Here is a 60,948-nt window from a genome sequence, read left to right as displayed (position 1 = left end):
TTAAATTAACATATTACACCTCTTTTAAGTGTAGCCTATGTGTGTGTATCATTTTAACTATTCACTAGCGATAGCTTATTTGAGTTTTATTTCTCTTGCTTTGGCAATGGTGTTCACCATGGCAATAGTGTACCATTGAACTGAATTGAGTAACAAGGAGTAATACTACAATGCAAATGATAACTGGTACCCAGAGTACTTGATGTGAAGTGTATTAGCTATATATTGCCGTACAAAAGACACCCTCACTCTAAAACAGAATAGGCAAAGAGGGTGCTGTGGATGTTGTGTCTGTATCGAAGTGAAAAACATGCCCTGGAGGAACTGGAATTTGCACACACCAATAATAAGTGGCTGTTTTCCGGTAGAGGGCGCAATTATTTGGAATTTAATACTACTTGTGGACGAGGGCAAATATTTTTCCTCTCCCACGTCAAACGACAAGGAGGGTGTGGACACTGGGACGTAGAGTCTTCAATCCAGCTGCTAACTGTTTCTCTGTGTAATAATATATCCAGTTCGAATCCATTGGGTAAGGTGAATTCATTTATTGATATATATACACTTAACAATCTTGCAGTCTTAGCAATATCCGGGGTAGTTTTGAATGCTTGCTTGCTTGCTAGCTAGCTTTAGCATCAGACGTCCGGTTCTCAGAAGGGGTGAAAAAAAAGAACCACGGACTTGGTCAGAGCGGCCGTCAGTTAGCGAAATGTGTCAGAAATATTTCCAATTGTCTTTCAGTCATTACGGGCTAGAATTATTTCTGAACTTGTTGAATGATGTTATTAGGTAGTACAGCGAGTATCCACAGTATAGCAGTCGATTTGTTTTGCATTCTATCTTACGCTGTAATTCAAACTTCAAAACTACTCTTACTAGCTAACATTAGCAAGCTAGCTCAAAAGCCAGAGTAGGGCGACGTTAGCGGGCCAACTTGTTATAGCACACTAACGTAAACTAGCTACAGTAGATTAGAAGGCAACTGGTCAGTGATTGGCGTAGCGTAGGTGTTAACTAAAGGCATACAGTTATTTGTACCTTCACTTTGCTTGCAACGTAGTTGGTTAACTTATCTTTCATATTTGGGTTGATCCCCAAATAGATAATATAAGTTAGTTTACTAGCTTGTTAAGTATTATTTACGTTAGAATGTAATTGAAACTGTTTCGGTAGCTGTACAGTACATAGAAGTTAACCGATTTGCTTTACTCTTGTCAGCTGAATTATTAATGACATATTTCAGTCAATCGTATGTCATGGTTTTTTGAAAGAATTATGAACAATTCTGAAAAGTAGATTTTAAAGAAGCAGTGTAGACCAAGATAGAAGTGCTTTGAGAAAGCTTTGCTTTCATTAGTGTATTGTGATCTTTGCAGAAATTGGATGTTACTCCTTAATTAAAAAAAAGAAAAATAACATTTTGTGATATTTGTAACATCCATACCAGTTGTTGATGTGATGAATTATGATGTCTTTGCTTCAGAAACATCCATATTAATCACTTTTCTTGTGCTTGTTCTGGGATGTACTATTTTGTTAGGGTGGGGTGCCTGGCCTTGCATACTATTCAAGCAACCTGTAATTATGCAGTCTTTCTGGTGACCCTTTAGAAACATTCAAAATGACAAAAAATGTGTTAAGATATATTGTGATCAATACATCTGCAATATTTGAAAGACTATTGAGACAAACATACATAACAGATTTTATATGAACAATTCAAGTTGGAAGTTACATTGACAATTAAAGAAAATATTGTTTGTTCAGCCGAGGCTTTTCTTTGACAAAGTAATGATTGTTTTGACCTTAGATTTACAAACTCAAATAACTTTTGTTTATAGGTTGAGTCTCCTCAAAATTAAAGTTGAATGTTGCCAATACTTAAGTATTGTTCTGCTTTTGTATACATTCCACCCAAGAAGTATTATACAGGCATCAGAGTTCATCTAACTGAATCCCAGAGCCAACAAAAAGAAAGGTCTGAGGAGGTTGGTCCTAATTGCTCCAGAGTGTCTGTAAATGAACATTTGTTTTCACTCAACTTATCTGGTAACATTGACACTATAAACATTTATACTGTTTGTCCATTGTATAAAACACTACAGTTATGATTTTGTGTTTGAATGTTATGTACATAACATTGTAATCAGCCCAAGCTAGCTAGGACAGCCACTGTAGGCAAAGTTAGGGTAAGTATCCAGAAGTCATCTGTAATATTTAACTATTGCTTTATAATTAATCAGCATGATGTTCAGATCAATCTTCACATAATCTAAAATATAAAAGAGTCTGTATGTGACCTAAAGTCCCAGAGTGACCTTTTCTTGGACTACATTTTCTTCTAGTTCTTCAAAGACTACAGTAAACATGGTTTCAAAATGTATTAATCAGCTCAGAATAGGGAGTTGTCATCCGACCATGAACAGAATGTTTGAGTCACCACCAGGCGTGGTTAAGTGAATCACAAAGATTTTTTTGTTGCTTTCGCAACCAAACGTAAAGGTTAAGCGAGGAAAAAAGATATACAGACCTAAGGATTGGTAAGCATATACATCCAAAATGATTGGCCCCCTTGGTGTAAAAAAGGCTATGAACAAAAGCCTGACCCTGACCCTACCCTCAAAATATGAGAGAACATTCTGCAGAAGTAAAATTGTATCAATATTTTTGGTCAACCATATATGGCACTATTTTGGGCACCCATAGAATACAGAAGTATCTTCCCATTAAGATCTGTTTTCCAAGAGTCATTAGGAACTCAAGTGGTCATTCATGATCTCCTCTTTCACTGGGATATAGATGTGAGGTGACACCAATGCCAAACACCTTTATTTATCGACATGGGAAATATCTGGGAACACAAATTAGGATGGAAGGTTGGCGTTCTATGATCTATGATCATGGTTTTTGGCAAGTTGTGTTTGGCATAAGAAATGAATGGTCATGCAGGAAATACTTTACCAAGGGTGGCAATAATTGTCAAGGGCACTTTGTAAATGTTTTTTTGCAATACAATATTATAACTCCTGCTCTACTATATGGAGATGATGCAGAAGAGGTTCAGACAGGGTGCCTGAGAGGTCTCCTATTGCACTATAACTAGACAGTGCTTGCACCACCATGCCGTGAAACTAATGCAGTGACTCTAATAGCCTGATGTGACCTCAACATCTTTCCCTGTCATGTTTAGAACGTTTTTTAAAGTATGTTGAACAAGAGGAATCTTTTATTCATTATAGTTCTACTGGTCTATTGTCATCCTTCTCATGTCTTCACAGGATTGTTCCACTGCTACTCTATAGTGTATAGTGTAGCTCATCACTCCAGGTGTCCCCCTGACTGTAGCTGTTCTCTCCTTGCTGAGGGACGAATGCTCTCCAGGCCACCCCTGCATTTCTTTGGCTGTCTCCCTTGTGTAACCCAGTCCTCCCACTCCAGTCCCATACCCAACACTCGGCGTGTGACTGGAAGTTAACAGAAGAAGAAAAGCAAGCCATCATGGATGATATTTTCACGCAGTGCCGGGAAGGCAACGCAGTTGCTGTTCGCCTATGGTTGGACAACACAGAGAACGACCTCAATCAGGGGTGAGTTATACTCTGTTTTTAAATGATTTATCAGTATGCTCAGAGCCTTTAAAAAACAACAACAAAATGGGTTTTAGATGGTGGGTTGTGCGTACCAATATATTATGTCACATTCCATCAGCATCAAGTCTTAAAATCACGAATGTATGCGTAGGCTTATCTTTTGCATCACAGAAGCTTGTGATCCACTATCTGGAAATTACATCTCTGTTACACACCCATGGATGTGAATCTAGGTTGGCACACCCTAATGTTGGACTGGTCAGTCTTATTCTGTGGCATAATACACTAATGACAGTTGCTTGTTGAAGTCAATTGTGGGATTCAAATATCGGCGGTTCATTATTTTTCCTCTGTTCTTTTGTGGACCTCCTGAGATGTTATGAGCCCACAGTTGTGTTCAGATGAGTAGTTCTACCCAGATGAAACTGTAAAGCTCCCCGAGGTTGTACTGAGATCCACCAAAGAATCCTGTAGTACTAGATGACATGAATCTGTTTTGGTTTACCCATACGTGGAAAGCAGATGACCAACATGAATGTGTAATTACACTGACATTATACTGCCATTGTCTTCTGATGTTTTGTCTGCCAAGGCCCATGAGGGTCATTTGTTGCTGGGCTCCCAGCCCAAGTTCACAACTCGTGTGATTGTGACCTGTGATTTGAACCCACTTCCTTTCGGACATGTGACTTGGCCTGTAATCTAAACCTAAAATAGAGCAAATGTAGGTCACTGTTCATGTGAAATATTATCTGTTTATTGTGCATAAAGTGTTTTTCTTAGTTTTTGAACTTTTAGCACCAGAGTTGCTCATGGCTTCATAGTCATGGCCACACCTTCTCAGTCATTTAAACTTGTCACCCAACTTCAGTCGGTTCATGTGTTTTTCATACATGAGTGTGCCTCATACAAAAGTATTCCCCCACTTGGACTTTTCCAGATTTTATTGTGTATCTACATGAAATCAACACAAGAATGGTCATACTGTAAAAGTGCAAAATAAAATCTTCAAATTGTTCTGAATTAATTAGGCTATTTTCTGTTTCATATTTCTAATTAAATTGTATACTCTCATTGCTTTGACCCACCTGATTGTCTTTAGAAGACCTCTAATTAGTTGAATCAATCAACCAGGGGTAGGGTAGAAGAACATGTCATTGAATAACCCCAGAGCACAGTAGTCCCCACAGTCCTTTATTAAGAAATGAAGGGCATATGGCACGACAATGAATCTGTCTAGAACAGGCCGTCCTCAAAGACTGACTATCAGGGCAGGGAGGGCACAAGTCAGGGAGGCTGACGAGGTCAATGGCAACTCTGAAGAAGTTACAGTGTTCCATGGCAGAGACTGGACATACTTTGCATACTGCAACAATAGCTCAGTATGGCACTAGTTGGATAGTAGGATCCGTGCATGCTTTTTGGGTCAGGATAGACCAAAACGTAGCTGGCTACAACATTCCGTAGTAATGTTATTGTAAGCCTAAACTAAAACTGTTTACGTTTATACAGTATTGCAACTGTTTCTGGTGGCTTTTCGAAGTATTCATCCATGCATGCTTTTGGGGGTACTATAGGCTTTATCAAAACCCTTGGGCAGTAAAAGAGTAGGGGTTTCCACGATTCTTTTGTCTTTTTACTTGACAAGAAAGTCAGTTATCGTCACCTATATTGATAGTTATTGTATCAATGTCATTCACGAATGAAAGAAAAATGAGCTGTGAAATGAAATTGCTTTAGCAGGGAAAAGTACATTTTCAGTCTTGCTAGAAATTGCTCATCTCGTATGACTATTCCAATTAGTAAGTTAATAGATAATAGTAAGCTTGTTACTGGCTAATAAGATGTTAAAACGGCCAGTGGTAAAAGCCACACAGTTCATAGATGCTATTTGTGGTGGAGGTAAACTTACTAAGAACCGTTAGTCAGTTAAACACAATGTATGTATGGTGTCTAGTAACTGGGGGAATGTATAATACCGTGGCGTAGTGGTTAAAAATGCAGCCTCTCACATGGGAGCCCCGGGTTTGAATCCAGTGAGGGCAACAACACGGGTTCCTTTTCTAGTTTTGTTTTGCTTCTAACATGTATTAGACCTCACTAATAGACCTGAATACCTACATGATCATGATTTTACTAAAAATGTTTAGTCTCCCCTTGTATTTCTACAAATGATGGAAAGAGTGAAGAGTGTGAAGCCTTTCTGAATGTACAGTGGGGAGAACAAGTATTTGATACACTGCCGATTTTGCAGGTTTTCCCACTTACAAAGCATGTAGAGGTCTGTCATTTTTATCATAGGTACACTTCAACTGTGAGTGACGGAATCTAAATCCAGAAAATCACATTGTATGATTTCTAAGTAATTAATTAGCATTTTATTGCATGACATAAGTATTTGATACATCAGAAAAGCAGAACTTAATATTTGGTACAGAAACCTTTTTTTGCAATTACAGAGATCATACGTTTCCTGTAGTTCTTGACCAGGTTTGCCCACACTGCAGCAGGGATTTTGGCCCACTAGTCTGTTACTAATGGTTTTCTTTGAGACTGTGGTCCGAGCTCTCTTCAGGTCATTGACCAGGTCCTGCCGTGTAGTTCTGGGCTGATCCCTCACCTTCCTCATTGATGATCATTGATGCCCCACGAGGTGAGATCTTGCATGGAGCCCCAGACCGAGGGAGATTGACCGTCATCTTGAACTTCCATTTTCTAATAATTGCGCCAACAGTTGTTGCCTTCTCACTAAGCTGCTTGCCTATTGTCCTGTAGCCCATCCCAGCCTTGCGCAGGTCTACAGTTTTGTCCCTGACGTCTTGATTGAGTGTGTGGACAGGTGTCTTTTGTGGGGAGAAAACCTGCAAAATTCTCCCCACTGTATATGAATAATAAACTTAGCTGAACGCAGTGACCTGTAGTTTGGGATACACATGCATAGATTGATTGAATTTGTGTAAGAGTGTATAGTCAACCGAACACACGCAACCCTTCTTAGCCGATTGCCTGAGTACCCTTCACTGTCCATTTTGGCAGTAAGAGAGACACATCCACACTGGGCGTTGTTTAACGTGCAATAACTGTAATTATTGCATGAGTTACAAACCTAGCTGTACAAACACCCTCATCCTCCCAGTTGAGTCTTACCGTGCCCTGTTCATCTGTATTCCACACACCTCAGGGACAGTGCTAGTCAAGAGAGCACGTGAGCTCGTTCTGTGTGGGTCTACAAATGTAAATGCAAGACATGGTGCATAGTGGAATGCTGAATCTCCTTACAAGGAATAACACGCAAGCCTTTAGGGAACGCTCTACAACCCACCAAAAATGAACAGGAGAACAGGGGGTGGGTGTCAGCCAGGGAGCTGTTGTGGGCTGGACCCGGATCACCAGTATGTGTGTGTTTGTGTGTGTGTGTGTGTGTGTGTGTGAGAAAGAGTGATGATTCTTGTTTGTGTTTGCAGAAGGAATGCTCAGAGGCATTTGCAGGGCTATATCTGCCCTTCAAATATTCTTCCGTTTCCTTTACTGCTCTCCCAGTGGTATTAGATAGTGCCACTCATTTCCCCTCCACATCAGCATATGATGATTGGCCAGCTAATGACAAACATATGCCCCCAATGGAGTTTTTAAAGCAGCATTATGAGGTTTTTCATGAGATCTTTCATTAATTTCACTGTATTGCTTTCCTCGTGTATCAGATTGACACTGTGGAAAAACAACTGTGTTCTAGCTATGAACATTCTTCAGACGATAAAATTAAGGTTGATGGCCTATGGGTTATTTTTGGTTTTATCAGTGTGTTATAGCCTGCACCAGAACAACACAGCTGATGTGACTCCCTGGCTTTCCCCAACCCCCATGTTTGTGTTTTGCTGTGTGTCTGTCCATGAGTGTCTGTGGGGTCTGCAAGTAGGCCCTTCCTCCTGTTTATTGGGTGGCAAAGGAGTGTGAAAACCACAGCTTGGTAGGCTTTGTATGTGTAGCACATCTGAGTTTAGGCGTGGCATTCTGGTAAATTCTCTGGTTGCATTTATTAACATATAATGTATAAATGTTCCGTTCATTATCACGCTTATTTTTGTGGGTATTTTGTTATTAAAATATATAGAAAGACAGCATTTTTTTTAGGGGGTAAGCAAGTTGTACACAAAAGTAAATGACTAACTCTTTATTGAAATGAACACACAAACAAACCCACTTGGTTGGGAAAAGTGTGCAAAACACACATGTGGGCGTGCACACAGGCTAATTTTTTCTAATGTAGCTGATATCTATGAATTTAAATCTTAAATGTATTTCAGCTTGACCATATCACTTCTGTTGGTAAAGTGTATTGGTGGCTCTTGATTATAGCAATATTATTACTGTGGCTCTTCTTCCATGACATTATGCTTGACATTTGGTAACTGATACTTGGCGTCTATTGTAATAAGCAGGCTTTTAAACTGGGCTTTCTACTGTATAGATGGGAACTATATATTTGCCAATATAGCCCTCTGACTGTTATCTATAGTGATTTGCTGGTTAGCAGTGGTTTGCACACTGTGCCTGCTCCAAGCTCCAGTTCATTTATTCATCCCATGGTCCCACTCATCCCATTATACTGTACTGTACCTCCGGGGCTGGGCAAAGTTTGTTGTGTTTCTACCTTTTGCAGCAGATGTCTTATGACGGTTATGAACAGAGCAGTGGCTGAGTCCACGTTTGACCTCCTAATGAGACCACCTCCATATGATAGAACCAACATAGGTGCTTTTTCTGGCCATTTAAACTTTATCTATCACCATTATCCGTTTTGACATTGGCTGCCGCTTTAGGCTTCTTCATGGGTAAGTGTGAACAGCTGGGATTTTTGGATGCATTTTTACACATGCTCACGCTTTGACCAAGGGGAACTGTGTTAGCCAATGAGCAGACCAACAGTGAGATTCAGGGCTGTTTTGCCTAGAAAGCAACATGCGGCAACCCCCCCCCCATGATATATGGTGGTACTGAGGCTCAAATGTGTCCATAGTGGGAAGGGTGGATGCTGTTTAGATTCAACCCTCCAGAGGAAGAGCGGGTGCTAGTGTAGGGCCCACCCCGAACTAGGCAGAGCAGAGTCTGGGAGGCTCATTACGCCGGTGTGACCGGGTCTTGACCGGGACCGGGTGAACCGTAGTGCCAGCTGGAGCCTCTGGGCCTTCCCAGCTCCCACCGGGAACCGCAACTGATCCGACTGTAGGCTCCGGTCGGCCCTTAAACGAGTCGAAGATCCCTCGGTAACTTGAGCGCCTCCCCCTGTCTGTATGGTCGGTGTGTTGAGTAATTTACAGGGTGCCAATGGATTGATACCCCGGTCGGACTACAACGAGAGGGAATCCGGCGTCACATCGAGGTGGGTCATATGATCCCGCAGTGAGCTCAGCTTAGAGACAGGCAGGCTGCCGACAGTGCAGGGGACACTTCCCTGGGCTCTTCTGACAGCCCGTCTGAGCCCATTTGACAGGTGGAACTGCCTGAAATAACCACACCCAGGAAGGGAGAGGGCAAGAGAAAGACCTTTCCTGAGAACAAGAGAGAGCCCGCCACAACTCATGGGATGAGGTTAATGACCCACTGAGGGGTGGTCCAGCCAGGCCTGTACATGCACTGATTCTGAACAGACTTACTTTGCCCGGATCAGTGATGACATTGTGTCTGCACAAGAGCACATTGTCCACAGAGCAGATTTAGGCCGTCTTCATAAGGTCACCCACCCAGACCCCCAGATGGATGTTGGTGTCACAGGCGTTTCTAGGAGGGAGGTGGTGGTGTGGGGGGGGGGGGGGGGCAAGCACCAGTGTGAGGTTGGCAGAATGCTTGCATTGGCATGACACAAGTGTAAGGTTAACACGAAGAGGAAAACATAGACATTTTGTGGTACTATAGATGTAATGTAAACATTCCTGATTCATTTAACTTATTTTGGTGTGGAGACCTATCATTAACATGCAGCATACTATTTTGCTAACGCTGAGCCATACTTAGGTTGGGTGGGGGTGGGGGGCGGGGCCTGCAGGCTCTGGAACTGTTCAGATTGTTGAGAAGTTCTTATCTAAAAACAATAACAATGCATTTTGGGAAACGCTGCCAAAGAGAAGCTATGCGGTGTGTCGGGTAACATTGCTTGCGTTCTGTTTCGGTTACAAGTTGTAGTATGGAACAACACTGATCAAATGAGCCGTGCTTGTTTTTTGGGGGTAGAAATCGTCCCTTGTGCATATTCAAATACGTTATAAGTTTGCGTACAAACTTTCTTTTTGGGGCAAATGTTTGAGTGAAATTCTTGGAATTGTAGAGTCCCGAGATGAAATGTTCATTTAACATTATAATTGCTTCATTAAAAGACGAGACGTCCCAGAATGAGTGCACAAACAGTAATGCAATTTATTAGCGGTATCCAAATAGTGTCTGAGGATCCCGGGGGTCTGTGTTACTCTGTGTTTTCTGTTGTTGTGTGAGGGGGGTCTCCTGGGTCCGGGGGTTGCTTTCATCACAATCCCCTCTGTTTTCAATCCGCCAGATCAAAAACATTCAGCACTTCTCTCAGTCTGGTGTTTTGATAGACTACAGTGTGATTTAATTTACCCGCAGAGGGAACACTGGCACAAATCTCAAACAAATCACAGCCTGGTGGATTTCTGACATTTAGGAATGACTGGAACCTTTTCCCGTCACATTTCGGTCCGGCTGTTACTCCACGACTGACGGGGACAGAACGGGAGGGCGTTAGGAAGAGGGAGGATCTGTGGAGAGGGCTGGGGGGGGCTGAGAAAGAAGGCAGCAGTGGCCAGAGAATGCAGGATGACATAATGACATGCAGCAGCCGGGGAAGGGTTCTCTCTCCCTCGCTGTGTGTGTGTGTGTGTGTGTGTGTGCGCCCTGGTGAAGGAAATCTCCTGAACCCTTATAAGGCCTGTGGAGAATGCTGGGCCTGCTGTTGTGTCATCCCCCCCTCTCCTGACTGCATTACTATTATACCTCAGCCAGCTTTCTTTCCATTACTTTCTCATTTCACTCTTCCTCTCTATTTGACATTCTAAGTCATTTAACAGACGTTGTTATCCAGTGGGACTTGCAGTCGTGAGTGCATGCTTTGTTTGTTAGAGTGAGGGCAGCAAAACATATTGCGCTCTCCCAATGAATGCATTTGATAGAACTTTGTGAAAACTAACAACAAATATATTTGCGTGTGTGTGTGTGTGTGTGTATAACGGTAATTGTATTCATCATAGGTAGGATATTGTATAGCTATTAGCTTGCCATCTACAGTAAGCGGTTTCTAATTTAACACATTTTTCATCCACAAATGGTGTTCCATACACTAGGTTTCTGATTAGAACAGCAACATAGTATTGGACACTTCTCACAACAATAAATAGCTGCTCTTCAAAACCACATTTCCTTTTTAACCACAACCCCTTTTGCTTGCAGCCCAGCTGCACTAGGCATGGCTACTTTTTCTTCCTTGTTCCAATACGTTTTAGTATTTGGCTACATCTCTGTTATGCCACCATCATCTTCTGTCTGGCTACCTGTCAGTATTGCGGTGGTCAAGGTCACCACGCTGTCCTGTCTCAGAGGCCAGTCAGACGGGTCACTGTCCTAACGTGTGTTCTGGTGACTGAGGCAGGCGGGCCTGGGCTCCACTGCCTCCATCTCCTCTGGCTGTGACTGGCAGCTGGGCTGACTGGGCTCCACTGCCTCCATCTCCTCTGGCTGTGACTGGCAGCTGGGCTGACTGGGCGTCCACTGCCTCCATCTCCTCTGGCTGTGACTGGCAGCTGGGCTGACTGGGCTCCACTGCCTCCATCTCCTCTGGCTGTGACTGGCAGCTGGGCTGACTGGGCTCCACTGCCTCCATCTCCTCTGGCTGTGACTGGCAGCTGGGCTGACTGGGCTCCACTGCCTCCATCTCCTCTGGCTGTGACTGGCAGCTGGGCTGACTGGGCTCCACTGCCTCCATCTCCTCTGGCTGTGACTGGCAGCTGGGCTGACTGGGCTCCACTGCCTCCATCTCCTCTGGCTGTGACTGGCAGCTGGGCTGACTGGGCGTCCACTGCCTCCATCTCCTCTGGCTGTGACTGGCAGCTGGGCTGACTGGGCTCCACTGCCTCCATCTCCTCTGGCTGTGACTGGCAGCTGGGCTGACTGGGCGTCCACTGCCTCCATCTCCTCTGGCTGTGACTGGCAGCTGGGCTGACTGGGCTCCACTGCCTCCATCTCCTCTGGCTGTGACTGGCAGCTGGGCTGACTGGGCTCCACTGCCTCCATCTCCTCTGGCTGTGACTGGCAGCTGGGCTGACTGGGCGTCCACTGCCTCCATCTCCTCTGGCTGTGACTGGCAGCTGGGCTGACTGGGCTCCACTGCCTCCATCTCCTCTGGCTGTGACTGGCAGCTGGGCTGACTGGGCTCCACTGCCTCCATCTCCTCTGGCTGTGACTGGCAGCTGGGCTGACTGGGCTCCACTGCCTCCATCTCCTCTGGCTGTGACTGGCAGCTGGGCTGACTGGGCTCCACTGCCTCCATCTCCTCTGGCTGTGACTGGCAGCTGGGCTGACTGGGCTCCACTGCCTCCATCTCCTCTGGCTGTGACTGGCAGCTGGGCTGACTGGGCGTCCACTGCCTCCATCTCCTCTGGCTGTGACTGGCAGCTGGGCTGACTGGGCTCCACTGCCTCCATCTCCTCTGGCTGTGACTGGCAGCTGGGCTGACTGGGCTCCACTGAGGTCCTGTATTCACCCTGGATGATGTTGACAGAACCGCTGGATCAGCTGCTTTGTCCACTTATCTATTCTACACAGGCAGCTGTGCGTCTAATGTTTTCACTTTCAAGGCTTGTGTGTGCGCGATTAGGCATTAAGCCTGACAGACGAAGGGAGTTTTTGCTTACCCCCAATTTACCAACAGCCAAGGCCAGTTATAAGTAGTAGTTCCTCCCACCCCTTCCTACTGACGGTCCAGATATGCATGTGATAGTACTTTGCAATATAGAACTCCTGCCGGTAATTTGCAGCTGTATGCTTCTGCTATGCTACGGCGGTGATGGTGAACAGCTCCAGTGCTTGGTGTGGTTAAAGCGGTGGTGTGTTCTCTCCCCAGGGATGACCACGGCTTCAGTCCCCTCCACTGGGCTTGCAGGGAAGGCAGATCCAGCGTGGTGGACATGCTGATCATGAGAGGGGCCCGCATCAACGTCATGAACCGTGGAGACGACACGCCTCTGCACCTTGCTGCCAGCCACGGCCACCGTGACATCGTGGGCAAGGTGGGGCCAAGCGGAGGCACTTATGCCCGTGCGGTCTAACTAGCCAGCCGTCTCCCCCGATGACACAGTAACCAATAACAATAGTGGGAAGGACGCAATTTGAAACACACCAGGGATAAAATAAACTTGAGAGATACGGCAATATAAACAGTCATTCTTAGCGCCCATGTGCAGTGATACTGTGAGTGTCAGAAGTAGACGTGCTTTAACCGTACCTACATGTACATAGACTTTCTCTCACATGCACACACACACTACCCAAATAGCTGCGCTCTCAATAATTGACTTTGGCTCAATGCCACTTAAGGTCTATTAATCTGGATGTAGCGTTCCCACAGACGTGTCTGCTCTTGCAGTGCGGATGTCAGCCGCGGTGCCGTCAGCAGTCCTTTGACAGACCAAGGAACCCCTGGCACCGTTCCTCAACTTGCTGCTGCCTGGGGTGGATTATTTTGAAATGCCCTGCAGATCTTTAAACTCTACCCAGTTGCGACATAAAGCCGTGTCTTTACAAGTCCGTTAGATTTATCACAATAATACATCATCTTTATTTGTTAAGTTACGTCTACTTACTGCCTAAGTCTATGTATGTAATGCTATCCAACGCGTGGGCGGTAGTCCTATACGGCTGCTGGTCCGTTTCGCCAGACCGCCGTGTGATTTGGTTTAAAAGGAGACAAGTCACAATAGCTGTGGAATGTGCGAGCAGACATTAGGAATCTGTTTCCCAGGCTGCCAATAGGTGGCCTGCCTGCACGACTGTATATGGTCCAAACAGTCTCCGGCCAGGCTTGTTATGTTTTTGTGGTAATCTGGCGGTTTTCTGTCTCCCAGCTGATCCAATGCAAAGCCGACACCAACAACGCCAACGAGCACGGCAACACGCCGCTGCACTATGCCTGCTTCTGGGGCCAGGACCTGGTGGCCGAGGTCAGTATGCCCCCTGGTGGCCTTACGATGGTATGCACATTATGTCCCGCCGGAGCTTCACTCATGTCTGTTTCCTTCAGGACCTGGTGATTAACGGAGCTCAGGTGAGCATCTGTAACAAGTATGGCGAAACCCCTCTGGATAAAGCCAAACCTCACCTGCGCGAAGCCCTCAAAGGTAACGGAGTAGCATTATTATTCGCCGTTCGCCATTATCAGGAATGTCCTGGCTGTTCTGTGTCCGTCCTGATTTTATGCACCTGATTAACGCCTGTGGTGTGTTCATCCCTGCCTCAGAAAAAGCTGAGAAGTTGGGTCAGAGTTTGACCAAGGTTCCGTTCAAGGACTCATTCTGGAAAGGCACCACCAGAACCCGACCCCGTAAGTTCTACTCTCTGGGTTTCATTTCTACGCTTTAAGAAAGCTAGTGAATATATTTAACACAAAATGTACCTCTCCAATGTACCTGAAGGCCTTTCAGTGTTGTAAATTGAGCTGAAAAGAATAGGTCTTTCTCCAGGCCTAGGCCTTTAGCTGTTAAGTTCTGTCCTCTCCATTTGCAGGTAACGGCACTTTGAACAAATCAGCGGGCATTGACTACAAACAACTCTCCTTCCTGTCGAAGATCAATGAGAACCAGTCTGGAGAGGTGTGTGTAGTTGTTGTCTGCATCTTCTCTAGGGGGAAGATGTTGTGGACACTTAAACCTCCAGAATCATGGCCGACGGACAATTATGTGATTTGCGAGCCACATTTATTTAAGAGCAATAAAGATTTTTTTACTAGATTTTCCAAAGTCATATGTCTATAGTGTAATCAAAGCCATGGAAAAACTATAATGACAGGTGAGGTTAGCAGGAGGGTTTGGCTGAGAGTTTCTTTTTGTGATGGAGGAGACTTTGCCAGGCTCAACTAAGCACGCAGGTGAGGTTTCAACATGAAATTGATTTGCTCATCAGCTTTATTTGATTTAATAGAAGCTTTATAATGCTTACGTTGTCAAAAAATACTGTGATAAGTTTGGACGTGTCAACTTTTAGAAAAACAATATTGGGGTTGTACCTGTTGAAAGTCAAGGTGGTTTGTGCGTATTCATAATGATTGAATAGCTTCTACCTCTGTACTAAATAGCGCCAATTGATGTCATTGCTCGTCATCAAATATTCAAGTCAGTATTTAAATAACTACCTGTATCCAAAAATCAATAGAGAAGAATAATTGGCCACTTAGCTGTATGCCTGTTGAATCTTTAGAATGTAGTGGAAACCCCAATAGAATCTAGTTGAAACTCCATTCTCCTGTAGAATCCCATTGTTAGGGCAGAGACATTAGTATCTCTTTGTAATACTGTATGTTATACATATGGATCTTTGACAGCGGAAATCCCAATCCTAACAATAAATGAGATGGCTGCTTTTCCCAGGTCATTTGTTTTGTGTAATGTTTTTTTTTGCATGGCATATATTGGCATATTGTCATAGCATATATTGGCATATTGTCACAGCATATATTGGCATATTGTGGAGGTTATGCAGGACTCAACATTAATACTCTTGTACAAGGATTTCTTTATTAGGACACGCAGAATGTATATTTAGGTTTTCTGAATGGATAAACAAAAAATAGAACAAATAATAATACACTATAATATGTATTCCAGTTACTTTTTTCAGTTTGTCCAACGGAAGAAAAGGTTGATGTCAAGCTCTGTTATGCTAGAACTTAGTTGTCTGGATTGTTTTCTAGTTGTGGCACGGACGCTGGCAGGGGAATGACGTTGTGGTCAAAGTTCTGAAGGTTCGCGACTGGTCCACCAGAAAAAGCCGAGACTTCAATGAGGAGTATCCCAAACTCAGGTAATCACGTTCACCGTATTGCTGTGTGTGTATATATTTGTCCAGGTGCTGTCAGCATATTTTTCTCTGTCCTTGTCTTGCACCTGTATCATCTCTCGTCTGTAAGTTGATTCGTTTCGGATTGGCCGTCAAGCATCCAAACCTGTATGTGTGTCTGTCTCCTTCCCCCGTGTTTCTCCGTCTGGCCCCGTCCCAGGATATTCTCCCACCCGAATGTGCTGCCCATGTTGGGAGCCTGCCAGTCTCCTCCTGCTCCTCACCCCGTTATCATCACACACTGGATGCCCTATGGCTCCCTCTACAACGTGCTGCACGAGGGCACCAGTGAGTACCATGCCAACCTCCGCTCCGCCAAACTCATCCATCAGGTTACCGTGCCTGGACGTGCATAGCGTTTTTGTGTCCCTGTTCTTCTCCCTGGAGAAGAAACGCTGTGTTGTTTCAGCTGTGTGAACACGACCGGACGTGGATCTGTTGTTCTTTGTCAGACTTTGTGGTGGACCAGACGCAGGCGGTGAAGTTCGCCCTGGACATCGCCTGTGGGATGGCCTTCCTGCACACGCTGGAGCCCATGATCTCTCGCCACTCTTTAAACAGCAAGAGTGTCATGGTGAGAGATTAAGACAAACAACCAGGACAAATCCTCTCCTGTGGTTCAGACTATTCTGTTCAAAGAGCAGATATTCTCATTTCAGGCGTGCCTTTCAGGACTTTGTTTGTGTGTGACCGTCAACGCTATAATGACCGTGTGATTGTTGACAGATCGATGAGGACATGACGGCGAGGATCAGCATGTCGGACGTCAAGTTCTCCTTTCAGTGTCCAGGCAGGATGTATTCTCCAGCATGGGTGGCCCCTGAAGGTACAGAACACCCAAAGCATGTTCTCACCAAGTCTCACAGATTTTGTTGTCTTAAACCGCTAATGTCATGCCCTAAATGTCTTCCAGTCCATCACTTATTCAAAACTGGTTAGATTAAATAATTCTGCATTGTAAAATTAACCCACGCAAATGGGTAGGGTATCTAGGACAAGTGTCCTGTCACTGACGGGTTTGCATTAATGAATGGACAATGTTCTGTTGGCCGTGCATCAGAAGAGCAATGTTTCAGTTGACCTAATGTGAACACATCAGATACACCTTTGTTCTCACAGTTCAGAATTTCCAGTTCATTTGCAAACCCTGTAGACTGTTTAATCACCACTCAGCATCATTGATTGATGCTCCTATCCTAAAATGAATGTTCCTTGTGGTTTCAGAGTTTAGGTCTTCCTATCAGAGCTTTTTCTTAAATCTACCATTTTACACATTACCAATCAACAACAAGCAATCAGCTACATAACAGATTACAGCTATCGATGTATGAATAAACAGTAGGGCAACTGACAACACCAGACAAGGCTGTTTGTAAATCACTTGCTCCGGGTATCCACCTTCATATTTTATAAATATAACAACCCAAATTGGTAGCTCGTCTTTCCTGTCCAAACCCACTGCACCTTTCCCACCGATTTGTTACACAAGTGATCCCCACTCTGCCCTCCGCCCCGTCCCAACACAGCGCTGCAGAAGAAGCCGGAGGACATCAACCGGCGGTCAGCAGACATGTGGAGCTTCGCCGTGCTGCTTTGGGAGCTGGTGACCAGGGAAGTGCCCTTCGCTGACCTCTCCAACATGGAGATCGGAATGAAGGTGAGACAGCAGGAGATCATGGCAATTATGCTCCGGAATTAGTCACGAGACCAACAAACCAAAGAAAATCCTCCCAGTTTAGTCTCATCCTTCCCACAGTGTCCCTGACATCTCCATTATTCCCTCAGGTTGCCCTGGAAGGCCTGAGACCCACCATCCCCCCAGGCATTTCGCCCCACATCTGCAAGCTCATGAAGATCTGCATGAATGAAGATCCAGCCAAGAGGCCTAAGTTTGACATGATCGTGCCCATCCTGGAGAAGATGCAGGACAAGTGAAAACCGGTTCCTCCGCCCGCCTTGAATGACCCTCCTAAAGTCCCCGATATCTTTTCCCAGATATCATCCAGAGATGTGGTGCTTACCAGTAATGCCTTAAACTCTTACTCTCACTACTTACCGCTGCTCTCAACGCCACTGTAACTCAAGCCTCTGATAACGAAAACGGCAATAGTCACTGATTTTAGTCTCAATTATGGTTTTATATTTCACTGTCTTCTCTTGACTTGTCAAGACGAGCCATTGTTAGTATTTTCATTCATGACACTGTCTCATCGCGTCCATGCAGGAAGCTCAGAAGTGACTGTTCCGACTTGTTTTGTGGACTGAGTGCAAGCCTCTGTGACTGAATAATCTGTGGAGGTCAGGATGACAGTATGTCTGTGTCGCACTGCTTCCTTTCTTGACCTCTGAAGGGGGCTAATTATCTAGAGGTCAGCCACTGTAAAGCATCCTGCCACATATTATAACCGATAATGGAAACTCTTAAGACAACAATACGCGTTGTATTATTCTAAAGCTTTTCTTGTAAGAATTAGCATGTATGGCTATTTCCCTGTGTTGTTTCAAGAGCAAATTGTTTGTGTGCAAACCGGGTTGTATGGCCGCTTCTGCTGTAAGGCTCTTTATCCGACCAAGAATTTCATAGTCCGGTGTTCTTCAGGAAGAGCCGTGGAACCACTTGTTACATGCATACTTTGTGTTACAGTGTTTGATTCCAACAGATGTTGAGATCTGAAATATCATGCCTGACTTGGTAACCCAACAGCACATTGCATCAGACATGCTCAAATAGGTTTTTTGCATTGCATTAGCATAATGATCTATTGGGAATGTTTTGTTATCTCCATGTTTTCTGAATTCTCTGGCTATATTCATATGTGCCCCAACTCCCAACGTTTGACAGGAGATTGAAGATCTAATGGAGATTAAGGAGGTCACATTCTGCAATATCTTACTTCATTTGCTTTTTCACATAACTGTATTGTTTTACCCCTCCTAAGTCATTTCCGTCTTTATTGTCATGTGTAATTTGTTTTTTAACATGCATTCTTTTTGTGGCTCCACCAGCTTGCTTGTTTGTGCTCAGTCACAGGGGTAAAAGCCAAAACCAAGCATGTCTTCTACAAATGTATGTAATTTATATATAAATATATTAAAAAGAAACAAACAAATCAGCATTTAGTTTGAAATGTATTATTTTGTGTGTTTGTCAATCTGAAACATGACAGTGGATCCCCGGTTTAGGTAAAATTGTGTAAGCATGCATATTAAGCTCATCAACATGTAACTTTAGTCTAATATCTAGTGCATGTTTCTTTTCAAAACAAAATGGAGATGCATTTGAAGATTAATCTTATTTTAACTTTTATGAATTTCCTTGCACCATTTTTTATGTCAGATAAATGTTACCAGGTGGACCCTTTAAGCCCATGGACGTTCCAAGTAAGCCAATCTCCGGATTTAGTGTTTTTACTACTTGCGAAAGTCTGGATAGCCACGCTCACATTGCCTAGAATTGCTCACATGTAGGCATGCCAGAAGGATTCTAGACAATTTCTTGAAATCTTAAACATTGTCATATGAAGAAAGGTCTGATCGTTAAATGGATAATCGTTACTATCAAAATATGTTCATCCAATCTGAGCAATACATTCACAAGTACATAACAACTGCAATCAACTTGTTTATCTTCTCACGTGATAATTTGAAAATAAGATGCAATTCTGGAAGTCAATTAAATGTCATATTTTTGAATATTGGACTAAATAATTGACCAGAAAGAAATTGGAACACGTTCGTTGATGAATGTAGGAAAGTATATCCTTCATTGAAAGTGAATAGGAATCTGATGTTTCTGCTCACATCGGAAGCAGCCTAAATATAAAGTAACAGTCATAAATTGTTGAGATTGAAACGCTAAAAAGCGTAATTAGTCAACAAGCTGGCAACAAGTTGGCATAAATAAAAAGGACAACAGGTAAGCTCAAGTGTTATGAAAAAATGAAGGAATACATTAGAAAGAGGTACTGTAGAGGAAGATAATCAATGATCTCTAATTACATTTGTTACACTACTTTGCATTTGATAAACTGTAATTAACTATGTTCTTGTACATGGTATGACAATGAGAGAATATGGGCTGATAAGTACAGCCAAACCTGAGCAGTTTCGCTGTTTCATCATTTTTCTGGACTTTCAGAGATAGAAATAGGTTACTTGCTGTAGTTTGACTATTTTGCTGACTACCTTATTTTCCATACGCACACACAGGACAGTCAAGGAAAATTACATGAACTCAAGACTATTATATTTTATGAAATATACCTTTTCTTTTTGTAAAATGTTGAGACTCCTTTAGATGATAGTAGACCATGCATAATTTCGGAGGCCAAAAAACTAGACATTGTGAACATGGTTGTTCAACAACAAGCATTTACAATAAGAGAAATACCAGTAGGTGAAAATACCAGGCCAAGTAGAATACAGAATGCTGAGAAGATTACTTCTCAGCATCCTGTATTCTACTTGCTGAGAACAATTACTGTATTTTCAGTGCATTTCAGCATTCTCACTAAGCAGAATTTCCAGTCCATACTATCATGCAAATTTCATAAAATTGATTTATAAATACCTTTTTATAATAGTGTTTTGAATCCCTCCAACCTGTGTGATCAATAGGTATTCAGTAGTGTCATTGTATTTGATGATTTTGTGTGGCTTTTTAGGGCAGTTTAATTTGTGTGGCAGGTGATATGGTTTTGAGTTTGTTACATTTTGTGTGAGAAATATTTTTTTCCAATATGGTGTGTTTCGAGAAGTTTTCATAGTTTTGAGATATTTAGAAAAGCTGTAATACGTAATGCAACCATGCACTCACTTAAAAAATGTAATCTGTAATTTACAACAAGGTCTAAATTTTTTCACTAAAAAGCAGAGAGTTTGCAGCTGTCTTTTTTTGCTTTTGATTAAGTTTTCACATACTTTAAACACTTCAGTCATACTCTGCTTTCCACCACAAAACAAATGTAGTTGTTCATGACTTCAATGTCAGCTAAATAGTTTTCAGGAAATCAGCAACAACAAAAAAATAATAATAGAATTGTATTTTTTAAACTATAATTTCTTATGGACCCTTCTGATTTGCTGCCATGGGTGCCGCGCTACCTTAACCATTTAAAGCTCCGCGTCTAGAAAGATATACAAGGAAGAATGGTAGAAGATGCCCAAATTCAGGTGTGCCCCCAAGAATACACGAATAGCTTGGTGCTAAAAGGGGCTTTTACTATAAATACTGAATGCTTATGACACACTTTCTTAAAATGTTTTCGCTTTGTTATTATGCGATATTGTGTGTCGACTGATGGCGAAACAATAAAATGTAATCAATTATAAATTAATTATATAACTAGAACGAAGGATTTACTTTCCAAAGGCACTAAGTCAACATTTACTACAGAGTTCTGTACAACCTGACCTCAATTGGCTGATTTTCTATTAGGTTTACTATTTCACCGATGTGCTTGTATTTTGATACTCATTTATTAATGCATTTTGGGGTTGAGTGTGAGGAGGTGTAGAACCTTACTAGGAAACGCAGCGTGACAATCGTGACGTACGCCTCCCATCTTTCATCACTACTCCACACAACACAGCATCAGTAGCATCAGGTCTGAGTATCCACAAACGACCCTCAATACGTCTCCATTATAAGCGTGGAAATATGTAACAATAGGGATATTATATTTGATCGAAGGTCGGACAGCACAAGTAAGTCGATATATTATTGTAGTTTGTAATCTAGCTACGTTTTGCAGTGTGGTCCTTTGTGCTTGTGTACCAAATCTGACCATACGATTATCTAGCTACCTAGGTGGAATGATGATAATGGCGGATAATATCCGTTATTTCTGAGCCAGGACCATCTAGCTAAGTTACTGTAACGTTAGCTAGGAGGTTAACGTAGTACTAAGCTAGCTACAGTAGCTGGCTTGCTTGCGCTTTAGTTTTTCTACTTACAACGTCGTAACGAGCATGCTGAATAATGACGTCCACTAAAATATTAGGAATTAAAACAGTAGCTAATGTAATGTATTTATCACGACAGAATGCATGTTAAATTATGCTAGCTGCATTGTAGTGGCTAGTCACGGCAACGTTAGTTACTGTACTTGCGAGGCCTAGCTCCATCTTAGCTAAGAAGATAATTTTACCGTAACGGCGTTAGCTATTTATCAAGCTAAGCTAGTCAGTGTGTCATCTGTCATTGATCATGTATACATGTATAATAATGGCGCAGTTAATATTAGCATTAGCTAGCTAGCTAACCACCCAACTAGTTATTGTCAATTTTCTGTTTAATGAGTAACGACATGTTCACGATAGCCAACTAGCTAACTCATTTGGTCACAATTTTGGAAGTAGTGGTTTACTACAGTACCCTGTCAACGTTGCTTTTCCATCGCAACCTATCAACAATGACATATCAAATATTTGGCTAGCCAAGTGTCTCTAGCGTTTCATCTCACACAGATAGCCATATCCTTCTCTGTACTGTAACGTTTATGGTAACCTCTTCTATTCCCTTCAGAGCTGCTGTATAGTACCATGGGTGGCCATGATGATGATGATGAGATGGCTTATCATGTAATCAACAACCAACATCAGGATGAAGTACTGAAGAACAAATTGAATGACAGTGGCCTTTGGAGTGACCAAGAATCCACTGGCAGTAACAATGCCAAGTGGGTCAAGGAGGGCCAGAACAAGCTGCGCAAAGTTGCTGAGAAACATTTGGACCAGGACCAGAATGGGAACCAGGAGGACTTCTCCCCACAGAACACCACAGAGAAGGAGCAAGAAGGGAATGTCGAACAGACTAAATCTCCCACGACAGCCAAGACCCTACAGCTGAGGGAAGAGGGGTCCAACACCATCCTCAAGGAGCCGCTGCTCATTGAAACTCTGGAGTCTGCAAAGGTTAAAGACGGTGAAGAAGACGACGATAGAGAGAAGGAAGATACATCTGAGGCAGATGAAGAGGCTTCCAGTCTTACAGAGGAAGAGAAAGATTTGGACCAGAGTATCTTAGAGGCTCAGAAAGAGGGAGGGGGTGTGGCTAGAAATCCCTGTATGCTGTTCTCTAACGTGAATGGAACACCAAGTGATGAAGAAGCCAGCTGGCCAGCTCTGTCTCAGGATAGCACTGTTGAAAGTCCCCCAAATGGGAACAAAGGTATTACTGGGATTTGATGAAACTCTATTGTGGGACTGACTGCATTGTTCAGGAGTTGATACACAAGCATATTTTTCACATTATATCTGTTATGAAGTAAAACCAATAAAACCTTAAAACGTTGATCACCATGCTAAATGATCATTGTCTTGTCTAAAATAAGTGTCATCAAGTTTTATGTGTCATCAGCAGGTCCCTTGTTCGTTCAAACCCTTATTTTTTCTCATCAACACAGAGTCGTTCTGGGACTCGGATGCCTTTGAGGCGGACACAGACCTGCCCTCTGGATGGATGCGGGTTCGAGACACTTCAGGCACCTACTACTGGCACATCCCCACAGGCACTACTCAGTGGGAGCCCCCCTCCCCTCTGGACAAGGTGGGAGACTCCATGATGTCCTCTAGTATGTCCCTGGAGACAACTCCCTGTGAAGAGGAGCCAGAGGTGAGCTCTCATACATGCCTGAAGTCTAGACATGTTGCTTAGTGTTCCGTTACTAGAGGACTTAACTGCTCTGTCAGTGGAGAATATTTGGAGGATAAGTGACGGCATGTTTTTTGTCTGACTCTTCCAGGAAACATGGGGAGATCTCTCTAATACAGATGAAGGGACTATTGATGGAGATCTGTGGAAGGTAAGAGTGGATATACACATTAGTGCTAATGAAAATGTTTGATATGACCAAGCCCAAACCCGAGTGGACTGGGAACTCAATATAGGTAATATTCTGATTTCAGAGAGTATGGAAAGCAACTTTTCCATGTCTCTGGAAATCCATTGAAAAAACTAATTTGAAACATACGCTCACTGGTAACCCTGACCACAAAATATCACTTTTGACTGCAGAGAAATCATAATGTGGAAAATTGGTCAAATGGAAATTGAAGAAAAGTCGGCTACGGTTTGGAAAGAGACTTAACTGTCTTGGCTTAGACATAGCTACTTAGCCCAATGGACAGAAAGAGAGGTCCACGCTTCAATAGCCAAAATTAGGAATTCTACCAATTGACATTTCCTAATTCAATTCATTATCCTTAAATATTTTAGTGTATAGAAATTGTGGTAGCAAACATGTCAGTAGTGACAGACTGTTGACTCCTATTCTTTTTGTTCTTTTGAAGGAGGGAGAAGTGGCCTCCGACCAGAGCCTGAAGGAGTTTGAAGGAGCAACCCTACGCTATGCGTCCATCAACCTCAAGTAAGCCATCTTATTGCTGATCACATGCACTTACAATATCACTCTCGGTTCAAACAGTCTCTCTTAAGTCATTCTCTTTTTAATCAAAACTTTTCATAAACTGGTAACCTTTTAACCGTTTTAGAACCAGTCTCTTTTCATAAACTAGTAACCTTATAACCATTTTATAGCTGTTCCCACTCCGAGGAAGAGGAGAAACGTCCCCATGGCACTGACCTGGAGGCCAAGGTACATTCACATTCTTCCTTCACTAAAGCACTGAGTCAGGAAGACTGTATAGCTCCGCCCGTCCCCATACAGATAACCGCTCCTTCCTCTTCCTAACTGGACCGCATCTCTCTGTTTACATCTCCCCCTCTGCCATCCGTCCTGCATCCTATCTGGGCTTTTATTTGCTGTGCCAGTATTTTGCGGTGCGCTCTCTGGGCTGGGTGGAGATGTGCGAGGAGGACATGGCACCAGGGAGAAGCAGCGTGGCCGTCAACAACTGCATTAGACAGCTGTCCTACCACAAACACAACCTCCACGACACCGCCGGCATCTGGGGAGAGGTGAGTTTGAGGACCGGTACCTCAGAGCTGGGCTCTTCCTGTCTGGGGCATATGGGTGGAGTGATTTCAGGTTGATGCCCTCGGTATACCTAGCGTCGGCTTGTTTTATGTATCAGCTGTAACAGCTCTCTCTCTCGCATTTGCTGCTGTTTCCTGCAGCTGCTGTGGGTAGTGTAATGTGGAACATTCCAGGGAATTCAGGGTTTAAGTTCGTTGTTGCTCAGTTTCTGGAAAGGTTATTTCTGAGATCAGTGTAGATCCACCACTCGTGACCATAACACGCCAGAAAACAATCCATGCCTTGTGGCCGTGTCTTTGCTGAATATTATTCCGGCTGAAAAACAACAAAGCTGCTCTTACTCACTCAGATTATTTAGTCGACACAGTGTTAGAAGAACTGTCCACCTTTTTCTTAGCCAACAAGAAGAGCGGGGCTGATGGACAGCAGTATCACATCGTAGTAAAGTTTAAAATATTCAATTGGTCAGCTTCTAGCTATTCTTCTGTGTGAGAAGGAAAAGGCCTATGATCAATGAGGCTGATTCTCCAAATGAAAAGATTTGCCTTTAATGTGGATGAACTAGCCTAATATTTCTTCACATAATAAGCACAGGGATGCACATGTGAAAGACCATGCAACAAATGCACCGAAAAGCTCCAATGAAGAAAATACTTTTTCTGCAAAGCACACGCAAAGCAGTTTCCTGTGACAGATGTAAATTGAAGTTAAACATTTTGAATCGAGGGAAATCTAAAGAACTATTTTGCCTTGAATCAACCTTTGCCTGATGCACAATGAAATAAAGGTCATTTTAAAACAATTAGAACACGATAGAAATGCTGACATGCTCAATATCATAATATCATGCCAAAGCTCAACGGTCTATGGGGAGGTTCGGGGGTTATATCATTCCCAGAACATTTCTTTGGCCGGGATTTGGCAAGGCTTCTTTGAAACAAGGTAAGACATGCCCCGCCAAATGTCAAACAAAAGTCCAGTTTTTAAACAAATATGTTTATGGTTGAATAGTTTTCAAATGCCACTGCCTCTACTCAGATTGTGAAGGCGGGGGATGTCGTGGTGCACAACGCTGTCCCTTCTATCTGAAAGAAAGGTTTCTCGAGTAGGCCTGTGACGACCGCATCATGCCTTTAGACGGACTGTTCCTACATTCTATTTCTTTTATTTACCCGGCCCTGCAGACAATCAGTCTAGGATTATATGATTCTGTTGTTGTTTGGACCCCTGTAAATGTAATCATCCGCAATTAACTATGCGTAAGTAGTCGCTAACGCAGAAATCGTATTTGATAGCGATATGCTTGTGTCACGCTAACAGGGTAAAGACATGCTCATGGTCCTGGAGAATGACACCATGAACCTGATCGACCCGCTGGGTCAGACTCTGCTACACTCCCAGCCCATCGCCAGCATCCGTGTTTGGGGTGTTGGCCGGGACAACGGCAGGTCAGTGTCTGCTACAACAACTACATGGTGTCTGGCAACACAGCTGCTGGAACGCACTGCACACTAACATGTACATCTTACTCTGTTAGAAGACACTGCACATACCTAATACATGGAATGGCTGTGGGTCCCCAGGTGAGGTTTAAGAACCATTGTCTTATGGGGTCATCCACACTATTAACCGATGTAGCTACTTTTAAATGAATAGAAAATGCTTTTTTACTATTTTATTTTTGTACTATTTTGTTATTCAACACTTTTCATTAGTAAGCTGTCTCGTCTCATCACATTTTTAGCAGCCACTCAACGTTAACTTGATCATGACCACTTACAAACACGTATGTATTCCAAGGCACTGGAATTCTCATTCTAGCTTGTCATTTGTTCCATTAAGCTGAAACTAAATCATGTAAATCCCTTCAGGCCACACGGTAGAGTTTCCCCGTCCTCCATTTTTGGACGTGGGTCTGTTTTTCTGCTAAATATGTACAGAGCAGTTGTGTGCCCATTCAAAGTAATATCCAGCCAGATGTGTGAGTCATTTTGAGTCATGACAGAGGCATTGCATTGGCCAAAGCCCAGTGCTCAAACAGTGCTACTACTCTGAGACAGTGCTGCCCCCTGGTGGGTCACCCATGGTAATGCCACATAATTTCTTTTCATGGCACTAACATCCACTAAGTCATATTTTCCTATTCTACCTGTCTAGTGTTTCGCAATAACTGTGATTAATCGGATCATTATTCCTTTCATGCTGCATTTTGTTGCCCAATTCAGGGAAAGGTATTGTACACAATTCTGATTCTCTGTCTATGTTCTGGTGTCTTTTGTTCTATAGTGTTTATGATAATTTGTTTGTGTGTCGTCATACAAGATTGCATGCAGACAGTTTGTTGATATTCAAGACAGAGTAATATATGGATGCCTTAACCTGTGCGTAAACGGGTGCTTTTCCTGTACCAACAGAGACTTTGCTTACGTGGCACGAGACAACCTGACCCAGGTCTTGAAGTGTCACGTGTTCCGCTGCGACTCGCCGGCCAAGAACATCGCCACCAGTCTGCATGAGATGTGCTCTAGGGTGAGGCGTCCTTTAATGGTTCCTCATATCACTTCCCCAAAACGCAGCGCTTTCCCCTGGTGAACGCCTCCTCCACTCTATCTCTGCCTTCAGATAATGACCGAGAGGAAGCTATCCAAGCCATTTCTGAGCCGATACAATTATGACCAGTGCAAACCCATGGAGATTCCTGCTCAAGGTAGAGCTTTTTATGGACGCCTCAGTTCGATTTAAGACTGATGAAAGACATCCGCTTTCACGCTAACTCCCATCTTCCTCTGCAGAGTTCCCTGTTCCAAAAAACGAGAACTTCCAACGTTTCCTCGTGTATTACCTTGGTAACGTGCCAGTTGCCAAGCCAGTAGGTAAGGGAGCCATGGGTAAGGAAGGCTTTTGTTTTCTCAGTAGATACACGTCTAGCTACGCTATAAAACATCTGGCTGTGTTTTGTGTGAGACCGTGTTTGGCTTTGCCTCATTTACAGCTAGCAATGCTGCCGGTTTTCCTAGCAGTGTTTTTTGCCAGGCGGCTCCATATAACAGTGTGTGATTTTGACGTCTCCCAGGTGTGGATACAATAAACAACGCTTTGGAAGCTGCGATGAACCGCAAAAGAAAGCAAGACTGGATCCCTGTCTCTGTCAACGTGGCCCCGGCCACCCTCACCATACTCACCAGAGAGGTAGCTTGACGCCTTCCCGGATTCGACAGCCACATTAGGTGTCGTGACGGGCACGGCTGTTGTTGACCGCGCTTGCCTTTCCCCAGACAGAGGAGGTGTTGTCAGAGTGCCGGGTGCGCTTCCTGTCCTTCATGGGCGTGGGGAAGGACGTACACACCTTCGCCTTCATAATGGCCGAAGGGCCCGGGGACTTCATCTGCCACATGTTCTGGTGTGAGCCCAACGCCGCCAGCCTCAGCGAGGTGGTGCAGGCCGCCTGCATGGTGAGTACTGAGACCTAGGAGAGGGAAGCTTTCTGGAGTTGTCGACTGAGACGGGTGGACCTGTTGTTCCTGACACAATGCCTATAGAAAGACTACAGCCTCTAAAACACTGGTCTCGTTTTGTAGTGTTTCCAATGAGAGTTTATTCCCTAGTTACCAACGCACCATACCGCACAATTTTAAGCAGAATTGTGTGTGCATGATTTATGGTTGAGTGTTTGCAGTGCAATTTACTACACAACGGAGGGGACCCACAGGAACATCCGAATTTAAACTGAAATCGTGTGAATCACTCATTTTCCACAGATAGAGGCCTATTAACTTGGCTTGTCATTTTGAAGGTGATTGGTTACACCTGCGCTAGTTTAGGCTGGCTATTACAAAGGGCGGTGGAAGCACATTTTGAATATGTGATTTCATTTCACAGAAATAAAAAAAAGTCCTAAGTATGGTGTGGTAAGTGGAAATGTTTTTATAATTGAAATGTATGAATAAGGTATGAAAAGGGGTGTAGACTTTATATAGGCGTTCTATGTACAGTGGATATAAAAAGTCTACACACCCCTGTTTAAAATGCCAGGTCTTTGTGATGTAAAAGAATGAGACTTTTTCCACTTTTAATGTGACCTATAACATGAACAATTCAATTGAAAAGCAAACTGAAATCTTCAAGGGGGAAAAATGACAAATTAAAACCTTACAATAACCTGGTGCACACCCTCTTATAACTGGGAATGTGGCTGTGTTCAGAATTAACCAATCACATTCAAACTCATGTTTAAGAGAAGTCATTACACCCCTGCCATCATTTAAAGATTAATCACAAATAGAGTTCAGCTGTTCTAGTAGGATTTTCCTGACATCTTCTTAGTTGCATCTCAGAGCAAAAGCCATGGTCCGCAGAGGGATATGGAGCGCTTTTGCAAAGAAGAGTGGGCAAATATTGCCACGTCAAGATAATAGACTCCTACCCAATAGACTGAGTGCTGTAATAAAATTAAAAGCTGCTTCAACAAAGTATTAGTTTAAGGGTGTGCACACTTATGCAACCAGGTTATTGTGAGTTTTTTATTTTTCCCCCTCAAAGATTTCAGTTTGTTTTTCAAATGAATTGTTCATGTTATTGGTCACATTAAAGGTGGAAAAAGTTCTGACATGATTTATCTTTTTCTCATTATTTGACATCACAAGAACCTGGTGTGTAGACTTTTTATATCCAATGTATGTCAAGTATTCATATAATAATTATTCTGCTGTTTCACTATTAATGCCTTGAATGGTATGGATGTTTGCTCAGTCCAGTCGCTGACGTTTTTTTTCCTGCCGCGTGCCTGTGTTCTGCCCACAGCTTCGCTACCAGAAGTGTCTGGACGCGAGGCCTCCCAGCCTGGCCTCCTGCCTGCCCACTCCCCCTGCTGACTCCGTGGCCCGCCGAGTCCGAATGGGGGTCCAGAGCCTCCTGGGCAGCTTCAAGCAGTACAGGTCAGGCTCCCAGTCCCCTTGAGCAGGGGAGAGGTGAAGACCTACACCCTGCCAACGCTAACCCATCATAGCAGCGCCAGTTTTCTCTCCCTCTCCCCCTCTCCTCCCCCCACACTCCGACCAGCTCTTCTTCTGGCCTTCTTTAGTACACTTGTCCTGTCATTAGTGCATGGAGTTATACTTAACTGAGACAAGGCTTACTCACCAGTGATTGCAAAGTAATTTATTTTCCTGAAACATCTAGTGTCTTTACTTTGCTTCAAACTCGAACCGAATGAGCCCTGACAACGGCCCCTCGTTTGATCCAGTGCTGGGATTTAATCCGTGTGTTATTTATTTTTTGTGTTTTAGCAGAAACCATGTCTGGCGGGGAGGGTATGATGGGACATAAACTACATGTTTCGTCACAGTAGAATGTTATTTAGGACTGCTCAGAAATACATCTCATCTCCTCCCCAGTGCAATTATGGTCTGGACCACAGTCCTCCCCGTATAGAAACACCACCTCTTTTTGTCTCTGAAGAAGGTAATGAAATCACTGTCTAGCCTGGTATTCATCATACTAGGCATCTAAAAGTCCTGTGTCACGTAGGTAGTCGTGTGTTTCCCACCGCGAGACAATGTATTTTAGTCTTCCAAAGAGGTGTATAATCCCGTGTCCACGTCATATTAAGTAGCGCCCCATCTGAGGTGTTCCCCCATACATCTGCATGAACATTTGCAAGTTCAGTGCTTGTGTGCAATAATCTGACTTTCCTGTGCGCGGTGGCGGTCGAAAAAGCCCGCTAGGCTTCCACAAGTTTTATTTAGCCGCGGTTTCACCGATGTGGGAGCCTGGCTACATCTGGCTTTCTTAAGTAACGGAGCCAGTGGGGAAAATAGACTTCTGTTCATGGAAAAGTAGGATGGAAATGACGGCCTAGGCCTGAGTCAGTCAACCACAGCTTTAACAACAACCCCCTTTCCCCCACCAAATAGTACTGTAGTAGCACACACTGCATGTTTTAATAGCTTTCAGGAATAACAAGGAAAATTGCAGCTGTTAAGCACTAAACTCTTTGTTAATTTATCACACTAGATATGAGCTACTGTATGGGATGGGGGGGGCTGAAATGTGTACCTGTCGTTTAGTGTTTGTAAGGCATGTTCCTCGAGTCTAACGGTGTCAGTGTAGAAGCTAGCTAGCGGTAGATTAGTAGTCACTATCAGGTCTTATCCACGGAGTAGCTGAGAGCAGGTCACTATCATTCTCCCTTGTTCACCTCCCTGGGATAGGACTAACATCGAGAGGATGACTTTGCATTTCTGTTTGTCTTCTCGTTTTTTCTGGGTTTTCTTTTTTTTTTTTACTGCCTTTTGGCGTGTTTGTGCCCTGGGCCCAGCAAGTAATGTATTTTGTATTCTTTGCATCCGCTATAATGTAGACTATTGAGGAGCAGTTGCACATATGCTCATTATTGATTGATTGTCCTAGAGAACACCAGTCAAAGACTAGTTGTGGTTTTAATGTTTCTAAACTGAAATATGTGTTTGTCAGAAAGTATTTAGTGCAATAGTTATTTGACCTAATAACAATTAAACATGTAAAGTATAGGAAGAAATTAGACTGGATTGAACTGTATAATATTATAACGCTTCTCACTGTTTACTTAACATTGTGCTCTTTTTTTCTAATTATGTTAGTACTTCCAAGGTCGACATTAAAAGCAAAATATAAATTAGAACAGTAGCTGATTAATTTATTTCACAATTTGTGTATATCAGGTGTATAAAATGTATCTGTATATAAAAGCCACTGCACAAGAAATAAATGTGAACATATCTTCTTTTTGGTCATGTGTAGTTCTTTCCTATTCGTGGCACAGTCACATTTGCATGGGTTTGGTGTGATGTGGGTGAGTGAAGCCAGGTGGATCGGAGAGATTAGATTGACAAAAAAAAAAATGGGCTGTTGAAAGATCAGTCTGTAAATTATGTCTCCTTTAGTAACCTGGAGTAGAACCTTATAAATCCTACATTTTTTAATCAATGGACTTTATCTGACATTCTTGGCAATCCCATTAAAATGGAGAAGCCAGGACAGCATTTTGGCCTCAGTGTTTGCATATGTATTAAACCTGCTGACATGGGGGTTTGGCATATGTATTGTGAGAGGAGTAAGGCTCATGCATGAATAAAACGCACGTCACACCTCACCTCACCTGTTCATTCATGTCTGCATACCGCCCCCTCCTGGTGTGTTGGAAAGGTGTCGCGAGGGAGACTGGTTATAGGTCACTTATTGTTTCCACGGGAGATGGCTTTGGAGATGAGAGGTGGACATCAAGTGGAGTCCGGACCCAGACGGGGTAATGGACTCTTCATGGTCAGGCGGATAGCTCCTTTTCTCAGGCAGCAGGGCTGCACTGCCGGGGCACACATCAAGGGCTTGGCAGTAATCGTTCTCTTTTGAAGGGATAGGCCAGCCCCCCTCCCCGTTCTGACACTGTGTGTGTCACTGGTGTGTTTGGGGTTTTGTTTGTGTTAAAACACTTGTTCATGTTCAAACTCAATGCCATAGGTTGTGTTCTGTTAAATAAGTGCTCTCTGGACATTTTATTTTATTTTTTTTATTTTTTTTACCCAATAAAATGTGTTTTTCAAAAGCAAAATAAAATCTACTCTGTTTGAATATCTGCTTCTCACATGCTTTCATTTGGTTCCATGTGATACGGAATGTCCTGTGGTATGTTGATAGCCACCCATGCTTAAATCCTATTGTCTCTTCATTTTACTGTTTCCCAGGGTGCTGAATCATTTCTATATGATATCCAACGTCTTTACGTGACCAAATGTATTTATTCACACATGGCGTTGGTAGTCGTTCACATCCCCCTGGGTGTCAGTCACAATTTAAAAGAGTTCAGCTCACTAAGAAAATCTAAATTATAATTATTTCTATAATTATGCATACAGCATTTGTGTAATGGAGATTTATTTTGAGTAATGAATGTGTACTCTTGTGGAACATTGCTTTTCCTTCGTGCAGTGGGCCCATAGCTTCACTGCTGGGCCCTTCAATCTAATCACACATCTACAGTAGAACAGCCTGGATAAAGGAAGGAAACATGAGCTTCATCTTAAACCCGGTATCAAGGTCTGGGAAAGATGATAGAAATCCCTGTAGGATACATCCTCTTCTGCTTGGTTTTTACGGTATGAATATATCCACTTCCCTGCATGAGGATTTTTGAATCCCATAGTCTTTCTGGTGCAAATGTGTGTTTAATAAAATGGCTTCTTTTCCTCACAACTTGGCTCTTCCTGGAAGTCTGCCCTCCAATAATCAGGTACGATGCTGTTGGGTCCTTGAGTGTCAGGCAGGTTGCAGCAAATCAATCACAACCATAAGAGATGAGTGAAAACACCATTGCAGTGGATTGACTTCCCACGAATCAGGAGGATGAGAAAAACAAAAAAGCACTTTTTTTTTAGAGAACCAACTATACTGTAAAAAATTGGAAAATAAACTTTATGGTGTTGCTTTGTATAAATTAATGATGGGTTGGTTTTCATGTTGGCTTTCAGATGATTCTCCCCTTTCGTGGCAAAATTTATGTCGTGTAGACATCCCGTGTCAATATCTTTTGTTGTATTTTGAGGTAGCGCTATACTTTTTGCCTAAATATACCAGATAGGTTTTATTCAATTGTAATTTCAGGGCTAATGGATTCATGCCAATAATTACCTCTCATAAAAAGAATATGTATATAAAAAAGAAATCCACAAATATTTACAGCACACAAAATGCAAATGTGGCTGAAAATTGATTGATTCAGTTTGATTTTGGTGATGTTCATGGGGAATACTTATGCAAATGTATGTGTCGGGTTCTATTAGGGGAAGGTTTCTCATGTTTTTTGCCTTTTGTTTGTCGTCCCATGTGCGCTGAGTGGAAGGTTCAAAGGGTCTGTTCCTTAACCCTCTGTCTGCTACTGATTTCAGTGGGCGTGACATACTATTAACTACACCTATTATGAGATACATTTCCCCGCTATCAACATGTCCCTTGGTTTTTCTCGTTTCTTCTGCAAGGGGCTGACTTGTTGTCACTGTAGAGCAACTGAATGCTTTCTTTAATATGAGGGTACATTCTAGACACAGATTAATCTGAATGACTGCATATGCTTTCTGGAAATGTAAAATATCTCTGCAGCATGCGCTGTAACTGTATGTATTAAATGTGAGCCATTTACTGGAATCCTTTGTCAAAAGAAAAGGATTGAGAAACTGAACAAAAATCACAGTGAAAACAACAACACTCATTTATTTGGATTTGGCTCCCACTAATTCTCAATCCCAGCCTTTATAGTTTGAGACATAAGGACAATTCCAGTGTTATGGGTGTGACATTTTCACAAATAATCAGAAAGAAATGGCCTCAGAAATTACATACCAAGGATAAATGATACATTTGAATGTATATATTCTTCAAGCCCAACAGAGGAAGTGTAAACACAAAATTACAAAATTGTTTGTAATACCACTTTGTTGTTAACAGAACAACAAAACCTTTGTTATGGATGTCACAGAAATGGACAAGGTGTTTTTGGGAAAACAGAAACATTGTCAAAAGTCTTGGAATCTTACATTCATAGGATAAAATATTATTAGCCGCTTTCAAATGAAGGCTTGGCTACAAACAAAAATATTAACATTTTCATATTTTAGAGTGGAAAATCACTAGTTATGGATGTGACATTGTGCAAAAGTATATGGTTCATATATAAAATATTTATCACGTTTCCTTATAATACTTCAGTTGTCACCTGAAAACTAAATTGCCCCGTAACTTATATACCTGTGTTTGTGGACCACGAAGACTTAGGAATGTGTAAGTGGTCATTTTGTTTCCACTGCCAGTATGCACACAGCCTCTGAACCCTTCGAAAGCATTTCACAAGAGTCATTGACTTGTCACTTCACAATGCCCTTTTGTTTCAAGACAAATGTATTATTTTCTTCACCACTTCAGTCCTCACCTTTTCTGTAATAAAACTGGTCAAAGTGCATTACAGAGTAATTGCTTAGGAAAACAGGACCTGTCATGCTCATGTGTGGACGACCATTTTACTTTGCTGCTCCATTGTGTTATATTGTTAACCGAAGATGACAAACCCTGAGTATCCGGTTTCTCTTCTCATATCAAACTAGTTCAGTTAACACTGTTAATCTTATGATCAGTTATTATCCTCAGTAAAAATGAGACATCTCGTTTTGTTTTAAGGAAACAGATTAAAACTTGTAGCAATATGCTTATTTACTTTGCAAATTGTCCACAAGCAATCAACTGAATCTCACTTAGGTTGCCCATCTGACACCAGGCAGGACTGTAATCCTGGGCGACTCGCTGCTATAGCCGGGACAAGGACTGAGCAGAATGACAAAGACCTTTCTTCCCATTTCTCCCTTTACCCTGTTGTCCACATTGTCAGACCCAAACTAATACCATTATTTACATCCACAGTACATCTTAGTCATTAGCAGCCGCTCTTATCCGGAGGGACTTATTCGGATAGGGACTTTGTGTCGGCGAGGCAGACCTCCGCGTAATCTTTTTTAGGCTTGGGACTCGGAAATACCTGCAGTGTCTTCCGGTAAAGATCTGTTTGAGTGACGAGTTAGATGCGAGGCCTGAGCCAAAGAGTAGCTCTGGATTAGACCTGAAGAGAAGAGCCCCTTAAAAGAGACTGTGGATGGGGCGGGACACAAATACGGGAAAGACACAAATACCCTTAAATCACATCCTTACATGTTAATGCGTCAAGAGAAGCCCCATTAGTCTAGGTCTATTTAGGTTTGGACCAAATAACATTGAATTGACATGAGGAATGGCTGTGGTATACACAGGCAGAGCCAGACAGGCTCTCCAGTTGCTTGGTATTTATTCGTTTTATTTTTTCTTCACATCGCTGTGGAGGCGTAGCAAGAGGAGATGAAATGACCTGACAGGAGGGTTGGAGAGGAGGGGGCCTGGGCTGTTGATTCTCATTCCACCGCCCGTATCCACCTCCCTGTAGGATTGCCTGAGACAGAGATAAATACTGCCAGCACTACGATTTATAAGCTGTGCAGCAGACACAATTTCACCCATTACCTGACTGGGCCCACAGGTCTACACACAGTCTACTACAGACAGACTATAAGGCTTTCAGACTCCCCCCTCTCCCGTTATCCTCCCTCTACTCTCACCCGCACAGTTTCCCCCCCCGTTGATGCAGTCCTGCTCTGATTTGAAATGTTACACTCAATGGACTGTGTCACGCACACATCACAGAACGTTTTAGTGTGTGTGTGTAATGCATGAGTTATCATATAAATATGCCTCAAAATTGTGTTTCATTGTTCGCATAAATGTTATAGCAGTTGTTCGAGCCAAAAGCTGGTTGTCTGTGATGTTGGTCCTTTTGCATGTAGAATGTGATGAAAGAATTCAGTGGATGAACTCTCTGAAGAGCCAGTAGTGTGTTGAGATTAGACGTGCCAAAATTACACACAACTGCTAATGACTGCTTTTCCACTTGGATATGAACACAGCTTTCAAGTGATTTTGGGCTCCTCTGAACTAAGCCTTTCATTAAAATTGTAGCACTTAGTTTGTTGGTTATTAATTTATAGTTAATTAAAGAATCATTTTGTTTGATATTTTTAACCACTATATATTTTTATTGCACTGTGTTAAGTTATTAACAATTTTTCTGGTTTGTGGTTTATGTTTGCTACAGTGGGTTGTTGTCTGGGCTTTACAGTATGTGTGTAACAGAGTTTGTGTGTGTCAGTTGTCGTCTTACTCAATTCTGATGGAACAGTGTCTACCCTTTTCTTATTTAGCCCCTTTGCCTTCTGCTCCACTTAATAAATCCTTTGTTTAGATGTTGAACACCAAGGCACTGAAGAATAAAATGGTCATTTGTACATCACCTTCCATTTTCCTGGTATCACGTTGTTTCTTTATAAGGACAGATCAGATGTGTGACTCCGGTTACGTTTAATTTCTGTCTTAAATATTACCATGTCTCTTGATGGCCTCCACTTCAACCTCAGTGACATTACATTTCTTTCTTCCATTCAGGGCCTGGCGGGTGTATTTTTCCATGTGTATCGATTCTGGAATCGAGTTGAGGCTTGATGATTCACGTGACTGCTTTTTATAAATCAGGAATAAAGAAGGCTTCTATGAAACAGGTGTATAATATTTATGTTGGTACTGTGTCTCTCTGCTTTCCCTGGTGCCAGCCTACACTGAAGTTCAGTGGTGGTACTTTCTAGCAACATATCAGCGTCACTGTTTATCGAGCATGTAAGAATAAGCTTTCCTACAATAACCCTGGGTGAAGTGTAGTTTACGTACCAAGTACTGTTGTGTTGTTGTAGATGATGGAATGTATAAATCCATTGCGGTACCGGTGTATAAATATTAGGTATGTAGCAGTACAACATGGATCTTCTCAACTTGGACACTCACGTCAAATCACAACCGCTAGGAGAAAAAAAATGTTACACGTTTAATAGTGTGATGTTTTGGCCACAGATCTTTGTCTGGCTTAAGCTGACCGAAACTTTGCACTTTGTTACACCTTTAGCACTTGTGAGCACAGACAGTGTGAGGGAGGGTCCTTTTGGACTGGTGTTATTTTTGTCCTTCGCACCTGCCACAGGGTTAATACAGGCGTGTGGTTAGCCCTTTGGTTATGAATGACATCAACTTATACAATGAGCTGGTCACAAAAATCATAGTTTGAACAGATGCAAGCTGCTGGTACATGCTGTAAACAATAGCTTAAGAGTCAGCGTGACTTGAAGGGAAGGCTTGGAGAATGTAGAAACAAAGTTATTTCAGTAGTAGACAGCATCTCTAACGCAGACTATTGTGTTTCCACCAGTGTTAAATACCACTGTCTCTTTCCCCCGTACTCATTCAAAGTCAAATTACCCCTTCTAGGACTGCCAGTAATATGGGTTAATTGTTCTGGATGGCTGGATCACTTCCATGCAGTTCATCCAATTTCCATTTAAATGTAGCCATTGGAGCGTGACATGGGTGACGCTCTGCTCTGAACTGTCGCATCCATCCAGGCCTGGCCTCCTCCCGGGCTGAACGGGGAGCAGGAAACCTTGTTTACAGGTCTGTCTGAGTGTTCTCAAGTGGCACACGCGAAATGAAATGCAAGAGCACACCTTGCCTGGCCCCTCCAGGGGTTGATCCCTTAAGCCAGAGCCGGCTGAAAAGACCCGCTCATATAGTCAGAGCAGTGAAGTGTAATATGCAGTCAATGTACTATTGGTGCCACAGTCTTTTCTGATCTGCCAGTATGTACAGGGGCGGAGAGGGGAGCTCATATAGGTTATTTCTTTGAGGTCTTGTTCTGTTTCTGTGGACAGCGAAAACTTTTCCATTGGCGTGGTTCAAAAAGCTACACAGGGGCAGTTACATTTCTTGACATGAAGAGCAGATGCATGCATTCACATACTATTTATGGATATTTGGAATAGAGGCAGTTACATGGTACTTATGGGCATTTGGAGTAGAGGCGGTTACATGGTGTTTATTAATATGAGAAGTAGAGGCAGTTTTATTTATTGACATGAGTAGTGTGGGCAGTTACAATGTATTTAGGGATATTTCGAGTAAAGGCAGTTACATGGTATTTATTGACATGAGTAGAGGCACTTAGTTAGTATTTATTGACATGAGGATTAGACGCAGTTACATGGTATTTATTGACATGACGATCAGAGGCATTAAATGGTGTTATTAACCAGGGTGACGATACAGTAGTTCAGGTATGTTGACTGCTTCCTAAGTGACAGGGATGAATAAAATGGTTCTCTTCATCACATTTTCATATTTCAAAATCACAGGTGTGTTTCATGAGGAAAAACCTCTAATTTACAGGCACTGCAGACGCTTAGAATAGCTTGTAGACGACACACTGCGATGTTTCCATATGTCTGAGCTCTCCTGGCCACACCTTGTTCACCCAGTGGCCACAGTGACATAAAGCACTGCATTGTCTTATTCAGAGAGGGGGCGGGGGTTAACAAAGAGGGGGGGGGTTTACCAGAGTGGGGGGGTTACAAGAGGGGGGGTTTACCAGAGTGGGGGGGTTACCAGAGTGGGGGTTTCCAGAGGGGGGGGTTACCAGAGGGATTATTCTGGACAGTTGGGGGCAGGGTGGGGGGGTTGTAGCCTGGCCTGTTGTATAGGTTGTTCTCCTCACCCTATCACCTGTCCCCTCCCTGCCCTTATACATCATCCTGATGGGTCCGATGCTCCTGTGGACAGGGCTCATAATCGCCATACTCTCCAGCTGAGTAAGCAGCACTTCCCCATATAAAGGACCCTACTGTATCATCGATCTGTTCCATTGTAGAAAACGACCCCTGTGTCACACTTATTGCACCTTGAGAAGGGGTTGACGGAACATCTGCAGTAAATCACGTCTCCCATCCATTGGGGAAACTACAGTTGCTGGTTGAGTTGGTCTTTGTAGCTTGGTTGAGCATGGTGCTTGAAAGGCCTACTTACTGTGGGTTCGACTCCTGGGTGTTGCTTTGGGTAAAATAATATGATCTGCTAATTGACACATTCTAATATTAATTTTAGTACTTTACTATTTTTATTAATATTATTTTAATACTTTAAGTTAGCCATGGCTACAGAAGAACAGTGTTTTTTGAAATTCAAGGTCTTAGTTTTCCATAACCTCAGTGGGTCAGTCCATTATTGTCTAGTCAGGTAATGTGACGAGGCTGAGGCTTCCCTCCAGGCATAATAGTTAGTGTGTTAGTTCAAGCTAGATCCTGAATTAAAACATTAAAACTCCTCACATTGAGGAATTTATTTGTTATGGGGTAAATCGAATTCACAAACTACTCCTTTGTTGAGTTTTTCCATGGAAAAGGACCCATGAGCATGAACATGTAACGCAATATTTGAAATACTCAGTGGAGAAGTTCAAATATTGCATGAAATGAAAGCATAGTAAGATTTTGTATTCAATTATATGAATTTTTTACTATTTTCCATTTGACAACTTAGGAATAAGCAATGGCTGTGTTGAAAGGATAAGTCCATGAAATAAATCCAACTTCAGTGTGAGAGTTAGAATACTCACCAACCAATCCCTCTCACCCCAATTTAACCTCCACAGAGGGGAGATGCCAGGACGTCCACTTACACTAGTCATCAAACTTCCTGCTCAAACCATTAAGCATCATGTTTTAATAAAAAATAAAATAATAATAATATATATATCATTATAAGCAAACAACGGTACCCGCTATGTACTCAACACCAATGTAGTATGCCAGTCATACCTGACTAAATTATTTTGGATATATAATACATTTTAATAAGAGTGAGCGGCTTGTACTGCACAAAACATTTCCTATTAAAGATCTGCCCACCTACCTGGGGACTGAAGTTTAGCAAAATGATTCTTTACTATTTAAACAACCTACGATTTTAGAGCGTGAGAATTTCCACCCCTTTGATATACATAGTGAAGTCTGTATCTTGAAGTAAATGAAGAGTTATTCCTGCTCCTAATTGCAAGGAACTTTACTGCATTTTGCCCACTCTAAAATTGACAATACAGAGGAGATCTGGGGATTCAAATCATAGGCGGCCTATACATAGAATGAGCCTTTAAATCATTTCACTTGCTGAGGAAAACTTGTGATCTTCCCAGAAATAACTTTTTCAGAACCCTGCAGATGCCTGCAAAAGTGGCTATGTTAAAAAACATCTTCCTTCAGTTGAAAACGCTAGACCTGTTTTTGACGGGTGCCTCAAAATCTGCCCCACCTCTTTACCCGTAGGTTACACTATCCAAGAAACAAATTACATGGGCTCTTCCCTGACCTCGACTTAATGTGACAAATGTCAAACTACAGAGGGCATACTGACCCACTGCTTCGCCCTGTATTCTAACCTGCACAGCTGCTGGTCTTGAATGTTTTGATACTCCCGGACGTCCTCGACTCTGTTCGACTCAAACCCACTGTTGATTATTCAGGGAGTAGCAAAGGTTCTGAACAGATTCTTCTGGGTACATTTTGTAAAGAAATGTTGTGGAAAAAGAAAATAGTAAATGTCTCAGAGAATTGGCAATTACCGTACATAAAAGAAGAATCCATGCTAAGTGACCATTTAACCAAATTAATGATGGCAGCTTGTGGTGGTGGGGGTGGTTACACATTGGTAGGAGGAGAAGGTGGTTTCTCTCTCCCGCCATCAAGGAGTAACACTTGTTGGAATGTAGGTTTCTTTTCCCTCTCATGCTTTTGTATTTTCATTATTTTTAGTCATACCGAATATGTGGTCATACAGGACTTGCATGATGCACTCACCTATGTCTTGTGCATGTATTCGTGCGTAAGCTTTTGTGTGTGGTGTTGGGCCACATTCACACCACACACTTCTGAGTGACTCATTTAAATCTATCTCAGGTCTCCCACGTTGGCTGGTCCCCTTGAGGTGCCCTTCACTGTAACACGGCGAGCCAGTGGGATGGTTTACCTCAACACTCCCCTTCCCCCGGGAGACTCAGCCGGTTCTCCACAGAAAATACATGTTCAGATATGTTTATTGTTCCCGCTCTCTGATCATCACAAGGCTTCCTAAAACAAAGCCCTTCTATCAATATTCATAATTCCTCTGATGGGAAGGGATCAATGGGGAGCGGAGAGTGAATCGAGAGAGCCTGAATAATCCTCCAACTACGCTTCCAGACCCTTCTCCTCTTTCCATCTCTCTGAAGTGGAAGTGATGTTCGAGGGGAATTCTGTGTGTGTTGAGACAAATTAGAGTGTGTGTTTTAGAGAGAGGAGAGTACATATGGGTGCGTGTGTGTGTGTGAGAGTGAGGAGAGAGTGTGTGTTTGAGAGAGAGGAGAGTGTGTGTGTTGAGAGTCAAGAGGTTGTGCATATTTCAGTGTGGTTCATGTTGGCAAGCTCTGTATTGCTACACTGAAAGGATCGCGTACAACTGCTGCTTCGAAGAGTTATTGGTCCAAGAAAAAAGCTTCTCAGTTCACTTCAGTTTGGCCTTTGTGTATCTAAATCCAGGCAACCGCTTCTGGATCGAAAACCATCCCTGAAAACCTCCGCCTCGTTTTAGCTCTTTCACATCCCATGACACCCACGCTGCCTCTCTTACCTCAGCATCTCTTTCTGCTAAACTTCTGTTTGATAGGGAAAGCGGTAGATTGGTGGTTTGGAGCAGACCCCTGGTGTCTTCATTGGCATGCCCGGCGTAGAGGATCTCGGAGATAGAAGTCAGACAGTCTGCTCCAAGTCTTCAGTGGGCGGTGGGCAAGCTGCCCGGTGCTCAGTAAGCGAATTAGGTGGGCACGGCGCCCATCACAGGCGCTCTCTGACAGACAGTAGCCCGCCGCGCGCTCTTTAACTGCACAAGGAGAAAACCATTAATCAGAGGTGCTTGCATCTCCCAGCTTTTACTGTTCTGCCGTGGAGGCAGATGAATGCCTTAGCTTTCACACCTTTTAAATGTACACTTTATCAATGGGGAATGGAGCTCCGTGTTCAGGGGCTCCGGGGAAATTGCCTTTTCCTTTCACCTGCAGCCAAGGGTGAAGAAGTGAAGGGGAAGACTGGGGGGCTGGCTGCCCTCTGAGCCGAGGTGTAAGGGGGGGATGAGAGGAGCAGCTAGGCCTTTTAATCTTTCTCTGTACCCCCCCTTTTTAATCTTCCCTTCTTTTGTTTGTTTGCGCTCTCTTGCTCTCTCTCAACTAGTTTCTCCTCTTTTCTCCTCAATCACCCTCACTTTATCCCTCGTCTCTCCCCCTCGCACTAGTGTGTCCGGGCTCCGAGGCGAGCGCCTTGACAGGCTGAGCTCTGTGAGGTCACGAGGGCGAGAGAGGCGTCCGCCGACTGGGGCACAGAGAGCTGAGACAGCAAAGGCCTGTCTGACAATGCGGTGTGCACCACCAACATCCAGCCGTGGAGAGCTGAGCCGGAGAGAACCGCGACCTTGAGCCGTGAGCAGAAACAAATCCACCCTCATACGTGTACTACTGTGGAGCTGGGTTGGGTCTGCCCAAGGTCTGGATGGATTGGCATTTGTTTTTTGGATTACATTCTGACCCTCCTGAATTGCTGTGAATGCTCAGGATATTGTGGTGCTGCTGCCGAGAGGAGCTATAAACGATTGAATATTTTTATCATATCCTTCCCTAATTGATATTCATGAATGCAGTAATTGATATTCCACAAAGGGTCTTGTGCAAAGCAAAACATTTAGATTTTGATTATTAATCACTATTATAACCCAATCGTCCCATGGGCGGCTGCTCAGGGTGTGCGTTTGTGTGTGTGTGTGTTTGAAAAAATCTGGTTGGACACATTTGACTAAATTAAGTTCAACATCAATGATTTCGCCCTGCAGCCTTTCCCTAACACTGGTGGCGGTTTTGTGGGGCTTTTATATGTAAAACAAATAATGGAGCCACAGCCACTGAGATTAGGAAGGCTCTCTGTAGGGACACGGGATGAGGCACTTCCTCTCTGGTGCATGTAAATTTCAACCATCTGCAAACAAAGGACACCTCTGCCGTATTCTGGAGGCAGGAAACACTGGAAACGAACAGAAACACAGATAGACATTTCTCTCTTTGTTTTGCTCCCTAATCTCCTGGATCAGTAAGAGCAGTATTTTTCATTATGTGAGCGTCATGGTTTACTGTATTTGGGTATGGACGAATCAGAGGTAAGGTTTTTGTGCAGAACGAACCTTCAGGCTTTGTTTAAATGGTTTCTGTTCAGAATTTCTGCTCCAAAGCAGCTGAGGTTTTTTCATGATGCGAACTGACATTACCCCCAAAGCAAACTAAGCTAGGAAAATACCATAGATATACAGTAGATATACAGTGCCCTCACTTTTTTTTGTGTTATAGACTTAATTGATATATACTTTGTACTCATGTACATAAGTACTCAGACCCTTTACTCAGTACTTTGGTAGCCATCACAGTTTCAAGTCATATTGGGTATGTGTCTACCAGTTTTGCACACCTGGATTTTGACACTTTCTCCCATTGTTCCTTGCAAGTCCCCTCAATCTCTGTCCGATTCCATGGGGAACATAGGTAAACTATGATCTTCAGATCTCCTCACAGATGTTTAATGGGGTTCAAGTCCAGGCTTCGGCTGAACCACTCAAGGACATTCCCCGACTTGTCCCAATGCCACTCCACCGCTGTTTTGGCTGTTTGCTTCAGGTTTTTGTCATGCTAAATGATGAATCTTTGCCCAAGTCTGAGGTCCTTTGCATTTTGAATCAGGTTTTCTTCAAGAACCTCTGAGTATTTTTTCAAACTTGACCATTCTCCCAGCCCCTGTTGCTGAGAAGCATCCACCTTAGCATGATGCCCCAACTATCATGGTTCACTGTAGTGATGGTTTAGCGATGATGAATTATTCCTTGTTTTTGACCGACGTAGTACTTGGCACTCAGGCCTAACAGTTAGATTTTGGCAAGAAAAAATCCTTCAGGTGGCATGTCAGATTTTTACCACTGTTTAACCACTCTAGTTGGAAGCTCCAGGGATGGTTTTCCTGCAGAGTGCTTCTGGCAGGTTCTCCCATCTCTACAGAGAAACTGAAGCTCTGTTAGAGTGATTATTGGGTTCCTAGGCCCCGCCCTGATCAAGGCCCTTCTGACCCGATGACTCAGCATGGCCGAATGGCCGTCTCTTGGTGGTTTCAAACTTCTATCAAGTTATAGAGACATCAAAGGTTAATCAGAAGACAGGACAAGTCTGAGCTCATTTAAAATGCCTTGGCAAAGGGTCTAAACGCAGTACTTATGCATAACCTGATGTAGCCGACCTGGTTGTGCATCAGATCTGGATTCTGCCTAAAGATTCGGAGTACAGCTCACCGTTTTACTGAACATACAAAACCCAGCCCAATCTCTTAAGATCTACGTCCCATATGCACGCAAAAGCATACAACCTATGCGTCAATACGTAAACATCTAAGTCAACACATTTTGTAACATAGCGTGGACCTGGAGGGGGCGCTGTTGGCGCGGACCAGAGGGAGACCAGCATACATCTACTGTGTTCTAAATCGTTCATCCTCACTAGAATATATTTTAAGAATGACAAAGAAAATATTCTGTTTTTTAATAAATGTGAATAAATACTAAGAAATAAATGTGTTAAATAACGTAGGTCTATATAATCAAGTGGACGAATTCCTAGTTTGGTCAGAATAACTACGAAACGTTCCGGCAAATGGAATTAAATGTATTGACTTTGGTCTCAGATAACCGACACATTGCCCACATGCCATTGCGTCACAATATTACATAACTCTATGAGATCATATAGACAAAAATACTGATATGGCCCAAAAGGTCATGTGCTCTTGCATAGTCCCTCCAGCGTGTCCTAGGTCTTCCCCGGGGTCTCCTCCCGGTGGGACGGGACCTGAACACCTTCCCAGGAAGGCGTTCCGGAGGCATCCCAAGCCACCTCAGCTGACCCCTCTCGATGTGGAGGAGCAGCGGCTCTACTCTGAGCTCCTCCCGGATGACCGAGCTTCTCACCCTATCTCTAAGGGATCGCCCAGCCACCCTGCGGAGAAAGCTCATTTCGTGAGGCCATGGAAAAATGTAACAAATATTTTATAAAATACATTTGACTAATGGACTGACTATTGCTTTGTTATTATGGGTTATTGTGTGTAGATTGATGACAAAAATATAGATTGAATTGATTATAAATGAAGTCTATAACACCGCAAATGTTTGAGAAAGAGAAGGGGTCAGAATACTTTCTGAAAGCAGTACTGAACTTTCAAACATCATTAGAGATTAGTTCATGGCAATAGCTGCTTTATCATATAATACTGAAATCCAGTTCCTGTGCCATCCCTCCACCACTGTATTCCTCCTGCACGGTACAGAGAGAACCTTATATGGTACCTGCTTGGCGTCTGTAACCTGGGAGAACAGTATGTTGGTTTGAGTCAGCGAGCACTGCTGCAGCTGAAAAGAAAATTAATATTTGTATCTCGGTGGTGTTTTGGAAAATGGTTACCTCCCGGAGAGTACTAAAGGATAATTTTTTGTTACACTGCCAACTTAGTGCACAGCCTAAGTAGCAACACCGCTGGTTGTGTTTAAATATGTATCTTTCCCAGCAGATGGCTCTATCATACGCTGAGGAGTCCTGTTTTTACCCTGTGTGTGCGGGCTCACACCTGGAGTGGAACGGTCCGGATTCTACCCTCATGTCAAGCATTGAAAAAGAACTAATGATAAATTCATTGGGGTCTTCGCTGGTGTGTTTCTCCCTCCCTAATCGTCAAAATGAGTGTTGTTTTCATGCTGAGTAATTGAGTGATTCCGTGCTCTTGGCTCTGTGTTCATCTCCCTAGCTATCACTGGCAGGCAGGCACTGGTAGAAGAAGATACACAGCTTCCTGCTGAGGGACTGCTTCCCTGGGACACGTCTCATTGTCGGGACTGCATATGCATACGTCCAGGAAACTACTGGAGGCTAGTGATGATTTATGGTCTGATGGAAGGATGCTACAGAGTGTTGTGTGTGGAGAATCAAACATCTCACACACACTCCCAAGTCAACTAAAGCGCTGTGCTAAACAGCAAGAGACTATTTAATTTGGCGAATAATATTTTTCATTGCTGCAGTCACCATGTCCAATGGGGATTTGATGGTGGACTCAGTGTTTAAACCCTAGGTATGAATCTGTATCTTGTTACACAAACCAATTGGAGGCATAAAGACTAATATATATATAATATTTTTGCCAGTCAGACGTGGGCCATTTCACCAATGTAAAGTTAAGTGGTCATTACAGTGTCATAAGTGTCTTTTATCTAGTGCTGTGTTGCCAGACACAGTTCATTATTCTTGTCTTTTTGTGATTAGGCTGGCTGACACGCACTGTATCCGTGTCGGACGGGGACGTAGTGTCCTGCCTCACAACATCACCTGAGGGCTAAAGACAAAAACCGGGAAAAAACAGTCTGACAAAGGAAATGGAAGGCGTTCAGTCGTTCTGACACAAATAATGTTGGTCAGGCGAAATGAAAGCAGTGTCATCAATCGCTTTAGATTTCAGACCATTCATCTGTTTGATTAATGGTTGCTCTTAGAAGAGGAAGAGAATCAGCCAGCTGTATTCTCCGCCTGTTCTGCCTCAAGTATCACTACAACTACTGTTCTTTTTGGGCTTGCTTTATGAGCATGTACTGTACAAATCCTTTGGGACACTTGGCATGAGGCCTCAGCAACACCATGTGGAAGATATTGGCTCCTGCTTTGGCATCAGTGAGAAATTGGCAAAGAAGAGCCTGGGTAACAGATGGCAATGAATCTGTAATCAACATACTCTGGTGTGAAAATGGAGGACTGATGGAATGCAGTTTAGTCTTGTCACATGGCACAGTCTCAAAAGTCTTTGTTTATCCAGCAAAAGGTTGACCAATCAGCTTCTATGGAGAAATTAGAAAGGGTATGTAGGTATAAATCGTAGGTGAGTTCCAGTGGGGAGAGTTGGTTCATGACCCCAATGATGTCTGCAGAATAATATGTATACAATATCTTTGGAATGTATTTTTTGCTGTCAATTGAAAGGAAAAATATACATTTTTATGACATACAATTTTTTTGACCAAGCTTAGCTCATTTTACTTTACTTTTACTTTGCAGTTTACTATATCCCCCGAGCATCAGAGCAGAGCAAGAACGTTTTGACTTAGTATCAAGCAAGCTAGTGAGGCCAGAGAAAAGTAACTGGCTGTCTCTCTGCATGCGCACATTTGTGTTGAATAGTCAGTAAGTGGCTGTCACATTGAAATAACTCCATAGAGGTAGCCATCGTCTGAGCGACAACCCAAGGTAAGAAGCTAGCTAACTGTCACAACTCGATAGCTACAATGTATTAGCGTCATGCAGGTAACAGATTCAGCAGCAACAACACCTCCGGTTTTCGTATTTCTGCCTTCAAAATAAAGGTCTGCGGTGAAACATTATATACATTCGGCAGCAACAATAACACCTGATGTCCACCAGATTAGTCAAACTCGTTGGGTTGTGCCGGAAGTCATTAATTGCCAATTAAGCAATCCGAAAGGGTATGATTCCAATGCAATGCTGCATTGCCATGCGTTTGGTGTAACGCATGTGTTTAATATTTTCAACTTGTGCGTTGGTTTTACTGTTGTGGTGGAACGACGGAACTTCAAGTGCCCAAAGAAAAAAAGTTGGTGGCAACGAGTGGCATGAACATAGCCAACTAATAAAAATGGCAGGTTTAAAAAAAAAAATATTATTTACAACGTTAAATCTACATTGGTCAAGCTCAATTTGATAATCTGCTAAATAAAATAAAGTGGCTACAGTACCTAACCAACTCAAAAACTAATTAAGTAGATAGCAAACAACAGTCAGCTAGCATTGTATCAAACTACTGTACAATGCGACCCATTCTGCCCTAACTTAGCTGAATCACCAGCACCTACTTTCCACAATTATAGTATCTCATTCAACTACACATATAACTAGCAGTAAGACAGCATTTTTGGAGTTGATGTCCCGGTAACAATATGCATTTTGGTCGTATAGAGCAGGTTCTCTAGATTGCAAAACTAATATTCTCCTCCCTGCTGGCAACCGTACTGCCTTGCGAAAGAACGTGTACGTCAAGTACGAAGAAAAAATTACGTACTCTAAATGTTGACGTATCTGGTGGACGGGGGTTAAGCCTCTATCATGCCTTGGCCAGAACAGTGTTGCCAACTTTGCGACTTTGTCGCTAGATTTAGTGACTTTTCAGACCCCCTTAGCGACTTTTTTTCAAAAAAGCGACTAGCGACAAATCTAGCGACTATTTGTGGTGTTATTGGAGACTTGTTCTTACTCTTCTCAATGAGCAGCGGGTGCCGCCGTGGGCCCCTCCCCCATCTGAAAGCACTCACAGCCCAGTCCTCACACAGCAGTTCCTCCGAGCTGCAGTCAGAGCAGGATATGTTAACTCCTCCGCGTCCAGACCGAAAATGAATCGCGCATGCGCTCCGCCAGAGTGTCTCTTTTGGGTAACTTTTGCCGGTCCCAAGCCCGGATAGAGGAGGGTTGGTTTAGAAGAAAAAAAAAAGGATAGTTAATTTGTAGTTCTAAACATATTTAGGGTTTTTTTACTCACTAACCCTAACCCTTGCTCAGGTGATTATTTCTTGTACATGGACAACATTTGTAAATACGCATGTATATTCTTTTCCCCAACGAGAGTTTTGTATGTTAAAAAATAAGAAAAAATCCATTCATGATGCTGATGGGAAATTATGCAAATTAGGTGATTTTAGGACAGCCAATAACGACTTTCCTTACTGAGGAGTTGGGCCAGAACAAATCCGTCATGCATATGCGTAACAAGGGAAGTTCAGTATTTCCGATGGACAAGTGCATTGTGATGCAAAGACGTGTTGTACTATGCATACCCTTTGCGGACGCATTGCGTTTTGGGTGTTACATGTTGGACTTCTCCTACTCGTGCGATAAAACGTGTGCGTTAATCAAACTGGAAACAATCAATTTATACACAAGTTATGCATCAAGCATTGTCGGAACGGAATTAAGCGAATGTTTGTATATATATAGTATTTGTAAAAAGAATGGCCTGCATAATTATAATTGTAATAACTAAAACGAACTAAAAGCTGCCAAATACATTGCTCTGCACACGCAAAAACGAACTAAAAGCTACCAAATACATTGCTCTGCACACACTCACTCAAACTACCTATACAGATTCTGTAGCTATAACAGAGTTTGTATGTAGCTAACAAGTTATGCCCAAGTGGCAGACATAAGCTGACAAACGTGCCATTGCTAGCATAACAAAACGTTCAGAACAAGTTAAAGTTACTGACATGGTAGCCGAATATTGGATAAAATCTTCCTCCACACATTATTTGTATCATTCATGTCTCTATAAATATCGTCTGAAAAATCGAAAAGGGCAGGTTAATCAGCGCCCGCACATTAAAACCTCGATTTATAGCTGCGTCGTAAATAAAAGAATAATGCGTAGCGATTACGGAAAGGGGTGGCAACAAAACGATGCATTCACTACACAATTGGTGTATCTGGTCTGGCCAAGGCGTGACCTGCAGCGTCAATGCGCTGTGATACACCGGAAGTTAATTCATTTCAAATGGAACGCTTTGATTGGCTTGCAGCATTGCAGTGCAGAAGCAGTTGCAGAAAGTTTGGTCTTGTGTATGCGTTGGATTTATTTAAGTAGTAGCGAATTAATGTCAAACTTTTTTTGCACTTACAGCAAACTTTTTCTTATTATTTTTTTTTTATATATATATATATATATATATATAAAATTCACAAAATACAACATTATTATGACACATTTCAGAAAATGTATTGTGCAAGCATATCACGTTTGACAGCATATAATATCCTTCTAATATTAAAAGCTTGGAGGTTATTACAATTCTAAATAGTCAAGATAGCCTTGATAGGTTCATTCAATAATGAGACGAAAACAGGTTGGGGACTTTTACTGATTGAATAACTTCGGCCTTTAGGAGAGGAATTTCTTAGCAACTTTCATCAGGACCAAGGCCAATACAATCAACTTCCAGATGGTAGGACCACGGACCAAAATGGACACCAAGTAGCGCGATTTCATTTGTCAAGTTGATGGCCCATGGTCATTTGTCTCTGGTAAGAAGAATGTAACTGATTTGTAGTGTTAAATACCGTAACTGGAATTAGGTACTAAACAATCTAAAGTAAAGGGCTTGTAATAAAGCCCATGTTATGTAGTTGAGTTTTCATGAGAAATGGGACTGATTGAGGGATGAAAAGTCTATAAACTCTAAAAACCATACGATTATGCTAGCTAGCCAATAATTGGTATACTTGACACAAAATATGCTCACCAAAAATGTTTCTCACCATTTTATAAAAAGCAGCATGCAACATCTGTGGAGAATCAATTACTCTTGAGTATTTGCGTAGCTGCACAAAATGTTCTGCAAGCTTTTTGTTTTGACGCGGTAAGTGTGATCCAGGCGTAAGACTTCAATTTAAATTTGTTTGCCTTCAAAATGAAAGTATGCGATGTGTACACTTTCAAAGGGAAAACTACCTGGAGATAAAGGAGTTTCAAGAGGCTGGCTACAGTTTGATGTTGAGGCTATGGTGACGGGTTGTGTATTCAACGTAATACTTAATCTCAGTGAAATTAATGTAGAGTTCCGTAATAAATTAAGAGACTACTGCACCTTTTTCTTTCCTTTCCAAAAAAGTCGAAAAGGAAGGTTTTCAGTGAGGAACAGAAGACCACTGCAAATTGAACGCTTCTGTTCCTCACTCAAAACTTTCCTTTTCACATTTTTCTTATTTTTTCCCGGAGTTGTATATATGACACAAAAAGGCAATTTATTATTTTGGTTGGTAAAACATATGCTTGGCCGGTGGATTTTTTTTATCTCACTGTCAAGTGAGCTTAAAAGGTGGTTTTGGGTGTGAGAAATTCTGCCCTCAGAAATGGTATACCTACAAATTCAGCAAAAGTTATAATTCCATTGTGGTAAAGGCTTATAAGAAATTCAATGGGAATCCATAGAGCAACATGTTTTTACTGGTATCAATGAATCTGCAGATGAAATGTAAACCCACCTCATTGGTTTTGTATAGCCACCAGACTGGCTAAACCGCAAACCTGCACAGCAGTAGGATGACCACACCACTGCATAATGGCTCCCAATAGGACAGGCGGTCCATTGAACCAACTCTCCCCACTGGAACTCACCTGTGATTTAAACCTATTACCTCGCTGACAGACGGGGTGGCATAGGGGTAGGCGATACCGACCCCATCCCCTGTGACCCCAGATGGCCCCCGCTCCCCTAGGGGGGTGCATAATTGTCTAATTAAACGGAGAGAGAGACGCCGGCCCCCTCTCCATCCCCAGAGTGCCTCATTAAAGACAGCTCCATCAGCCACTGCCATACAGGGTTCACTCCTCACAAAGGCAAAGGAAAAGGACAAACATAGACCTTGTATGTCCTTGCCAGTGTTGGAATCACGCTTTGTGGCGTGGTGCAATTATAGGCAGTATAAAACTTCGTTTTTTTCTGTCTCTGGTTGACAATTAACAAAAAGTTTGATGAAAACTACAATAAACACGAAAGCCTAATCTCCTGAGGGAGAGTTCTTGGTGTGGATATTATTGACGGTGAGATAACAGCAGTTCCCAGTTGAAATTAGATGCATGTTCAAGTCCCTGGAACGTGGGCATAGTATATGCTTTCTACTGGGAGAGATGGTGATCATTATTACAATCATAAGGCAGGTGACTTGCTAGGACATAATGGATGGGGTTGGTGGATGGGCGTATAATGTGGATTCTGGATCTGCAATTTCACTTGATGCTTTTAGTCTTATTCGAACTGTAATTCTTAACACAGCCCTTTATAACATTTCACAGCACATACAGAAACAAAACAAATGATTTGGAAAAGATGTTCTTTCAAATGGAGTATTTCCAAGTACTTTGTTGTCAGTGTATTCATGTTCAGTAGTTTCAGTAGTGTCTTCCCAGTGATTTTCGCTTGTTTATTTTGGTCCAGTCTAAAATAAATTGGGATAAAGCTCTGGAGAAAACTCAAATAAATATAGGCATCACTTTTGAGATCTTGTCGTTGTAGGACCTCACCTAAAGCCAAACCCCATCTCAACATCATTCCGTGTGATATTCTCAGCTGTCAACTTGATGGATGCTTCTTGACCTTTCAAGTCAAGTTATTTATGTGGAACTCAAACACCTCTCTCTACCGCCAATCTTCCGCCGTTTACATAAACATGTGCGCACACCCACACACACGCGCACGCACACACACAAACACACACTTCATAAATATTTAAACAGATGGAAAGCTTTGTGTCAGAGACAAGGGGTTAACAAAGTGAGTCTCTTCTGAAATCCCAGCCATGCCTCCAGCATGCTGTTGTGTTGACAGAGAGGCCAACTCCATCACTCGGTTTGGGATATGAGACCTCATTATCTCTGCCCGCTTAAACTCCCAGTCCTACATGATCGCATGGTGCACTGAATATGTACTAGCTATGTAGACACACAGGCACAGCTTGTTTATTCAGGCAGCTCACTGGCCTGCAGGTGAAGACATTCAGAAAACAGTAACCTGGATTGTGACGGTACTGTGAAGCTGAAAGCTGTGCAGTGCTGCCAGAACATACCACAGGACTCCGCTACCACCCTGTCATCCCATTTACTCACCCACTCTCTCCTAGCTATAGATTTTGTGTCGCGTTCAGAAAGCAGCCGTTTGCAATTTATTTTGGCCCCGGGGGTATAGTAGTAATCCTAAACTTATCACTGTTTAAAAAAAAAAAGATGTCACTTAACCAAACTACAGGATATTATGGTGTTATGTGTTCGGTTGGCTTGTGAGGACCTCTCTTTCTGGTATAGGCTTATACGGAATGTATGTTTCAAGCAGTGTCAGTAAATCTATTGCTTAGCGCTTTTGAGAAAGTCTGTGGGATCTTGCTGTCTAAGTTTAAAAAAAGTATTCTTTGAGGACCCGGCAGCGTTAAGATGGAGAAAGAAAAGGAACTCCTTATTATGTTAAGGTTGGCATACACTTTTTTTTTTATCCAGAATTTTTTTCCATATTAACTAGCCTGAGGACATTCTTATATATATGGTACACTTTGACAAGAAGAAAGTGTAAAACACAGAACAGAGGTTTCTAAAATAGCAATAGGCCAGCATCATACCCAATGTTGTGGCGGTTTATATGCACCAGAGGCAGTGGGTTAGTCTGTTGGCCATGCCTGAGGACATTTTAGTTGTGTATATGAAACCGATGTCAATGAGCTACTGACAGTTTTGCTTTCTACAGAGTCTGACCGCCCCAAACCATCTGCAAACCAGTGACCTCCTTGATAATGTTCTCACCAGTTGTGCTATACAAATGGTTTGTATTTAATAATATGTTTGTTGACTATGGCATAGGCTGGCATAGATATACCTCCAAAATCATTAAGTCACACTCTCTTGGAGGTCGGGTGAAATCTGTATTAACCGACACAGGTCGGTCATATTTCTATTGGATGTTTTATTTCACAAACCCTCCCCCACATGCTTGCTGATCGTTTTGCAATTGTAGTTCTTGTTTTCAGACGGGGTTGGATACAGTTGTCCACAAAAACGAGGCAAAACAGGATTATGTTTTGCCAGAAGAGTGCTCTACAAACCAAACCAACATTTTTTTTTTACCAGCAATTTACATACTCACACACTGCTACACCTGCTACACTAGTCTGGGATCACCTTTGGACCTTCACCAATGCAAGGGATTTGATTGGTCTGTTGGGTTGTGGGTGTTACAAATTCAGGTTCCCAGCCCTATCTACTTATTTCTCCAACATTGACTTCCCCAGTCTTTAGGTTTTTAGGTTTTTCCGTGATGCTAACCTTGGCAAAATTTATTACATCTCGCTAAGCAGACTCTCAATTTCATTTGAATAAGGAAAATAGAATCATAAGTGTGCCCCAATACAAGGGGGACTACGCTTTGACTAATGCATAGTGATTGAACCGGATTTCAAGGCAAAGCTATGCCTGAACCGAGACGTTCGTATACTTATTTATTAGTGATGCTGATGGATGAGCCTGGGTTCTGCTGCTGTGGTCCATGTATAATTCATCACAGGAAAATGGGTTTTGGAAGTTAGCTGTTTGACTGGCACCATGATTAGGGAATTGCTAGAGTTGGATCTAATCGATCCAGGCCACTAGAATCGTTTGAGGTGAACTGGTGGTGTAAATGAATTAAGTACAATTTAAGTACTACCTCCCTTGGGGAAATGTGATTACAAGACAAATGGCAGCCCCAGAGAGATGCATAATGATAGTGTTTACCATTTTGGGTGTGCTTGTTTGTTTGTTTCATTTTACGTTTTTGGCACCAACAAAATTGAACACAAGTCATAGCCTGCCCACAAGCCCCCGTTAACCTGAGCCTCTCTAGCCAATCACTGGACTAGTGGAAACAGATGGAGCGTTGATAACCAACAGAGGGAGCCCAATATCCATGTCCTCACCTTGAGGGACAAGACAATGAGAGATAACTTCACTCTCTTCGCATGCCAACTGACACAAAACTACAAACTAGATTTAGCTGTACACATTGTTCTTTATTTTCACTTGTACCAAAGATGACTCTAGTATTCTCTGTGTTTCTAGTTCTATCGAGGCTATTTCTTAGAACCTTCATTTGTTTTGCAGATTTGTGGTCTATATTGCATGAAAGTATTTAGGTGAGGTTTGTTAAGAGAAGAATCCAAAAATGGAAAGAGAGAATTATAGAGAGAGAGAGAAGTGCTACTACGAACAGCTGTCCCAGCAGATGCCCAGGAGATGGCTGGAGGAGAGTGAGGGGCTGGCTTGGCATGGGGGTTTGGTTGTTCACTCACATGTCTGCTTCAAGGACTTCCAGCTTCCAGAGAATCCAGGTCCCAATTCTAGGCAGACAGGCAGGCAGGCTGTGGCCAGGCAGGCTGGGGCTGTCAGCTGTCTGCAGGGGCCCTGGGTAATGGAGGCTCCCACAGGACAGGTCTCTGGGGGCCGCAAACGTTTTCTATTAGGGCTGTGCTCAGAACCGCTTCAGCCTCAGCATTAGTTACCTCAGTGCCGTCAAGCTAACCGGCGTCCTTGGCTGTATGCATTAAGCCACGCGTCTTGAAATTCCGTCAAGGCACCGCAGACACGCTCGCGCACACACACACACACACACACACAAACAAACAGGAGTATTTCCCCCTCTTTTAGATTAATGAGATTGCGAGTTCATTGTGACAGATGTTTCGCTGATGTTGACATTCAAATAGGTTTCCTGAATAAGGCAAAATGGAATGCAATCTGGGTATTTTAGATTTTTCTTGACAACACATTTATCAGAGGTTCATAGCATGATCAGAGAAGGATGCTGTCATTAATGACATGAATGGCCGACGGACCTTGAGCTTTCTAAACACTAACTCATATGTGAACGAAGCAGTTGCTGTTTCAATGCTACACCTGTCTAATACTACATAAATGCAGTACTTTAACAATGATCAACGTAAAAACATGCACATTTCCATTGTGGTCAATTCAATGAAGGAATAGGTTTTGTCTATTCACTAGTCAGTGTGGTCATGTGTGTTTATTAATCTAATTGTAGTAAAAGTGTTTAATATTCTTTGTTTACAGTGGAAGGTCATTTAGGAGGGTGCTTATGAATATGGAGTAGGTGGCCTTGGCTCCTGCCGGCGCCGCACTCAAATGATCTCATATTCCACACACCCAGATAAACACTCATATATATATATACACACACACACACACACACACACACACGTTCCCCAGACACCCCCCGCTCCATATCTGTAATTAAAACAATTAAAGTCGTTTTAGCAACATGCAGACATCGGGCTGGTTGACGAAGAGATTGCGGCTCCTTGCAGTGGCTTTCAGCCCCGGCTGTTTAGTCACATGGTTGTTTGTTTAACAAACATCAATGAGGCCTCCTTGGCTCTGTCCTGTCCCACGCATTTCCTGGTCTCCCTGTCTCGGAGTGTGCCCATTTATAGAGGAACCATGGGAGGATGGAGATGGAACAGATGACGGGAGGAAGACGGAGGAGGAAAGGCAGGCGTTAGAGGGCGTTAAGCGAGGTGTAGATAGAGAGGGAGGGTTTTGCTGGGGCTTGCGTGTGGCTTGTTGCATTGGTCTATGTTAAACCCCCTCAGCAACTGGCACAAAGGACCCGATAATATGCATGCTGGGTGTCCAGGGAAAGCAGGGCTGGTTCCAGTAATAACACAAATGTTTCTGTACTTGTACGTCACCCCCCCTTAATTTTTATTCATCCTTTAAACTCTAGCCGTCTGATTCCCTGACATTTACAGCTTCCCTCTTTTCAGTGTACTCTCACCAAATCATATGCTGAAAAGATATATGCAATAGATAAAAATGCTAGTGAAATTGAATTTGATATGTGTTCCAAATGCAGTTATGAAGGCACAGTGTGTCAGTGCTAAAATATAAAATGTATTTTTATATTTCACCCACATCCCCAGATATTTGAAATGTTTTTTTTCATATGGAATTATTCCATTGATACCTTTAAATGTGAATATTTCAGCAAATGTCTGGTATTAGATCCATAGCTTGGATTATTTTAGGAGATGAGCATTTAATATTGAACACATAAATGTGAATGAATGTTACGTTTAAAAGAATGATCAGTCTTTAATATGGATGTGACTGGGCTCCCTCTATAGTTGGATGGGTCTGCGCTCCCTATATATATGGATGTGACTGGGCTTCCTCTATATGTGGATGTGACTGGGCTCCCGATATATTTCGATGTGACTGAGCTCCCTCAATATTGAGATTTCGACTGGGTTCCCTCTATGTGAGGGTCTGACAGGGCTTCCTTTATATATGTGCATGTGACTCTGCTCCTTCTAAATGTGGCTGTGACTAGGCTCTCTTTATATGTGGATGGCCAATAGAATTAATTCAGGTGAATGTGGTATAGTAAGACTGAGTGCAGAGGGGACTTGACGGGAGTCTTGGCATTAGTTTTGCAATGCTCCATAGCAGCTAAAAGACAGCATGACAGCTGTTTCCTGCAACCGAGTGAGAAACACATCGATTCCCTTTCTCTGTTGGCCTCATTTAGGGAGAGATGGAGTGTAGCCAAAATGCTCTCCACTGGATATAAGACAAGGTCTATGGAAGACAATGAAAGACGGCAGGGATAAAGAGTGAGAGAAGGGACAGAGAGAATAGAGAAAAAGACAGAGGCAAAATGAAGAGGCAAATGAAAGACAAAGGCATTATTTTCATACCATTGGCTGAATTGACACCACCCTCAAGTCACACTTGTATTGGATAGACAAAGATTAAATGACAAACCAGCGGCATTCTTCACCCATCACTTTCAACATATCTACAAATCATTATTAGTATTGCTTATGAATTAAAAATTCACCCTGTTGTACTGAACATTCCCAAACACTTTAAAAATAGATAGTGATTGAATGCCATATACAGCCAGCTAGCAACAGGCAATCTACTGCTGAACAGCACTGCTTTATTTGCTACAGAGGAACAAATCCCAGATAATATTTGTTGTAATGATTAGGCTTTGGTGTAACCTCTCTCTCCAGGCTGCTTACTTCTAGTTCTTAGACGCTGTGCACAGAGCCCCGACCTTTCCCCCAAGAAAAAGGCAGCACACACGGTTCCTTGAGTTGACCTCTATGCATTTCCCTCTTACTCTCTTAAAAATGCAAGTTAATCTAAAGTGCCCGGCGTTTTCCTAAAGTAATGCTAATCTTTAACTAGCTAGCTAGGTTAATGGACATGCATTCAAATGTAATTAGGAAACACCGACCCACGATGTGGTTCCTACCACATCATAACTCCTGTAACTGGCTCAAAAGTAGGCAACCCTGTTCCACGAGAACCATAGTGTCTGCTGCATTTTGAGCTAACCATTTTGAAAGACTAATGGCCAGTTTTTCAAAAGTTATCCGATAAATTATGGGATTACCCTAATCAGATCCTAATCAGATCCTAATCAGAGCCGTTTTTAAGGTTTGCATCATGCAAATGCAAACAATTGCTAATTATAATGTAAGTTGTAGTAGGGGAAGAAGTTAATTATGGAGAACTTCACAAATACAGTAGTTTGTTATTTTTGTGTACTCACTCTTATAGAGGTGGCGTCTTCCTGATTTGATCTTTTTATTTTGTCAATTTTTTGCAATGCCATTCTCAAATAAATTTGATTAAGCACCGGACAGAACCCTAAAATGGGCATTGCTTTCAAGCCATGGAGGAAGCCAACACAGGCTCATATGGACCTGAAAAGCAAGCTGTTAGCCAAGAAATGGGTGGATGGAACTCTCAGAAAGCTGTTAAGTTGTTAAAACATGTAAGCGTTGAAATGGACAGAAATGAAAGGTGACAGTCCTAACTTTTTTCTAATATTTATCTTTTAATCTTATTTTCACATGCCTTAAGTCCATTTTAACATTACTGTCCCAATACTTTTGGAGGGCACAGTAAATGTACAAAAAGCGTTTTTTCACTCTGGTATCGTTATGCCACAGGCAGGACAAACAGACATTCCAAACCAAATGTTGTAACTAGATTGTTATATAGTTAGATACAAAGGCAATCTAGCATTGTAAATACATTGTTTTCTGCGTTTCTCCTTGTAGACGCTAGAGGGAGGAACATATTTTTTTCTCCTTTAAATATTGTGTTTTTCAAAACTGAACATTATGAATGTGATCGTCTTGATTAAGTTTGCCTTCCATATTCTTCTGAAAAATATTATTTCTGAATCTAAGATTTCCAAACCATTCTCAGTGGAACTCGTAAGTTGGCAGACACTGTAAATGATCATGACGACAGATTAGTTTAACTTGCTGAATGACATGTTATCCAATTTGCCCACTTCACTATCACATCACTATGGTCCCAAAGAAAATCTGTTCAACTTTGGTTTCCGTTCTCAGTTAATCACATCAGGTCCTGTTTTATGTCTCAGTAGAATGAGTTTTGAATACTTTTTCAAATTCAAACTGCATTTAAATTCAGCTTCCTGTGGGGTGTGGCTCATTCACATATAATTAAAATATATTACTTGAACAGACCAAAAACATGCATAGCAAATACTAATTAGTACATAGAGGTTTTGTCCAGATACACTGTTTTTCTGATTTGTCAATAAGCCTGTACTCATTAAATATAATAAATACCCTTGAAGCCCCTTTTCCTGTTCCTTTGCGTAGTTGAAAAAACATAACATGAGTGTTGATATTCTGTCACCCACAGCTGTAGCAAACTTATAGGCTGTTACATCCAGCAGTAGTTTCATGCAAGATCAATAGTCCTCCCTCATGGTGCTTCAAAACATTGATTATCTCTTTTGAGATGTAATTATTTCCTGAATATGCTCGGTGTAACATGAATATTGTTAGTCTTTGAAAATTGAATCAATGCATGCTATAATTATCTAAGTGTTATAATTATCTACTATCTGGTGCAATTCAGATCTCCAAATGATCCAGTATTTCTTATTTTCTATCAGGAACCGATCAAGTCTACTTATCAAACAGTCAAAACTGAAGCACTTACAGTGGATATAAAAAGTCTACACACCCCTGTTAAAATGATAGGTTTCTGTGATGTAAAAGAATGAGACAAAGATAAATCATGTCAGAACTTTTTCCACTTTTAGTGTGACCAATAATGTGAAAAATTAAATTGAAAAACAAACTGAAATCTTCGTGAGGGAAAAATGAAAAATAAAAACCTTATAATAACCTGGCATTTTAACAGGGGTGTGTAGACTTCTTATATCCAGTGTAAATCCTAATAAATGTATTCATATTGTTCTCACAATGTACACACGTGAGATTTAGTCATTAACATTAAGTAAGACTTTTGTTTTTCATTAAGTGAGTCTTCATGTTTCTTGACAATTTACACTGTTTTGTTCAAATGCTTGATGTTTATTCAATGTTAGTTTGAGTTCAAACTGAATCTACTTGTGAGTGGCGCCTAGATATTGTCCCACATCACAGCATGGTTGGTGTTAAGGTCAGTGTCTGCAATCATAGGAAAAATATCACTTAAATTAATATTTTGACCTAGATTTATTTTTGGGTGAAATAACGCATATCCTGAGTTGTTCCTGAAGGCCCATGGAGTAATTTTTCATGACAAGCCATTATTCACATCGGCCCCAGCCTGGAATGATCATTATTAGCATTGTCCAAATTCATAAATTGAAACGATGCAACCTTTCAATAATTACTCAGGGTAAGTGTTATTCCACTACGCCGCCTACTACAATTCCACTTCTAGTCGACAGAGGGCTGAACTTACCAATGGCACCTGTAAAGACACCTGCCCTCATAATTAAAACATTTTGGAATTTACATTTTCCCTATTTTACACTAAGTAGATATTTCTCTGCGGACAGAAATGACACAGCATAATAGGAATGGGATGAATGATGTAATATGCTATGGATGTCTCTGATACATTTTTCTGAATTAAATTATTCCTGGCACTGTAGTCATCCTATTCATTTTTCAGTCTGATGAGCATCAGGACTAACAATTCACTTTCTACACGAACGTCTGTCATCTTGGTTAGTTATATTCATAATAATGCCCTATAGACTTAAATATTGGAAATGCATAAACAGTA

The 60,948-nt window shown here is 42.4% G+C and overlaps 2 protein-coding genes across 6 annotated transcripts; both read left to right on the top strand.

The window, feature by feature from the left end:
• Positions 1 to 410: 410 nt before the first annotated feature.
• Positions 411 to 18,820, top strand: ilk (integrin-linked kinase). Of its 2 annotated transcripts, none has more exons than XM_010892873.3 (13): positions 411 to 532; positions 3,282 to 3,590; positions 12,721 to 12,886; positions 13,721 to 13,816; positions 13,897 to 13,993; positions 14,113 to 14,196; positions 14,379 to 14,464; positions 15,562 to 15,671; positions 15,868 to 15,995; positions 16,160 to 16,281; positions 16,434 to 16,533; positions 17,234 to 17,364; positions 17,493 to 18,820. In XM_010892873.3, exons 2-13 carry the CDS (start codon positions 3,502 to 3,504, stop codon positions 17,640 to 17,642), a joined length of 1,359 nt encoding a protein of 452 aa, XP_010891175.1. In that variant the 5' UTR covers positions 411 to 532; positions 3,282 to 3,501; the 3' UTR covers positions 17,643 to 18,820. The 2 variants fall into 2 exon arrangements, with proteins under 2 accessions (XP_010891175.1, XP_010891177.1); XM_010892875.3 differs by having other exon boundaries at positions 417 to 537.
• A 2,435-nt stretch (positions 18,821 to 21,255) lies between these two features.
• Positions 21,256 to 31,406, top strand: LOC105023566 (amyloid-beta A4 precursor protein-binding family B member 1). Of its 4 annotated transcripts, none has more exons than XM_020050207.2 (15): positions 21,256 to 21,413; positions 22,234 to 22,878; positions 23,114 to 23,322; positions 23,453 to 23,512; positions 24,000 to 24,076; positions 24,247 to 24,304; positions 24,481 to 24,627; positions 25,967 to 26,094; positions 26,872 to 26,877; positions 27,061 to 27,175; positions 27,269 to 27,353; positions 27,439 to 27,519; positions 27,720 to 27,835; positions 27,922 to 28,098; positions 29,447 to 31,406. In XM_020050207.2, the coding sequence occupies exons 2-15, from the start codon at positions 22,251 to 22,253 to the stop codon at positions 29,600 to 29,602; spliced, it is 2,043 nt and encodes a 680-aa protein (XP_019905766.1). In that variant the 5' UTR covers positions 21,256 to 21,413; positions 22,234 to 22,250; the 3' UTR covers positions 29,603 to 31,406. The 4 variants fall into 4 exon arrangements, with proteins under 4 accessions (XP_019905766.1, XP_010891174.1, XP_019905756.1 ...); XM_020050197.2 differs by having other exon boundaries at positions 21,257 to 21,413; positions 27,439 to 27,534; XM_010892872.3 differs by lacking the exon at positions 26,872 to 26,877.
• Positions 31,407 to 60,948: the final 29,542 nt, after the last annotated feature.

This window comes from Esox lucius, chromosome 1 (genome assembly GCF_011004845.1).
Source record: "Esox lucius isolate fEsoLuc1 chromosome 1, fEsoLuc1.pri, whole genome shotgun sequence".
In the NCBI taxonomy this organism is placed as follows: Eukaryota; Metazoa; Chordata; class Actinopteri; order Esociformes; family Esocidae; genus Esox; species Esox lucius.
This window is presented reverse-complemented; position numbering and strand designations above follow the sequence as displayed.

Excerpts from the sequence above, each read along its gene's own strand:
- LOC105023566 (XM_020050197.2), top strand. The coding sequence starts at position 22,251 with ATGGGTGGCCATGATGATGATGATGAGATGGCTTATCATGTAATCAAC. Across the intron at positions 24,628-25,966 it reads CCGCCGGCATCTGGGGAGAG|GGTAAAGACATGCTCATGGT; the intron begins GTGAGTTTGAGG and ends TCACGCTAACAG. Across the intron at positions 27,836-27,921 it reads TCACCATACTCACCAGAGAG|ACAGAGGAGGTGTTGTCAGA; the intron begins GTAGCTTGACGC and ends GCCTTTCCCCAG.
- ilk (XM_010892873.3), top strand. The coding sequence starts at position 3,502 with ATGGATGATATTTTCACGCAGTGCCGGGAAGGCAACGCAGTTGCTGTT. Across the intron at positions 14,197-14,378 it reads CACCACCAGAACCCGACCCC|GTAACGGCACTTTGAACAAA; the intron begins GTAAGTTCTACT and ends CTCCATTTGCAG. Across the intron at positions 15,672-15,867 it reads GAGGAGTATCCCAAACTCAG|GATATTCTCCCACCCGAATG; the intron begins GTAATCACGTTC and ends GCCCCGTCCCAG.